This window comes from Brachyistius frenatus, unplaced genomic scaffold (genome assembly GCF_029030835.1).
Source record: "Brachyistius frenatus isolate BFR_SWC_R1_liver_20210118 unplaced genomic scaffold, ASM2903083v1 Contig_17, whole genome shotgun sequence".
Classification (NCBI taxonomy): domain Eukaryota; kingdom Metazoa; phylum Chordata; class Actinopteri; family Embiotocidae; genus Brachyistius; species Brachyistius frenatus.
In genome coordinates this window covers 3,272,929-3,345,017 of record NW_027210616.1, presented here as the reverse complement: position 1 = coordinate 3,345,017, position 72,089 = coordinate 3,272,929, and the positions used below count along the sequence as shown (strand labels likewise).

Genomic DNA, 72,089 nt, shown 5'->3' with positions numbered 1-72,089 from the left:
TGTGTAGGCCCCATGGAATCCTGATGACATCACAGTGATTCCAAGCTGTGTGTGTTCAGTGATCATGGGGATCACAAGCCTCAAGTCTGGCTCCTTGCAGTGGAATGATAGAGATGGACTGTTGAACAACTGAGTCAGAGAGACACAAAAAGTTAAATTCTAGAAATGTGTGTGTGCATGTCATATTCGGTAGTACTGTAGTAGTTTCTGGCACAACCTTAAATATGCCTGAGAGGTACATGAAGAGAGGAAATTAGTCTTACCTCAACTTTATTGGCATTGATCACAACAGGTATTTTTTTTAAATTTATTTATGGGCCTCGATGAAGGCTACATGCATAATATTTTATGAATGTAGTGGTAAGAGGAATTGTGATGGTCAACTTAGTCTTTACAAATAAAACTTCACCATGAACTATCTTGCTTACTTTCTCTCAATCCACATTGCCGAGATGAACAGTCTAGCAGTGCTGGTAGATCTGTAAGATTATACTATACAACCCTATTTCCCCAAAATGTTGGGATGCTGTGTAAGATGTAAATAAAAATAGAATGCGATCATTTGCAAATCATGTAAAGCCATATTTAATTGAAAATAAAACAAAGACAACATATCAAATGTTGAAACTGATCAATTTTATTGTTTCATGAAAAATATATGCTCATTTTGAATTTGATGGCACCAACATGTTTCAAAAACAGTAAAAAAAAAAAAAAGACAGGAAAAGTTGTGATACACTAAAATAAAAACCTGGTCAAACATCTCACAATTATTTAGTTTAATTTGCAACAGATTAGTAACATGATTGGGTATAAAAGGCACAAAGGCAGAGTCGGGTTCACTGTTCTAAAGATGTGTGGGCATATAGTACAAAAATTTAAGAATAATGTTCATCAATGTAAAATTACAAAGACTTTGTCCATAAAATCATGAAAAGATTCAGAGAATCTCTAGAAATCTCTGGATGCAAGGGACAAGACCAAAAAACAATATCAGATGGCCGTGATCTTTTGGCCCTCATGCAACATGCATTTAAATAAGGCACAAATCTGTTGTGGAAATCAATGCATGGGCACAGAAACACTTCTGAAAACCATTGTGTAAACACAGTTCTTCACTGGATCCACAAATGCTGGTTAAAACTCTACAATGCAAAAGCTATATGTAAACATGATCCGGAATTACAGCCACCTTCTTTGGGTTTAGAGATGATTTAAGATGGACCGAGGCGAAGTGGAAATCTGTCCTGTTGTCTGACAAATAAAACATTTGAAATAATTTTTTTCAGCATTATAGCATTGGCCAGGCCAAAGAGGAGACGGACCACCCAGCTTGTTATCAGTGCACAGTTCAAATTCCAGCATCCACGACAGTATGGGGGTGCATGAGTGCACATGGCATGGTTAGCATGCATATTTGGGAAGGAACTATTATTGCTGAAGAAAATATACAGGTTTTGGAGCAACATATGCTGCCAAATTTTTGGTGTTAGATTAAGATTTACCAAAATCAGTAGGCGTCATCCTCTAGGGACCAAGAATATCTACACAAACCTGAAGACAATTAATCTGATAGCTTTCACAACATTTTACTTAAAGCCAAAGATGTCAACCTGCTTATGGTTTGACAGGAAAAGAAAGGGGATCACCACAGTCCGTTGGATTAGTATTATAGGGATCATGACTTACGCCGCTACTAGCATGCTTAAACATCGCCAACTTATTTAAGTGAGCTCTCAAAACATTATCAAAACATCGAAACCTAAAACACATCCAATTACCTTTTAGGAAGCACTCAGAGACTTAAAATATTCACTGAATCATGTTTTAATGGAGTTTCCAGAGTTGAGAGGCAAAATACTACACACGTTGGTTACATACATTATAAAACGTAAAATTGCATTAACTTGCATATTGGTAGCAATAAGGGAGCATGAATGCAGTTTTTCCCTACTTTAACAATGACAGAGGGTGCTGAAAAGAAGACTAATATCACTGACTAAGTTATGAATCAGACAAATATCCTCTGGTGGAATTCTACCGAAGCAGCAGAGAGAGAGGGGTGGAGGGGGGGATGGGGTGGAGAGGGGTGGAGAGGGGGGGGGGGGGGTGGTGGTGGTGGTAAGGAAATTGCCTCTGGTGTACATATCCTGATGTCTGATAATTCCGCCTCATGTGTCTGAGGGAGACTCTCTTGACATGGGCGTATTAGTAATTATGGTGATTTACAACTCGTTCCTCTGGTTGCTGCCATTATATTGCAAGGACTGTGTTTTTTTTCTTCAAGGAAAGGCTGAGTATATCATAATAATTTGAGTGATAACAGAGGCCTCACATTGATTTGGACCATCTGTACATCATTTGTCCACTTGGTTGAAGTAGTTTTGTGTGCCTCGGTTTTTCTTGAGTCTCGGGTACTCCAGTGTTTGCCTAATTCTCGCATGTATGTTGAGGTATTATGTGTTTGCTTATTGTGTTTGTGTTTACCTTCGCAGGGTGGGGAAAAGGGTCCAAGAAGTAGACAGGTGAGGGGAGGGGGGGTCATGGTGCTTGGACCTCCTCTCCCAGGAAGCTTGCAATGCTCCAGAAACCCGAGCTCCAGCCTGTTAAGACAATGAGGTGAACACGTCAGACTCTGGCACATGGTGGCTAGGGTTACCTATACCTACTCGCTTTGCCTCGCTCTGAACTTTTGGCCTTGGGAGCAAAACCTCCCCGCCCTTATGACTCCTGTGCTGCTCCACCTGCCTCCCTGCACCCTGCCCTCGCTTTGTTTGGTCCCTCCCTCTTCCTCGCATGATCATGTGCATCTCTTGAAAATTGTTTGTGTCTGACAGGTTTGTATCCTTGGCAGTGTAACACCTGATTTTTTAGTTGCATATATATTTTTGTCTCTTACCCTGAACTTTCTGTTACAGGTCATTATGACTCATGATCTTCAGAGTGAATCGCAGGTGAATCGATATAATTCCTCCATTTTTCTACGTTGCCATATTTGCTGTCTGTCTCGGCAGACAAAAGGCAGGCTGGGCCCCCGCCATCAGATCTCCATCAATCCGCCGTCCACAGGTGAACTCCATCCAGCAGCCAGGCAAACCTGACTTTCAAGTCTCCCACCCACACCTATTGGACTGCTGTCCTCTCACCTGTGCAAATATGAAAGAGAGCGATAGAGAAGTGGCGAGGGAGGGTGGGGAGGAGGGAAATGGAAACAACATATCCCAGCCTTTGGTTACTGGGTGGGGCACAGAAAAGAATACCGCACAGCTGAGCAAACCTCCGTAGCCATAGGACTTCACCTGTACACTCTCCACTTTTCTCCTCACTGTTTTCTCTCCTAATCCATTCTCTCTTTCTGTAACCGGCCCCACAGCGATAGTGGGCTGAGGTACTCTTTTATGACCACTGAATAGAGATTTCCTTTGAGGTTAAAGAGTTGATACACTCAACGTCACTTGTGTGCCGTGGTCACAATGTACAGTGATTTACTTACTGCCTTAGGGGACTCGTACTCTCTTCAGATGTGTTCTTGTGTAGGTGTAGGTATTATCTGGATATTATTCAGGAAATCCTTTTATCTAACAATATCCGTGGTAGAGGTTTGGCTTAATTTGAAATGTGACCTGTAATCTTGATGACACTATAGTAAACCGACCTGATGACTGAGGAGTCAGGCTGGAGATATGGATGAGATATGTTAATATCGTAACCTAAAACTGAATCTGAGGAAGCTTAAATCAAAACTAAAGCCAGGCGGTTTGAACAGCTACCAAAAAGAGAACCTCAAACAGATTTTGAACACATTCCTGAAATGCTTGACTACTGAAATACAATGTACTCATCATCAGCGATGTGCCTGGCTGAAACGTCGAAGCAAAACAAGGATGCCCCACATGCCTGCTGATTGCTCTTTAGTAGAAGAAATGTGTCGATACGAATCTAAACCAAAACATCAAGAGGTGAAAATCTAAAAACTGTATCAAGTGGAAACTGTAACTACCCAGCTAGATGCAAGCAACAAGTACATGTGTATAGAGATACATTGGGGCTCATATTTTGGATGTGTGAATGTAAATCAACTTGATGTAATGTACTTTTTTGCTCTTCAGTCCACTGATGACTCTACTTCACTTTAAAAACGGCACACAGTATTAAGTTGACTCAAACTGTACTTGGTTTGACAGTGCTAGGATCTTTTAGTGATGGTGAGGAATAAGTGAAGCATATCACATGAAGGCAGGCAAACTCTCACACCTATTTACTTTCTGCCTCTCTTCCCTCTCTCTCTCTCCTCTGCAGGTTTGGGCCTGAAAGACGTGCCAGACCTGCTGCCAAAGCATCGGTCTCCACCTCACCCTGCAGACATGGCTGAACACACACACGCATGCATATACACGCACAAACACGCACACATGCACAATGCAAAAAAAAACAAACACGTGTATATCTTGTTTGTGTTTTCAAACATGTAAGCATACTTTTTTTCCTCATATTTTCCATACAACACCCCTGCATATGTGCCCGAGACGTACACAAACAAACACATTCTTGCCCTCTCCTGTCTTTATCTCCGTCTCTGACGATGGAGTTGTCGCACACTCTTATGCCTCCTGTCAGACCTGGACACAATCCAGCATACATTCACACAGTCTCGCTCTGAACAAACCTAAACACACGCACGAGTTTTATTTGTCAGTTGTCTCTCAGGCATGCCCTATTTTTAAAACTGTGAGCACACCTACACACATTCTCCCATGCTTGGGCACACCCACTGCAGGCCCATGTCATGCAGTGAGTCTTTCCTCACATTGGAGGACACCCTACACAGTTGTTAGGGGAGAAAAATTAGTCAGGTGAAGTAAATCTTGACACCTGACACTAGTGGTCTCTCTTTAAAGTTGTTTCCACCACCGCCCCCACACTTAATGGTACAGCACCTACCGATTATTGCATGCTCTGAGCTAGTCTGGTAATTGCAAGGTACATACCTGTCCAGGGTGTAAGCCCATTCGCTGAACACGGGGACCTTCTGTTAGATGGCTCACTATATTGTTGTAACTGAGAGAGGGAGCCTCCTGTCTGTTTTCTGTATCAGTCCTGTTAGCGTGCATTCCCACTCTGTGATGCACAGTGTGTCCCACAGTTGTAAATTCATAGAAAGATGCTTTTGTGAATAGTTTTAACTTACACTTCAATCAGCTGGTGTTCACAAAAAGTTCAATGTCAAATAAACAGTTCTCAGAAGGTTGAGACAACACATGGCAAGAGAATTACCCCTTCAAAAGTAAAGTCATGATGGGTTTCAGCAGGCGTTTGGCTTGTGAATCTGTGCACAGTTCTTCATCCTGCGGTTGTTTTCATGATATCTGAATGAGTCAGACTCTGTGCGTGTGTGTTTGGCTGAAGGTGACGTATACGTTGTATAACCACAAAAGCATTGCAAACACAACATATAAATATTTCATGTAGTTATTTTTGGTGGTTTGTTTTACAACTCAGTCTCAGTTTCAGTCTGTCTATTCACTTTAAATCAGAGACACACTTGTCTTTTTGTCCCATTACACTATTTCATCAAACTGCTGTAAAGCATCCACTCTTACCATATATGTGTTTGTAAAGTTGCTAATTGTGTTGTTTGTGTATGGCAGGATACATTTTTTGACTTTCATGTAAACATCATAATCTTACTGACAAACATTTAAGTAGCCTTGTAAACTGACTTTATCTTAATGAGGACGTGTAGGAAAAATAGTTTTTGTAAGTATTATTCCAAAATTAGGGAAGCATGGACAAAAAAGCAGAATTAAACAAAGGCTCACTGACAGATTAAGCTGTCTAATTTGTGAATATTTACCAACTTGTTCCGCAGAGAAGCAAACTGGAATGAGAAAGGGCCTCAGAGGTTTGTCACACAAGTATGAAAACACTGAACAAATTTAGACTATTTGTATATTAAGGCATAATCCAATGCTAGAAAGACAGGTTATTTAAGTAGCTTGTTTTTCCACCATGTCTTGTGTTGCACATTATTATTTGTTGCCTCAGGATTTACTATTCTCCCTGCATTTTTGGTCTTTTTATATTCTATACCAGGACTCCATCGGCCTAAAGAAATATCACAGAAATGTATTTACAGTCCTCATGTTTACCCCTCTTCTATTTTTATCTGAAGTAAACAAAGAGTATAATAACATTATATATATATATATATATATTAATACAAATAAATTTCTCATTGTGGACTCTTGGTATGGTGGAGACAATATCCAGTCAAATAAAGGTTTTAAGAAATATGAAAAGGGAAGCATACTTGCAAGTCAATTATAAATTTTATGCAGTTTACAAGAGGAAAAATAAAAAAAAACTGTGCATTGGAATTAAGAAACATTTTATGAGTTGTTTAAATGCATATTTGAGACATGAAGGTTTGCTGATTTGCCAACTAAATCAGAAAGCAGCAAAGTGATCTTTGGGTTAGTTTCTGAGTGGCAGAGCTTTGTTGTTTTTGTTTGGATATTAGAGATCACAGGATGAGTGTAAACACTAAAGATAGCACAGACTCACACATGAGCTTTTAATAGGCCAATGGGAAGTCACTGTGTATGACAGATTTACACATTAAGATTTTGTTACATGAGTGGCATGCCCACTAACCCCCTTTTTACAAGTCTTGCATTAGTTGTGAAGTGTTGTTGTGTTGGTCAGGAGGAGGTTGTTGTTGGTTTTGATAGCCTGTCCTGGGTGACAGTAACAGAGGTTAAAACCTGTAAATCTTCATGAGACCTCCTTCCTCCCCTCTAATTCCTCATTACCTCACGGCAGGTTGTGAGAATTTAGAAGGCCCTGCGGGTCTGCTTCTGTGAAGGAGACTGTTTTACTGAGTGTGTGTTAACCTGTGGTGTAGGACCACAGGGAAGGACTGTGGGCCCCGGCTTTAGGCCAGGTGTATGACCACTGACCTCAAGCACGTAACACCATATGGGGTTTCCATCCTTGGTTGTGTGTGTAAGTGCGTGTGGTTTCGTGCTCCAGGTGTTGCTCTAACATTTTCTGCAACTGTAATCTAAAATACAAAGAGAGAAAATCTACTGGTAAAAACTTCTAATCTGACTCCTCTCCGTCAGTTCTGTCAAAGCTCCATATTTCAGGACAAGTGTCAGTCTGTTAATTCTGCCTGGATTTTTACAGACTAATGAAAGGACTCTGGGTTTTCTCAACCTTTCAGTGTAACCTAACACCCAGCCCCTTCAAACTCATCTATTTAACTACCTGTGTCTGTGTCTTAACCTGTGTCTTTAAACAAAACTATAAAATCACTGTTAGTTCCCAACACCGTTCAAACAAGAAGTTTTTTCTGAGTTGGAGCCTGCAGGGGATCCTCTGAGCCTCAAGTCATCTGTTTACTAGCTCCCACTAGTGGTGAAAAAGCGGATTGTCAAAGGTAACCTGAGGGGTGAATAGATTGTGTTTGTCTCTGTAAATCACTTACTATTGAAACAGGGAAATGTCTTGTTTTATTGGTATTAATTCGAGGTAGATATATGCAAATTACTTTGTATCAACAGAAATCTGAGGTAGTTTTATTGCTGCAAAAGAATTAATATGACTATTTTATTTACTATTGTATGTTGGCTTACCTCCTTCTTATCTTGTATCGTGAAATAATAATGTACTGACAAGTGGGTGTAATGACTTTTTCCTTTCGTCACATGGCTGTCCTCTTTGTGAATGCATGTTGTTGTGGCGCTGAAGTGAATCATTCAGCAGTTTGTGTGATCCCCTCTACGGCATTGTGTCTCCTGTGACAGTGTTTACTGATAATTGAGTAATTACCTGTAAAAGATAGCACTCCTGTGGTTCTGTTCAGCTGTAATCTTCCCATCTGTGTCCACTGCAGATCAGGTTTTAGCTTGGGAAGAAGCTAAATGCAACAGTTTAGCATTGCTGTCTGTGTAAATGTGTGTGAGACATACTGTGTATGCAGAACCACTCTTCCGCTATCACTAAACCAGCCTCGGTGGTTATGAAATCGCAGGAAACAAGAAAGTGTTTAAAATATCATTTGCCAACTCTCACAAGATGATGGCTGGTCATTCAAAACTGCACAAAATCACAGGACGATAATTTGACATTCCTTTGTGAGTTTCACAATCCCACAGTGAATGGAAAGTTGTAACAGGCACTTTGTGCGTACACTAGTGGCCTCACCCACAATGGCATTTGAAAGACAAACAGCAGTGCGTGCCGGCCAGAGCTCCACAGCAGTGAAAGTGTTCATCCTTTTTGACTCATGGCAGCCAAAGTTCAACATAATGCCCGTGTCATTACAGTGTAAAGAAACCTTTGTAACAGCCCTTTCCCTCATGGTTTTCTGAGGCTACTTCCTTTGTCTTAAAGTTTTTCAACTTGTTCAACCTCTTCTCTTCTCTTCTCTTCTCTTCTCTTCTCTTCTCTTCTCTTCTCTTCTCTTCTCTTCTCTTCTCTTCTCTTCTCTTCTCTTCTCTTCTCTTCTCTTCTCTTCTCTTCTCTTCTCTTCTCTTCTCTTCTCTTCTCTTCTCTTCTCTTCCTACCTTTTTTCTGTATTTCTGTCTGTCTGTCTCTTTGATGATTGGATCACATTTTTTCACGTCTGTCTGAAAACAATGTGCAGGCAAAAAAATTATTTCAATTATCCATCCCGTTGGACAATAAGAAACCCCCTCCTGATATACCTTCAATGCAGGGATAGAATAAATTTGGAACACAGTCCTGCAAAACATTTCCAGTCCAACGTAAGTTTATGAAGCTAACATAAGTCTGATTTGTTCAAATCATGTGAGTATGTTCTCAAGTTTTTAGAATAAAATTCCTTCTTTGCATCTCCATGGACTGTTTTTCCTTGTTTTCTTGCAGTGGAGGAAAGGTAACACAGAGTCAATTTTGTAGTAAAAAGACTTGAACTTTGGAAGATATATTTTCAAATTAGACTGCAAAAGTCTCGTAATAGCTTTAGATAAGCTTTTCAATGTGTGTCTGTCTGGAATGCAGACTGTAGTTTTTGTCCTAAATAACAGTAGAGGCCCATTAGGACTTTTTTTTTTCTTTTCATTGCCAGTATGATCAGCAGGAATGATTACAGAAACCACAACCATTTCAGTGTCCATTTAGACACCTGACTGTTGTATTAAGACATACTTGAAAAATTATGAAACTGTCCTCTGACAATACAGCTGCTCATCGTACTCCCTCCTCACCTCCGGCCAGCACAGTCCTGCTGTTTTCATCCTCTCATGTGGCCTACTTTCTTTTCCTCTCTCTTCAGTTCTCGTCTGAAAACTTCCAGCTCCAAACTAGGCCTCAAACCAGAAACAAGTAGTACAGGCTGGAATATTTGGTTACGGATGCATTTCCATTCGATTGTCCTAAAGGGGGACGAGAAGAAGTAAGCGATATGACTTAAGGGGATCATATTAATGTAACACACACACACACAATAATCCCACAGGACTTCCTTCCCATTCCCATTAGAAACCACACCCAAGAGAACAGGTAACACGAGAACACCTTTCACAGGGTCAGATTGGAAGAGGTGGGAAAAACAGGCAAGATTACTCTCTGATTAGTTTCACCTCTTCATATCTATTTGTTTTTTTCTTTTCATATTTACGTTGCAGACTTTTATTTCTTTCACTTTAAAACTATCTCTCTCACAAGGCACAACTCTGATCGATTTTAATACTTGTATTGAGAGATAATTTGAAGTGCTTCATGCATGCCATACACCCAAACCGATCGGCCAGTTACTTTTTTTTTTTTCCCTGCAGCGTTTGCCTGAGGTTTGGTGCACTCAAAGAGACAGTAATATGCACTGATGTAATGTGTGAGATAGGGATCTTTTGTGGGTGCGTTATAAATTGTACCATAATGTGAGTGTGCAGGGAGCTGGGTTGGGGTGGGAGGGGGGATACTGAGAGAAGGGGTGGGTGGATCAAGCAGTGTCACTGGAATCCACAGTGTTGTGAGAGCCCCATACCTTTCAGCTTCATTAAACCAATTTCACGCCGAGGTGAGCTAAGAGAGGAAGCTCCGAATCTCAGCAGCGGCAACAATGGTGCATTGAAGGGATGAGGCGAAAGTAAATTAGGTACCACTTCACAGACGGCAAATTAAAATCTGAAAGTTGGATAGGAAAAGTTGAGGGTAGATGATTATGTCTTTATTGTGCCCTCTCTCCTCAATCTAGAAAACCCTCCCTTCCTTTTAGCAACCACCTTTGCCCCCCCCCCCCCCTCGCCCTCCCACACACACATCCCCACAACCCCAATCCTCTAAGAAAAAATAATGATCTATTTCTTGTCTGGTAATTGGTTTCTAAGATGCTCCTACTCAAAGACCTGATCTCAAATACCAAGCTGCTTATGACCCTCCTTTCAGCCACTTAATTTGCTTGAGCTTATCAGTAAGATTTCATATCCAGGAAAATCATATAAATTAAACATTAATGTAGGGCTTATTTCTGTGCAATCACTGACCTCCAACAGCCATTGAGCTGCTTTATCGGGCTTGGGACTCAATGTTTGTCAGTCAAACTGATATGAGGGCTTCAACACAGGCTGTAGCCTAACACTTGAGAAATACTCACTAAATATCAGTGGATATACAGTATGTTGTTACACAAGCTAAGGTAATCCTTGTTTTTATACTTTCATTTTATCATTAAGTTACTGCTTTTATAGATAACATTATTCAGTGACTGCAATAGCAGAATATCTTTTTAATTTGTATTTTTTTCACAGTGACAAGTAGTGCAAAACTCTACCGTTGTACTACTAAAACTAAAATTTAAAAAAGGAGATAGTGAAACAGGTGAAACGCTTTCAGTGGCAGAGAATGTACTGAGACTTCATATTTGCTTATTTAGGTACAACTGTAAAAGTATAAATACCAAAGGCTGATAAGGATCAGGAGTGAAAAGTGAAATATCCCCCCCTGAAATGTAATGTAGTAGATGTTTAAAGTAGCACTACTTGAAAATGTATGTGTACAACTACGTCATTCATCATCATTGCTTTTTATGCTTTTAGTGTAAAAGCATATTTTCTGTATTTCAGTAACAACTATTAGATACTTGAATATTTTTCACATTATAGTGATGAGGAATGTAAAATGACAGACACACAGAAGTAAACAAACAGCTATTTCTGTTTTGAAATGGGATGCTGAGAGGAGAGATCATTTTAAAGATCTGGGGACCCCACTGTATATTTCAATGTATGTACATTCACATTTTTGCACGTGTAATGTATTTGTTTGTGTTATTGAAGTACGCCATAAGCATTTGCGTCATTTGTGGTGGGCGCTAAAAACTAGCTCTTCTCCGTGGCTGGTGGGGTCACTCTGGGAGCGATGGGGGCCCCACACAATGCCCTGGCAGCAGTGTGGCTTTTACTAGGCCTCGCGTTGCTGGCTTTACGAGAGCCAGACAGACGGATCCCCTTCACGCCATAAAGCCATCAACAAGGGAACAAAGAGGGCAGGTGCTGAGGGCTGCATTGAGAGCTCACCTGCACCCAGCGGGAGAACATACTGTGTCCAGCCAAGCCAAGAGGCCCTCCACATTCACATCCCCACTCACAAGGCACTACCGGGCTAGCGTGGGTCCGCCAGAGAGAGATTACTTCTCTTTACATGCAGAAGCAAATCATCCGTTGATAGTATAGATGGCGACAGTACATCTACTGTATATGCTGTGGTAAATGATTTTGTTCAATGAGTTTTGGCTTCTGAAAGACCCAAAACAGGCTAGAACAGGTTGCTGCTAAACTCTGTAATTATCAGCATTTGACAGGTAGCGAGAGTGAGGGCTTTGGGAGCTGGCCAATTAGGACTGCTTTCCAGATTTTTTTTTTTTCAAGAGGTAATTTTAGAGGAGGATGTGACATATCAGGTGTTTGTGTGTGTAGTGCTTTAGTGGGGATTTACATAATAACAAAATAGAATGGGGAAAGTTAAGGTAAGATATCAGAGGGACATGCAAACAGAGACCCCAAAGAGGAGGCATATGGTAAACCTTAGCAACAGACCAAACCCCATGCAGCCACAGGTAGGCACGTCATCAGGCAGGCAGGCCAGCTGACAGGCAGGCCGGCAGGAAGGCACGCAGGCAGCAGGAGCAGACTAAGAGCTGCTGCCCCGGTTCAAGTGACAGATGTGTGGTGAATCTTTAACTCTGCGAGTTCCCTACTGTCTCCGCATCTGTCCCTGCTCTTCCTAAAGTCGGCTCAGCCCCATCCTGTGTCAAAAGAGAGCTATCACTGGACTTATTGATTAGTCCAGGTTGCCCTGGCTGCCTTCATTTAATGACCTCTGGGAGTCATTATTAAAAAGTCATTGTTTTTGTGATTAGTTCACACTTTCCCAGAGCATCTGGGAATCCTCCTGTTGCAACCCCAGGGGTAACATTCGTAATGTGCTTCAGGAGAACAAAAGCGCTCTTGTTGACTAACTGAAAATGAATCTGAAGATGTTTGATTTTCGTTTACATATCTAATCCTCTTTTAAAAAATGAGGTCACACTGAGGGACATGCTGAACAACAGCAACATAAATAAAAGGCCAGCGTACGGTCTCACTTGAAACAGCTACCCCTTTCATTGTCTTCACTTAAATCCTACTATAGAAAAACATATCACTGACAGTATAAATGATACATCCCACTTTATTCTCATTTACACATTCTGTCTAATCTCCTCAGACAGTGCAAATGGCAGGGACAGTGTCCCTCTCTCTTTCCCCACTCAGCCATGGCACTGGCAAGAGATGGTTTATTTTAATTGAAAATTAGCAAAACAAAACAAGGGCAAGAGGATCCCTGAATGGGGCCCCTTTCTCCGGGAGCTCCTGTGCCGTTGAATAATGCATATGGGAGAAAGTAAACAGCAGCCGCGGGCCTTGCTGGGGGAACAATGGGCCGCACACAGCCCAACCAGGGCGCCTGATTTTATTACTGGCCTGTCAATCCCCCCAGCCTGGGAACTGTGGGACCTAGGCCAGGCAGCAGCTGCTGACCGCTCCACACTGACCCAACACTCCCAACAACCTGCAGGATAAAACTCTCACACCGCTGCATACCTCCACTGACAGCACTGTCCACTCCTAATCTGTCCATTCACACACTCAACATGCATGAATTGAGTCAATTTCCTGTTTGATTGGATAATCCATTCGGTCTTGTTTATCTGAACTAATTGCAAATTTACTTTGAAGGATAGACTATTAGAAAACATGAGATTAAAATTTAACCGTGCAGTTGGTACCACAGTGAGCAACCAACTTACCTTGAGATAGAGTTTTTCTGCACAAAATATAATTTTGATTTAGTTTGTTGGATTTCAGATCAAGTCTAGCCCATCTCCGAGGCCCTGGTCTGAGGGTCACTGTGGCCACTTGTAAACTTTTTCCTTCCACTAGAACATTCTTTGTGTGTGTGTTCCCTCTCTGGGCATTGAGATTCTGGTCTTGCTTCTGGCTTCAGCCAAGTCCCGGTTGCCATGCCGACTGGCAACTGGTCTCCCAGGATGAGTAATGATGTGATGTGGCTGTGCTCTAAAGTCCCAACAAAGACCTTATTACCGCTGCAGCACCTCATAACACACTATTGTTGTCAAGTGCTCCTGATATTAACCTGCCTGCACCGGGGCTTCCTCCCTTCACACAGGAGATGTGTGTGTAAGTGTGCAGGTGTGTGTGTGTGTGTGTGTGTGTGTGTGTGTGTGTGTGTGTGTGTGTGTGTGTGTGTGTGTGTGTGTGTGTGTGTGTGTGTGTGTGTGTGTGTGTGTGTGTGTGTGTGTGTGAGTGCAACCGTGTAAGCACTTTGAGAGCTAGTGTTGATGAAAGTTGGCCAAAAAGAGCCATACTCAGAATTTTACTCAGACTGAAGTTGATAACTTTTATACAGTAAAGAAAGTCATATTTAAATTTTGCTAGTTTATTCAACACATACAAGTAACACTTTTTCCTCCAAAGCATTGATGATAATCATCAAAAATGCTCTGTTTTTACATTTCACCATGAAACTTATCCTCTGGGTTTTACATATCATTTAGGCTTATATGAGTATGAATGTTTGAAACTCTCAATTGCCCTAAAGAAGTCCAGTATCCCCGCAAGAAGCAGCCTCACAGGGCCTGTGAACTGTCCACAAGGTCCAGGCCCCAGCCAAGTGTGAACTGCCATTAAAGAGGGGCGTATGTGTGTATGTGTGTGTGTGTGTGTGTGTGTGTGTGTGTGTGTGTGTGGGGGTGTGGGGCTGTGGGATGTAGGCAGGGTGATGCCACAGGATGTTTGAGTGTTTGACTTGGTTTAACAACATCCTCTGACAGAGACACCACAGGCTGCAGATGAGGTGAGAGATAAAAAGCAACTGTGATCCAGGCCTTCACCCCGGCCATTGTCACTGCTTATCTCCAATGTAGCGCTATCTGCTAATAATGAGGAGGAGAGAGGAGGAGATAGCGGGAGGGGTTGTCACCGATAAAGAACAAAAACATAATTGTGTAAATTAAGGTGTGAGTTGGGGACTGTAACATGATGTGTATTAGAGCTGTATGACAACATAAACTTACCTTTTAATCTTTTGAATAAGTCCATATATTGTAAACTAAGCTGACAAACTTGCCAGTAATGGTAACATGATCAGACAGATATCTGCATGTACAAAATGTATAGCCCTTCATTACACAGTCATCACATTCATGAAGCACGAAAGTTTGTTATTTTGATATATGCAGATGTCTTAATGGGCTGCTTTCATAGTGGAGTCTTCTTTGTTTCAGTCTGATGAGGCGCACACTCAGGTGCGACACACAGGATGTCTTGTCCTCTCCAGTTTCCTCCGCCCCAGCCGACAAGGGGGAGTGCACGAAGGAGGTTATCAGCACAAAATCACCACTCCAGCTCCAGACTCCACCAGGGGGAGGAGTGTTGGAGGGGCTGCCGGCCCTGCATACATCACTGTCGCCGTGGGAAACCGCATCCATCAAATAAAGTCAAGCATTTACCTGTGTGGCTCAGGTGACAGTGGAGGAGGGGCGAGGGGCAGGGAGAGAGGGAGATGTAGGTGGCCCAAGGGTGAGAGAGTAACCCTGACCCTGTCTGTGGTGGTAGTGGTGGGGAGGTGGGGTTGTGTTGGAGTGAGAGGTGGCTGTGATGACCCGGGCTGGCAGTGCCCTCTGGCCTGCCCCCTCTGTCCTGGAGGCAGACAGGAGACTGGGGAGAATTTTGCCCCAAATGTCCCCAAGGAGACAGAACCTTTACAGGTAGTATCAGCATAGCCTCCCCCACCCGCCTCCTTATTTTTTTTATTATTTGATTATTACCAGCAATACAACGGCAGGACTGAGAGAAGTACAACTGCATATTACTTCCTACGTTTCTTCTTTTTTGTGTGCATAAGTTATATTTTCCTACTTTAAAAAAAAAAAAATTGTATCAATCTTCAGCTATGCATGTGTGTGTATTTACTTATGTTCATTCACATGAGTGCAAGAGCCTATGAGCATGTATCATCTGTAAAATGAGCAGGGTGTGGCATTTGCTCCACTATAATGACGGGCCATGTCATATTTCATCGAAAAACTCCTATTTCAAAATTCTTAAGGAAGTAATTAAAAATAAATCACCACCCACACATTTATTAGAAAATCTGTTATAGATATGTGGAAGAATTAATTACACTCCAAGTCATTAAAAGTAGACTACGTCTCCATTTTAATTATAGTCATTCTTTAATGTGATCACTCTGAAACTTCATCATATTTCTCATACTTTAATGACGCCAACTTCCATCGCAAACACTACGATTCGTTTGACGTATGATGTATTATTTAATTCTGTTTCCCCCCTGAATGAATCACTCCTCAGACAACGCCAAACAGAGCTGAAGACACCTTGGTTGGTAAGAGGGATATTTGGTTACACCTGGTGATATGTAGATAAGATTAAATTTGAGACAGAGGGATGAGGGCATGGAGGAAGGGTGGAGGTGGAGGCGGAGGGGTATAAAGGTTTCCTTACTGGTGCATGAAGACCAACATCTAAGGTGGTTGAGGCAGGGGCCAAGGGGGTTGTCTGAGGCCTGGTCTGAAGACAGACTAAAGGTGAAATGCAGAGATGAGGCTCTGAGCTGGGTGTTAGAAGGTTGAGGTGGAGGTAATCCTTGGATTTAGATCGAGACAGGCTCCAGGACAGCAACGTCGGCTGCAGAGAGTGGGGCAGAGTGGATGGCCGAGGGGTCGAAGGGTCGTGTTTACCTGCAGCAGGTATTTCCTCTGGGAACTGATAAGACTCAGGGAGGGGAAGTGCTCTGTTCCAGGTGAGTGCAGAGGGGCCCGCAAAATGACACCATACACAATCCTTCCCTAGCTACCCCCCCCACACACACACACACACCCTCAGGCTCCGCCCCTATACACACGAACAGGTCAGCTTTATGCCTCATGCACTGACCTGCTTTTTTGATATGGTTTCTACAGAACACATGCTGAACACATGCATTTAGGATATCATGCCAAATGTATTTGAAATTGAAAAATGTGTAATAGCTTCTAATGACTTCATTTATGTCTGATTATTTTGATTGTGTCCTCTACCTCATCCGACATATATATCCGGTATATAGTTAAACCGACTAGATTAAAACCACTGTTGCAATTAGCCGGATCAGTGACCTTGCTGATGTCTTCCAAAATATTTTTTTGCCTGAAAATAATAGTAGAACCCCATACAGAGCTTCCCTAAAGTGTGTCACTGAGGCAGCCAGCTGTGATATGGTTAAGGTGTCACCTTGTTTATTTTCCTTTCCTCCTCTTCTTCACCTGGCTCAGCTCTAAGTCCCTACCCCCGGGTGCTGAGAGGAGTCAGTGAGCTAGAACATGTTAACAAGCACAGCCTCAACCACTGTATTGAAAGACACACATGCTCGCTGTACACAGGGTTAACAGGTTGGGATGAGAAAAGCTCAAGGGTGGTATGCTGTCATACTTTGGTTGTAAAAAAAAATTAATATAGATTTTATTCACAGTTTGAGCACCTCCTTTTGAGATTTGAACATGACAATCAAGTTTTTATGATTCCTGATTCACAGCAGGATTTGAAAATAAATTTCAAAAGTTATTCTTTCATTGTTTGAATTTAGTGTGTGAAAACAAATACGCACCTGTCTTCAAGAGTTTTAACATGTTGTAGTTGTCACAATGTAGTAAAACCATTTAAAGCTACCTCTGACAAGAGCTTAAACAGTCATAAAGCAAAGCAGGTGCTTTGGTAGCTCTGTGAATCTTTACACCTGTGTGTATGTTCTCTGTGTGCCATAGAAGATCTTTGGTGTGTGTCTTCAAGAGTTAGCGTAGCTGTTATCAGCGGAGGAGGTGAGAGTGGTGTGTGAGGTAGGTGTGTAGTGGGGCACTCCTTCTCTGTTCTCCTCTTCTCCACCTCCTCATGCCCTCTCCTCTCTTCTTCCATCGCTGCAGAAAGCCTCATTAGTACCAAGGAGATGCTGAGGTAGCACACGGCTGCCATTGTGGCCAATCCAAACATCAGGTCCTCTCCATCCGAGCCCCCCACTTCAGAACCCCCAACCAAATCCCATTTTCAGGCTCTGCAGCTGCCCTGCTCTGCCAGAGCACTTAGCCGTGTCATTCTATCCGGCTCTCCAGGCCTCTGAGGAAACAGGCCTGTTTTGTGCTTGGCAGTCTCTGATATGACTCCAGAAATGGAAATGAAGCCATGGATCTTCATTAGAAAAGGCAGGTGTCCACGGAGATTCAGCCCAGGTGAAGGAGCCGGGAGGGGGTGGCTCATGAGGGTAAAGCTGGGTGAGGGGGAATTGAATTGGTAGGGGTTTCGATCCTTAAAACCCAATGACGGGCCTGTTACCCCACTCACACACACTTACTCACACACACACACACACAACTACACGCACATACACACTTCTTTGCGTTCACCCCACCCCATCACGCTCCTCCACCCCAGCACTTAATTGCCCATGTAATGAGCTGCAGTGAATGGGATTACTTGTGTGAAGGTACTTGAGGACCTTGTGCATCGGGGGCACCTCCTGCAGCCCCTCATCTCCAGGGAATACATTTAGGATGATGTTTTCTATGAAGCGCAGGGCCAAAAACCTCAGCTCCTCTCGTTGCATCTGGTCTAGTTGCATTAGGCCCTCCACAGCTTCCCCCCTCCTCCCCTACCCTCTCACCCCCTTGGGGTCTTTTGTTTCCTTAATTATTCATTACAGAGAGGTGGCCTTCGCTTTGAAACCTGTGGAGGTGGATGAGGCTTGGAGCTGACCCACAAAGCACCGGAGCATCCTGGAGCCTGAGACGTGTCTTTGTGACAGGACACCTGTTATTTCTCCATCCTCCATCAACTTCGCCCCCTCTCCTCTAACCACACATTAGCAAATCAGAGAGGAAAACAATACCCACCCATCTTTTTGAAAGTAAACATATGACAACATTCCCTTTTATTTATTTGATAATTGCTACGATGTTTTATAATTATTTAAATGAAGGAATGACCAGGTTCATTTTCATGTTTTACAGTCTACAGTAAGGGAGACAGGTGTTCGATCAATATCATGCAAATCGGCAACATGCCTCAACTTTGGAGGCTACGTAAATGTTATTTTGTGAGTTCCATAAAGCAAAACAGACTGTACTCTCCTGTTAATATGTGTGTAAAGTGTGAAGGAGCGCTCTCCATGGTGCCCAGGGAAGCTTCTCTTCTCACGCTGTTTTTGGTAAAATATTAGCCCCCGCAGCCCAGTGCAGGGCGGCTGACAAATAGAGGGCTGTTGTCCCCCTTCTCTCACAGGGCTGAGGGTTAATGATCCCAGTTTCGGGGGTTAAAGCTTGCCAGTAGGCCTTTCTCCTGCACCCCAACAGATGTTGCTAGGACTTTAATGTGGTTATCAAATCGGAGTGCCCTCTAAGCCCCAGGAGCTCATTGTGTGTTAGTGCATTCCAGGGCCTCGCCGTGGTGACAAGGCATCCTGGGGGCCAAGCTGGGCTCATGCTGAGCCTTCCAGCAGCCCCTCAGAGCTGACAGCTTGGGCAGCCCCTCTCCCCATACCACCTCCACCTCCACCAGCCCCTCTCTGTTTCTGCCCCTGATCCTGTCCCCTCGGTGTCATAAAGTCATCCTTCGTCTCCCCTCGATCCCACATCGGCCCTCTCAGCCACGCTACTCTCACTCTCACTCTCACTGTCACTCTCACCCACTCACATTCTTGGTCTCACACATTCTTCCAGCTTAGACACACATATGCCCACACAGATGGCAAACAAAAACAATCCTACCAATGGTTAAATATATTTCAATATGTTTGCAGGGCTTGTGAAAAACTAAATCAGTTTGAAGCATGTGGATGCACTATATACTTTATATATTAGTCAGTTATTTACAAATCCATTGTGTGCAGCTAAACACTGCTCAGACTCAAATATTTGTAATTTAAATTCAAATTCAAAGTCGCTTCGTGCTTGATATCTTGGAAGTGTGTAAACAATGATGCACAAAGCATCTAGAATATTTCTATTTGATGTAAAGGTGTTTGAATATTTCCATGTATTACTGTATACAGTAGCTTTAAAGAGCTGTAAAAAGCTGATTCAATATATGTGTGAATGTCAAATGCTGTGGAATAAGCTTGTTTCTAACCTTAAAGCTTCTAAAGAATACAAAATTGGGAATAAAAACTTGAAAGTTTGAAAGGAGAGAAGCACTAGGACTTTAAACCATTTGTGGCTATGTATAGGTTACACTGTCCTTTTCTGTTGGCATATTTCTTTAAGAGGTGCCAAATTACACACGTGTGAACAGACTATTTAAGGTAGGCAGGAATTTACAATTTAGACCTGTCCTTCGGTCGGCACCTAATGATTTCTGCTGCTATCATTTTGCATAATGACGCAAACATTTGCACAATGTTCTCTACAAAAGCACACACTGTGGTGAACAGTGACAGCTCGTTTGAAATTTTAAACAGGTTGAGTGTTCGTATGCGTCACAAATACCTCCCAAATGGTTAGGTCATGGTCTTGGAGGCGATACTAGAGCCCCAGGGTCAACCTGGGCTTTCTCTGCCTCTCTCCGCACCTACAGTATCAATGGCAGCAGCTGTGAGATTGTTTGTACACAGATGCAGGGGTGCTTGATGATAATTGCCTCGCAGCTGCACTCAGGGGCTGGAGCTGGGTGGTGTTTTTTCCCCCCTGGTGGCTCATATTGTGTGTGTAGTGTTAAGAGCAGGAATGTGGGAAACAGTCGTAATTAAAGTATTCTGTAACTCAATTAAGGATTCTTCCCAGTCCCCCCCCCCCCGAGTCCTACCTGCTATCCTACACCTATCGCCTGCTAAAGCAGATCAGAGTCTGTTTGTATGACAGGCTGCAGGACTTTGCATCTTCAGTCACCTGGCCCAGTGTTTGAGTAATGCCAAGACTGATTGCATTAAGAAATAGGGATTTTTCTTATGTGAAAAATTGAAGGTACGATGGTATATGAGGTGGAGTAAAGACAGTGAAGTGGAATAAATGGGGAATTGGTGTTCCATGGAGGGCTGTGAACCTGCTTACCACTAAGAGGTGAGACACTCATTAGAGCCAGGAGTCATTTTTCATAGGCTGTTATCAACTCACTGTGCACAGAAGATGGATGGATGACAATTATGCTGATGAAAACCTCACATAGCCTTACCGGCAGGAATAGAGCACTCAACAAAATCATCATACCATTGCTTTTGAGTCACTTTCTTAAAACAGCATCAATTCATAGGATTTGTAAAAAAAAAAAAAAAAAAAACCAACACATTTGCTTTGTTTTTTCTAAATACTTAAAAGTGTAGGATTATACGTTATATTATGTATATCACACTTAAAAAAAATATATATTTTTTACAGCAATAAAATTCATCCCTTTTGTAATTCCCCCAAAACTGCTGCAGGCCAGTTGCTGGGCAATGTATCTGAGGACTTTGAACAATGACAGGCAACAATCAAGGTGCTCAATTAACTGTGTAATGATTAAGACATCAATTACCAATTTGATTGATGAGACCAAATGATCCGATTCATTTTCTTCATCCAGCGTAAAAACCGGGAGCAGCAAAATGAGACAATTTGTTGATTAATGGTTCGAATGTGCAGAAAGCCCTTCGCCATAATAGTATTTGATGATCGAAAATCCCAGTAAACACTATTTAGAGTCTCATAAAGACTCATATCATGAGTCTCATATTCTTGACAGGACTCAAATCTATAAGATTTATGAATTAAATAGGCAATACAAACAGACTTGTATTTAGTAGATTTAATGTAAAAATAAAATAAAATAAATGCAGTTAACAAGTGGCAATAAACATATTTTTATTTTCTCTATCTTTTTTTCTAAATTTTTGCTTTGTATTGCGTAAAAGAGGTTAATGTATCAAATGAATGTATTTCTTTTCTCTGTTGCTATTGATGCTGATGATGTTCCTCTGCCTCTAACAATGGCCATAACAATGTTTGAAGAGCGCCTTGAGACCAGCTTGGACTTAGGCTTTAGTTTTTATTCTGTTCTTGTTGTCAATGTGTAGTGAGATAATTGAGGCGATCTTTGACTATGGGATCTATTTATACAGGGCATAATTCCCTCCGTATTCAGGCATTATCATGGTGTCAGAACAAGCACAATGGCACAATAAGGTCAATATAATGAAACTCCAAAACAATATGGTGTCATTCGTATAATAAAATGTGAGCCATTCTGGGTTTTGTTTAGACCTGCAACAGTGATTGGGTTAAATTGGAAAATTATCATAACCATAACATATTGCCAAATAAACATGCATTTTGTATTAACAGACTGACCAGTAATTAAGCCTGATGGTGTGAAGGTATTATGTCTTTTAAAAAAAAAAACGTTGACTCTTAGTTTAAATATAGAAAATTACTGCTTTTGTGATTTATTGCGTCTCTCGGGGGGTTATTTCAAGCTTTTTAATCTTTTGTTAAATTTTTTTTTACTTTTGTTTGAAAACTATTAATGCATATCATCATTAGTCATGTCAGTTGTAATGGTAGTGGTTGCTGTTGTAATGTAATTATAATGACTATTTTATTACTGTTAAATACTTCGGAAAACCGAATATTATTTGTGCTGCTGTGACTTTATTTCTCTCTTTTCATTAGTTTTCTGTTATACCCAACAGCATCTGGAGACAAAATTACATCAGTTATCCACTTTTTCACATTAGCAATTTGACAAATACCCCCTTTCTAACAGCCCCATATCATTCTGCTTGACTTTCCCCTGGGTCTGAATTCAGTTATTGATTGCCTGTTCAGTTTCACTTGGAAAAGGTTGATAAAAGGAGGTTTTCACTTTCTCAATTCGATGTGACAGCTCCCTAACAAGAATAATGGAAAGCGCCCATTCACAGGCAAATCAAGCTAATCCAGCGTGCCCCTCCACTCTCAATGGAGAAGTCACAGTCCTTCCCGGCCCATTCCATCACAAGCCTCTCTCTTCAGAAACCTTCAAAGTTAGCCCAACTCCTCTAAAAGACAACATTGCTCTTTGTATGGCCCTCTCACTTGCCATCAAATGGATATATAGGTCGATAAATGTATCCAAAGCCAGAAGGGAAACAAAACTGAGGCATATAATTGGTTTGTTTTATGTGTAATCTGATTTCACTGATTCCCAATCCTCCATTCTGTTTATTGTCAGTCTGATGGATAGATATTATCAGACCTGTTGGTGTGAAAATACTCTCATCAACAAAGCATTTTTACCCATTTTTACAGCCACATAATACATTAAACACTATGGAGAATTATTAGCATCACTATTATTGAACTACTATATGAAGACAAAATTTGAAAATATTTTTTTAACAAGTGTTTTTATTTCTTCCTTTGAATGATCTGCTGCTTTCCTTCTGAAGTCTTTTTGAGCAGAGTGGATGTTTCAAAGCAAAGGTTCACATGTGTCTGTGAGTCACACAGAGTGAGTGAGCATGCAGGCTTGACTGTAGGTAACATAGGTATGTCTGATGTAGATACTGTACCTGTTGCATATTTGTATGATTGCATGGTAGGTTAAAAAGATGCAAAGCAGATGCATAGGAATCATCGTAACTTCAGCTATGTTTAAGTGCTTCTTGCAGTAGCAGCAGGAGCTCTGACACACTGAACGTTGTCAAATAGTAGGGTGTCTACAGCAGCTCCTTAACTGGGTCTATTAATAACAAACACTGCATCTGAAAGAAGTTTCAAATAAAATCAATGTAACGTTGCTGTGCTTCTATTTACATTTCTAGAGGCTGCTTTTGTTTTGGGTCAAGAGATTACAGAGGTCTCATCCGCATGTGACTGACTTTGTAAGACTTTAGTTCAACCATTAAAGTGCCACAGGTTCATTGCCATTCTGCTTTTAGATGAGAGAAAAGGGAGATTAACATGATTTTGCTTTATCCACCACATACAAGCCTCAAAACCATAAAACACAACCCAAAGGCATCCCCGTCCTGCGCTGAATGTGCACTTGTTACTGCTCTCAATTCGGCTTTCAGCCCCCTCTAAAGAGACAAGGCCCAATCACAATATTGTCAAGGCTCTGTTGGTTTTCTGGTTCAAATCCTTGTTCACGCTGTTTGCTGAGTACTCATCTGCTGTGACAGCCTTCAGACAAACAGTGAGTCCTGAAAGAGGTCTCCCACAACCAGATCTTTCCTGCTGGGCAGCGGCTGAAACGCTCCTTTCTCTCTCCATCAAGTGTAACCCAGGCTATTGAGTTGGCCCCTGGGATCCTTCCATTGAGGTGGGCTATGGGCCAGTGCTTCGCCCCTCCTTGCCCCAGGCCACCCTCATTCTCCCAGGACACCTGTACCCCTAAAGCCCATCGTGGGAACCTCCTCGCTGCCTCTGCCACCTGAGCTGCTCCCTGTGCCAGCTGGGCACATCTGACAACACCATTGGGAGTCAAAGCATACAGAGACCAAAGATAGTCACAGCGTGCCAGCTTGACTGAGCTCTTAGAACTTCTTACTGGCGAACTGTTGTCCTTATTGAAGTCAGAAAGATTAAGGAATCTCTGCAGAAGTTATGAATCAAACTTGTGTCAGTTTGTGATCTATAGCATCCATTTAAGATTTGCATATCTGAAAAATACACTCACAAAAACACATTTCCAGCCTCAGATCACAGTCCTCCCTCCTGCACCCTACCCTCTAAATCTCCATGGCACACTGCAAAAAATGGCATCAATTAATCAACATTCATGAACCGTTTACTTGAGCTCTCCTTTGTGTGCTGCAGGGCCTAATCCAGACAGAGACCAGGCTGTTCTGCAGCAGTGCAGACTGCGTCACTCCACCCTTTGTGGGAGAAACCCATCAACTGGTGTTTCAGGGAAATGTCTCCCCCCACTGAGAGCCTAACCTTCCCCCTCTCTCACCCTCTTCCTCTTGTGCCCCCTCGGCACTCAGGGCAGGAAGCTCTATCTCTTAGAGGAGGCCATCCATCTATCTTGCCTCTTCCAATCCAATTCACAGCCGCTCGACATGTATGAAGACATCTGTCCATATTTGATCAGATATTCCATTTTGCTGCAAATGATCTCAGCCTCCATCCCCACCCATGAAGGAGGCAGCTATTTAAATGTGCTGATACTTTCCTGCATAATAACCTGCCAATTCTTTGCCTTGCAGAAGAAGCAAGTTTAATTGGCCTGTGCATTTAGAGCTCTTCTACAATTACACAATTACAGCGGAGATGCATTTCTGCACGTTGCGATGTTTGCCCCAATTTACTGCACTTTTCATACAGTTTAACTCTGGTTCTCTTTTCAGTGGATGCAAATTTGGCTCATTTGGCTTCAAATGAAGCATAATTGCTCATATTGAAATCCACACCTTTCTACAAGAGGTTCCTGCCAGTTAGTTCTCATTAAACCTAAGGAGAACAAAAATTCCCAATTCCATTTCAGCACACATGCCATCTGTATCATCTTGTGTAAAAAGCAAGGAAATTGGAGACAAAATGGATGCTGAGTGCATGGATGTAAAACTTAAAAATCAGTTTGTTCAACTTACTCAGTGCCATGGCCCCCTTTTCCCCCTGTGATGCCTGTTTTCTAAATCTCTCACAAGAAGCATGAATTAAAAATTTACGAAGTATGTTTTAGTGAAGAAAAAAAAACAACAACAAAAAAACCGAGGGACATGGCTGATTGAAATTAAAGCTATTTTCATTGTTTTCAAATACAGAATGTGTTTGCTGTGGGCAAGCTGAAAAAGCATTCAATTAAGTGCAGTCTAATTAGTTTGAATGGCATGTACGGCTGGCCTCTCTACATTCAAACACCAGAATGGTGTGTCAACCCCGACATGCGATCACCATCAAACTGTTTTCCACTCCTTCCTCTTCTTTTATATCACTGCCTTGAAAGTTATAGAAAAAAAAAACCTCTAAAAGGCCCTCTGGTTCTGAAGTGGTGGCCTGAGCCCACTCCAAACAATGCCTTACAAGATACTGTTTAAATTCATATCCGCTCTTCCTTTCTTATGGAGGGACAACACAACAAACCACTGACCCACTGATACACAATTAGAAGTGATGCGGCAGTTAAGGCTACAAGCAACTTTGTTTAACAGTCTGTCTTTGACCCTCCACCACTGAATAAATATAATGCCCCCAATGAGAGTAAGACACTGAGGTGGAGTGAAAAGGGAGCTGGGGAAGATTTTAAGCCACAGATAAGTAGTTAAAGACCTTTATAGAGTATAACACCATTATCCCTGCTGAATAAAAATAGGATTTAGTGTTTTTTCCACTTAATTTAAATCAAAAGAGTCCCCACCTTACATATTGCACTGGTAATGTAATGGAGAGAGACCCACAAAAAAGGCTTTGTGGCTCTGACACCTCCTATAGTGGGACTGTGTTGTCCTGTGAGCAAAAGGGAGAGAAAGGTTTTTCTTCCCTGCATTGCTATCTGCTAACACATTCTAATTGATGCTACTGCATTCCTCCACTGGATGCATTCAGTGAATAACGAGCCTTGGACTGAATACGCATGAATTGGTCCCCACCAAGCAAAGCAGTAAAGCCTTTGGCCCCCCATCTCTTAGCCTCCCCACACCGCCACCATCGCAACCACAACCAAGCACCACCTCCCCTCCAAACCTTCCCCAAAGCTCTACTCTGGCTTTACCGCCCATTAAAGCACCACCATTGTGCAGAGATGCAGTCCACAAAAGCTGTCAATCTCTCTGGGTCCTCCAAAGCTTGGACTCACACAGACTGGAGTGACAGACCTCCCCCTTCACCCTCAACCCACCCCTGCTCCCCCTAAAATCCTCTCCCCGAAAACTTCTCAGCTAACTATCCCCCACCACCCTCTCTCTCTCCCTTCTCTCCCTTCTCTCCCTTGCTCGCTCTCCCTCTCGCTCTCTCCAGCCCCGGCGCACAAAGCATCAATCTGTCTTCAGCCCCAGCACCCTTGGCCCTTTGTCCCATCTGCAGGTGCCTCTGAAAGCACCCACGGTCGCCCCAGCCTCTGCGCACGCCACGCCTAGTCCAGGGACAGGAACTGCTGACAAAGACCCAGTGTGGGAATGAGGGATGTGTGGAGGGAGGGAAGGGGGTGTCGAAGGGGGGCTGCTCCAAGACAGATGGCTAGGGAAGTCTCCCGACTCCTCCACAGGGGCTGTCAGTTTGAATTCAGAACTACCGATGAGACACACAGAACCACTAAAGGAATGCCCAGTAAATTCAGCAGCCACTGTACACTTCACCCGGGACCAGAACTTAGAACCAGTTGCACTCTTTGCATATCAGATCATTCATAGAGACATAGAGACTGATTTTTAACAGGAATTGTTCAGAAACACTCCAATAAATGTTAAATGTGTTTGAAATATATTTTTTTGCTATAAATTTATCAATGCAGAAAATATTCAAAAATATAGTATTCTCAGCATCCCCTGAGGCTTACTTTCCCTTGAAAATAAATATATCCAAATTTTCTGGCAATTGCCGTGGCACAGCCGGTGGTGCTGAAATTATAAAGGCCTTACAGTATATAGGTCTATTCAGTTGGATGTTGTCATTATTTTTTCACAGTCATGAGTCACTTGATATATATTTTATGCAATGTTTTGTGTTTCTTTTTCTTTCTGCATTCACTGGAGGATATAAAAGCAAAAATCTTGAAAAAAACAACCTTTGAAAGACCGTCACAGACACTTTCTAACCATCTTCACTTCTTCAGTTGCAGTCTCAAAACAGTACTTACAGTTTAAATAGTTTAGTCCTCAGGAAACTCCACGAAAAACAAAGATTCATTACTGCAGTGAACTTTTGATGAAATGTAACCTGAGACAAACTGTAATCAGCTCTGCACTCTTGCTCTTTTCCTGTGCAACAGGTTAGTGACATCTCATTGATGTTACTGGGCTGCCACCAGGTGGCCATGCATTGCATTGCAGAAAACAATCAACAGGCAAATGTTTGTGCTATTGACGTGCTTGTAATAGTAGAGAATGAAAGACAGTGACCAAGAAGAAGAAAAATTATGATAAATGTCTTTATATTTTCTTTTGAATAACAGTTTAATTATTCTTTTTTTTTATTTTAAAATTTGTAAGTACATTTGTAAGTAAATTTTAAGTAAACCTTCCAGCCCCCCCTTCAGCATTTTTATTTTTTATTTTTTAGCTTGCAGTCAAAATCAGACATATCATTGTTACCTCGGTTGAAGTTTAAAATCTTAACCAGCTGTTGAACTGGTATGAAACCAGTCCTTCTGGCCAATGAAACAGTTTCTATTGTTCAATGTTCAATGACATACAATTACAAAAATATTTTAGAACGATTAATCTGTTTGAGCTTCAAAGTTCATGGTTCACCCTGGAAACAGCAGCTGTCAAAGTCATCTCATCAAAACGTCCATTTAGTTGCATTTTTAGAGCTTTCAATCACATCACACAGTCTTCCACTGTAAGGTAGAAGGGACTAAAGAAAATCAATTGATAAGATCAAAATCTCCAGAACAGGTACTGAAAATGTATTTAATTGAGATCGTTTCATTAAATTTGAATTCAATTACGTTGAAGCAAGTTTAAGTCGCCGCCATTAAAAACGAATCATGTTGTTGAATCACGTTGAGAGCTCTACAAATATGTAATGCAACATTGAGCCAGCAAATTGTATATTATACTTTATTAATACTGTAAATGGCTGTTACCATGCTTGAAATCAAGTCCTCTGAGATACACTGCAACTGCCTGTGCTGTGACGGTACTGAGATAGATAGACAGGAGACAGCTATTCCAAGACACGTGTAGAGAAATAAAATAAATCCTTTCTTCATTTTGCCACATGGTGGAGATAGAGTCCAATTAACAGCTGTGCACTTGTTCATAGGCAGTGGTGCTATGTGACACATACTTCCTCCTTATGCAATCAATTTTTCTTCTATTTGGACTTAATGCTCTTAACATAATATTGACACTATAAGTATGGTCATTAGCCCACATGATCCCATCTACAATAAGAAGTAAAGCAAATCACCTACATGTGGATTTTGGAAGTTGTCTTTCCACAAGTCTGATAGAAGACATGATATGGAAGCAAAATAGCCCAAAATCTGGAATATTTATTAACGCTTGAAAACACTATGTTTTAGCCTGCCATGTCTCATCTTTAACGAAGCTAACATTTAAAGTCATAAATCTTAACACAGTTTTCAATGCATTTGAAAATATTTGGGCTGCCTCAGTGGTTTCAGTCAAAATATGAACATTTACACAGGCACTTACATCGTGTTTTTTTTTCAGTGGTGACAGTTACTACAGTTGTAGAGTAATTTTAAGGCCCTGGTTTAATGTTGTGGAGATGTTGTGTGTTTTCTCTGCATCACAGCATGTTAAAGTCAGTATATTATTAATGAAGTCTCTGAGTGGTACACTAAATACTAGCTAATACTGGACACTAATATGCAAAACCACATATTACAAACAGGATGCTCTCAGAAGTTTCAAAAGTTATGACTTTGAGAGTCTTTAATTTACAGGATAAACAGGATTATATGACTTTAAACCGTCTTTGGAACAAGTTAGTTGTTGGGATTGAACTATATTAGAGGTGCTGATTGCCTGTGTTAATGTGTAAACTAACAAAATCTTATAAATAACTTTTGGGGAATTATCTTCTGAGTGAATTTCCAAGAAAAGGAAGTCTTATTATGACTTTCCACCTTAATGCTTTGTTTTGTGCGTGTGCTCCTTATTTTAGTCAGGGTTGACCTCCACTTTCCAATGAAAACAAAACACAAACTGCATAGATTACATGGTCATCCACTGTCAATGATTTTGTGGTTCAGAACACTAATTCACAAACAGACACATAAATATCTCATAGTGAGCTGCTGTTCTTGATAGGCTGAATAATGAGGCTTTACATAAACTTCCTCTTTCTTCACTTATCTCAGTTTTTAAAATGACCACATTTCATTTAAAGTCACCAAGGAAAAAATGCAAACCTGTTGCCGCATGCAAATAGCTGTGAAGGTCACTAGGCTATGACGCACAAAAAGGCAAATAAGCTTGTAAGAACCGCAAGAGAATCAGACTGCCATTTGTGCCCTATAACCCACATTGTCTGGCTTGAGTTTTCTTTTGATTTCACGTTGCACATATGGATTTTGAGGTTAAAGGTTCAGACATAATCTCTTTGTAGAAGGTTTTTGTAAGAGTAATTTAAATCCAGATTATAATTTATAACTCAAAACAACATTCATTAAATTCACATGCAGTTTTTCAGAATGTAAAAGAAAAACTGTTTTCATAAATGTGACCCAGCATCTAAAAGATTCATCAACAACATTACATGACCGGATCTAAAAGATTACATGTACCTTTATTTCTTATGCATGTCAGCATTTCCTTTGATTACACACAATACACAATAATTGAGAAACTGTCTGGATCTTAAGGACACAGTTTTTTCAGTTTTTTTATTTCACACTATTCCACCTTCTTCTGCATTTCATGTGCCTCGCATGCATATTATGCCTGATGACGCCAGCAGTTAAGACACTACATGTATGTACATAGAAACCAAATTAAGCCATAACTCAAACTTTTCAGTTGCCCATACTTCAAATTGTATTCTTACTCCTATTATAAAACTGGAGACAATTCTTTATCATATTTACAAAACTACATCTTCTTCATTGGGACATAAACAATTATTCAACGTGCCTAATTTTGCTGGTTTTAGCCCTCCCGTGATCTTGTCAAGGGTTATGACCAAAACAAAAAGATCACATTATTGCTCTTGCTTTTTAGTGGATGCCTACTTCTACCAAGGTACACATGGGTCAGCAAGGTCTGTTAGATCTTGTTGATCTATCCATCCTTCATCTATGAGTAGTATTAATCTATAAACCCGCATATAATTCATAGAAAACTCATCTGCATTGTCCATATAGACCAGACCTGGGCATTGTACGGCCCGCGGGCCACATCCGGCCCTTTGGCTGTACCTGACCGGCCCGCGTGAGGTCAATGGTAAATTAGGAATCACACGTAAATAAGTGCACATCATGCATGTGTAACCCAGGTAATGTTCAGTACCCCCAATTTACAGATGTTCCCTAAACGTCTCACCATGCGAGCCAGTGGTCTGAACGTCCTGGCGGTTGGCCGGAGCAGAGCCCTTCGCCGCCCGTCCCACTCTGAATCACGCACTCACCTACCGGAGAGCCTGCAGCTGAGACAGGTGCGTGAGGCAGACAAGGTTTGGAGCAAAGTACGACATTTTGAGATTCCCAAGAGATATCGAGTGCTTGTTAACTAAGTTGTGTCCGAGAATTGTGAGTAATTTACATTGAGGAACATAGCAAAGTAAAAAAACCAGTCAGGATACCAACGTTTTGTATGATGTGGATTAATTATGGTCATTGTTAGGAGCTGTTTTAGCCTCACACCGCTGGCGGCTAATGAAGCCATGAAGCTGACGGAAGCACAACGTTACCGCTGCTGACCTCGCGTGAATGAAGCACATGTCAGTGTGTGTGTGTGTGTGTGTGTGTTGAAATTTATTTTTTTTAAAGTTACTGTATATGTTGTAAAAGTACGTCGATTGCCAAGTGTGTGGTTTGAAATTGAGGCAAAGTGAGACCTGTCAGTGGGCGGTAGGAAGAAAATCCGAGGAACTTAAAGGATCCAATTTTATTTGCACTTTGCTTTCTGAGATCTGTTTTTTGGGATTCAAACAAACAACCGAAAAATACCCAACCCTTCTCTCACTGAACAAAAACAAACAACTGGAAAAACAGCAAATGAGGTAATTACACTACAAACAAAATATCAATAGCACTTATCACATTTTTGTATATTTTTCTTTGAAATACTGCAAAAACATGCTCATTTTCAAACTCTTTTTCGTGAATAGTGATATAATATTGACGTTTTTTTACAATGCTTGCACCACATTTTAAGAGCCTAATTCTAACATCTACTACTACCAGTAGCAGCTAATAAAAAAAAACCATACAATTTACTGCTTTTTCTAAAGAGATCAAATTAATATTGAGCAGAATTGAGTTCAGCCTATTGGTCCGGCCCTCCGCAACAGTCCCAGTTTCTCATGAGGGCCCCTTGGGGGAAAATGAATGGCCCCACCCCTGATATAGACCATCATTTGGAGATTTCTGTTCGTACCTCGGTCATCCTCGGATTGCAGTCACAAAAAAAAAAAAAAAAAATAATAATAATAATAATTTGGATTTTAGATGATAGCGCTTTAGACAGCATTACCCATAATGCAACGCGAGTGACAGTCGCCGCACCTTCGCCGGGTGGAGCCAGTGAACGTGGGAAACTGCTGCTGCCGCCGCCGCCGCTTGTTAGAGTGGAAACTGTTTGACAGGGAGGGCGAGCCGAGCCGTGCCGTGCCGTACCGTACCGTGCGCAGGGACCTGACGAGGAGAAGTTAAGTTTTCACCGTGTCGACGGGGCAGTTTCAGAGTCAGCGGGGGGAGGGGGGCGGTGTGTGGGGAAGGAAAGGAAAAGGACCCGAGAGCGACAGATGAGTCCGAGCAACAGGGCACGGAGAGAAATGTCAGCGACTGTTTCAGCCTTGAGCAACGGGAAGCGCGACTAGTGCACCGCAACGCGGAAAAAAAAAATATATATATATATAAATATATATTACAGGAGCGAGAGAAATGCGAAGATACCGAAATCAACCAAAATGGAAACGATGTAGCGTCGCTGCGGCATTTCACACAGCCAGAAGTAACGTTAGAGGAGAGGGCAGATAGCTGAGGAGCTAGCGGGTCAACTCAAACATACATGTGAAGTTATTTTCCACGGAGGAGCTGCAGCAGAGCCCCCGGAGGCGTCTTCGTTTGAACCGCAAGGAGTTCTCGTCGGCGTTGCGAAATCAAAAAAAGAAGAAGAAGAAGATGCTGCGGAGACGACTGAACCGTTTGGTATGTGTGCTTTTGGGCATCAACACACGCACGCACACACGCAGTTAGCTTATGACATCCTGCTAGCATTTTTAACCGCTGTGATTGTGCCCTGACAATGCCTCCACCACCCACCACCCACCACCACCACCCTGTAAACGCGTGAGAAAGCATCCAGCTTATAAGAAACTTGTTACTTCACAACAGCTGTTGTCTCACTTCACGTGCTCTCCCGTCAGTCGAGCCTGTTGTTAGCTTTCAGCGCTAAGGTAAGTTCTTTTCTGGGCAGGAAGTCACGACAGATGAGAGTTGGATGTCAAGCTCGGCTCTTTTTTTATTTATTTTTTTTTATTTTAAAGACGACTCATCTCTCGGGCCACACGCGGCCACCGCTGCTCTAAACTCAGGATTTCCGCCTGGTGCGTGTGAAATAACTTGGAAACCACAAGCTCATTTAAAAAAAAAAAAAGAAGAAAAAAGACAGCACCTAAACCTGTTCCCAGAGATGTGGGCTGCTTCCCTCTGGGGTCCTAAATGCTCAAAATATGCACTCAAGTTATGTAAGCCGCGAAGATTTATATACTGTTATAAAGAACATCTTGTGATATCGGACCGTTGCTCAGAGCACACATTTAAAGGCTTGCAAAACTTGTGATCGGCATTTTATCTGGTCATAAACTAAAGCAAGTGATTGGTTAATAGAGAACAAAATATTCAACAGATTAATCACTGACCAGAAAAATGACTAATCCATCTTTTGTATATATTATAATGACTTTTAATTACTGTGCAGTCCCTTTTTTTGTGTAGTGTAAAAGATGTGTGTGGGGGGGGGGATTGATACAGCATAGTGTTAATGTAGTATTTTGCGCGGCATTAGGGAATCACTACACGGTAGCAAAGTATAGATGAAAAACAAAAACAAATTGTCAGGTGCATGCAACATTTTTGACACCTAGTTATGACAATTGTGGTCCGTCTGTCTGCTTGACAATCCCCTTTTGCTGCAATAAAAATGAATGAAGTGAGACGAATAGACTGAAAACTTTATTCTATAAAACAGATGTTGACAAAGTTTTCTTTTGTTGACATAATCTGCAGTCAAAAAAAGGAAATGCACTAAAACATATTGCAACATATGTTATCGCCTTCACTCGTATCACAAAATGTTCCGCATCTCGTGATTGCCCTAAATGGTTGCCACTTAGTGGTTAGCCATCAAATTTGTTCAGTACAAGAAGTTGGTGTTTTGCCAGCATAAAAATGCTTCGACATCATATTTCAAGATCGGTCAGCTTACCCTTTTAAAGTTCATCCATCGGTTTCATTGCCCTCCTCCATCACGAGCAGGCTAGTTTGAAAGTGGAGTAACTATCTGCAAGGCCAGGTTTATGAATGCTAAACCGCCTTTGCTGCTTCTTTATCATCCTCTAATGCACCAGTAACCTGTTGTCACCCGTAGGCTGAATCCCCCCCACACGCTATGTGAGCAGTATAGATAGCGACAGTGAATAAGGAGAAGCAATATAATAATTATAGTGCCTGACCCTCCTCCTGGCCTCTCTCTAAGTGTTGCCAGGTCAGCTGATTTTCCCGCTTCTGGAGAGGATTGCTGCTGTAATTTCTCTTCAGTGTGAGCTGTAAATAATATTTTGTGCAGAGCAGCCAGCCACACTGTCATTGATGCACACAGTGCTGCTATCTCCGGCTCTGGCTCTCTGCCGCCTGATTCACACCACCCTCCCTTTGCCCACGGGAGGTACACGTGCATCATGAAGAGGGAGCAAGATAGAAAAAGAAGGGGGAGAGGGATTGCTCATCCCAAAAGGCACAGAGGAAAGCCTCATGTTTCTCTCGACTCTCCCACTATGATGCGCTGTGCCACTAAACCCCGAGTGTGTCTTTGGAAATTCATTAAAGATGGCTGTGGGAACGAGCGGGGCAGGGTTTTTCATCGGGGGGGCTCCAGAGGTTGTAATGCTCTTGACAGGAATGCAAAATCGCACGGTTGCCTTTTGATGTTTGTTCAAGCCCTTGAAGGCAACAGTGTGATCTGAGAGAGGTGAAGCCTGGCGGAAATGTGATAGTATTCATTGTGGGATCCCCTGCCTTGAGCACCCCAGTATCTTTTTTTTAATCTTTTTTTTTTTTTGCACCATGGTAACTAGTATAGCTCTAGCTGAGTTAAAATCAAAGATGTGAAGTTTCTGCTTTATATTTGGATTCTGTTACGGTACTATAGCAAATACTCCTGCTCAGTAGTGAATGACACCCAGACTCGTGTTAAATATATCTGTCTTGCACACGTTGGTTAGAGGATGGAAGCTCTGCAGGGGCATTTACCCTTTACAAAAGCAGGAAGTAAACATGTTGACTCTTAACAGAATTCCATTGTATCAGGATTGTATAATAGAAGAACATTGCGCTTGAATTATTTGTCATTGAATTTATTTATTGAACAAGCATTTTTAATACGACTTAATCATTTGAGCCAAAATTCTCCACTTGCAGCTTTCCAGTTGTGCCAGTTGTTCGCCTTTTTGTCTTATGTGAAAGACAATGTGAAAACCTTTGGACTTTATTTTCTCGCATTTTATATAAAAAAAAAATGATTTAGCAAGAAACTAATTGGCAGATTAGTTGTTGATGAAAATAATGATCAGCTGCTGGTGAAGAAGTTTTGCGGGTTTTCCATTTGGGTTGGATTCTGATTTCTAAGCAGAATGTCATGTGAAATTTATACAATTTAACTGCCAGTTCAGTTGTGTTTTCAAGGCTTCCGTAAGGATTTCACCACTCCATCTCTCCAGTCTTTCCATGCAGCTGCAGGTTGATGTACTGACGCCTGCCTGCCTGCTTTAGCTCTGTCTCTGCTTGCCTGTGACCCCAGCACTAGTAATCAGGCCCTTACTGGGCAAGAGATGTTGTTATGTGTGAGGGGTTTGAAGGATTGCATGTTAAATGTGTTTTGAAGCCCCGGGTTTCGGCAAACTGGTTTCTCAGGTCAGCCAAGGGCAGCTGCACGTTTGTGATGTCCACACAAATCCTCTCGCCGTCGTAAATACACTGGCTTAAATATATTTCCTTCCTCTTTAGCCAATGTTGCTATTCTAAATGGAAGCTAATGTTTCATTCTGCAGTAAAAGACAATACTTCAAACAGTCAGTCTAGTATGCAGCATTTTTGGCATTCAATAAGATAAAATGTGCCTCATGCTTGTGTCATTTTGTATTTTTTTGCTTAATTTTCCATCCTATTTCAAATATATTTTTTCATGTCAGTCTTATTTCTACATGCTTACATCTGGGAGCAGCCAGTAGCTCCTGTAGGACACATATTAGAGGCTTTTAGTAACGGATGACTTTTCAAATGGACTCATCACTTTTGTGTAAGCAGTTGGGGTAAGAGTGCATGCGAGGGCCACAGACCATACAAGGCATGTAAAGCCGTTTGATTTATCGGGCCTGTTTGATTAGGAGAGATGCGTATTGATCAGAACTGTGCTCAGATTTGCTGCCATTAGTCTTGCAGCCGCGAACCGGCCGGCGAACAGAATTGCTTACTCTAATTTCTTTCCCTTCCTTCCTCTCTCCGTCTGGCCTCCTGTACCATGCCCAATAATGGAAACACAGCCAAAGGAGCTCATCTGCAACACACGGCGGGATAGTAAATATATTTAGCATGGGGAGGGAGACAGTGTGGAGGAATAAACGGCCGACTGTGGCAGAGCGGGCTGATGAAATATAGTGTGGGAGGCAGGAAAGCCCTGCGTAACTCAAACCCGAGAAACTGGAGTGAAACCAGGGGGTGGACCTGTAGCCTCTTTGCACCTCTCCATCTCTTTCTCCACCTAATGGATAGACTCTTTCAGGCTTCCTGTAGTGGATAACATTGGAGTGGGCGGCTCAGGTTGGATATAAGGGGGCCATGGATGGCTTTTTGTGGCAATTTTCAACTTCCTCTTAAGAGCTAGATTGAATTCTCAGTTTGTACCTCTAAATAATTCAGGTTGCTTCATTTATTTTGAATTCTCCTCACATTGCTCCTCCCTTTCCTGACCCAAGTATCCTCGCCAGCCTAGTGGCACTCAAAATGCATCCTCATCATCCATATATGTATAAAGGCTCATCCAGAGATTTTCTGTGCCATGCTCCAGCTCGAGCATTACTCAGAAAGCCTTCGCAGTGAGATGTGAAGAGAATGCTTAGGTGTGTGTGTGTGTGTTTTTTTTTTCCCCCGTCTGTGTCTACGCCTCACTCTCTGTGTGAGCACAGAGAAAGGGGGGGGGGGGTACATCAGCATCTGTGATGTTTCATCAACCCAGTTTTTCGTAGTCACCTGAAATGATAGGGTATACTCGCTGACACAGAGAAAAGAGGCGCACCATGTGAAGATTTAACGAGAGCTTGAAGACATGCGAATGCCCCCTCCCCCCTCCCCCTCCCCTCCACGCACCCGAAACCCGGGTTAAGAAACAGCCGACAATGATTACCTCAACGGCAAACTCCAAAGGTAGGCAGGCGGTGTTGCTCAGTGGAAAGGAGAAAAAGGAGTCTTTTTAACGTGGTCACAGTTCAGTGGGAGGAAACGCTGGTTGGGGAAAAACCCAAATCTACCATGGCCTCGAAGCAGCGGAAGCAAAAGGCCACATTGATTTTTGCCATTAGTCTTGTTGCCCTCCTTTGCACTGTCTCAGGATAATTAATCGAATGGCAATTACGGCCAGTGTAGCCTGGTACATTATTAAAGATAATGTCATCAGTCGGGCTGTAGCTGAGATGGAGATTTTTTTTTAAAGCTCGTCAGCATTAGCATGTACTGTAAATGCCTTTTTGTTGGTATCGCATGGCTCCCTGCCAGATGTGGTGGGGCGGGATAAAACCATTGTAGAGTTGTGCAGTTTAGTTACCCATACTCGACATGGAAAAAAAGCAGCTGGATCAAGCACCTTCATCTAAGTAGCTGCATCTGGTGATTTGTCACACGCATACAAACAGAGAGCACAGAGAGTGTGTGCACTTGGCTGGAAAAACCATACTCCATTTAAGGCTACACTACTTTAAATTCTCTTTAATTATAGATTAAAGTGTGACTATGCTGCAGCTCGAAATGGGCTCACTTTTCCTCGCCTTAAAACACAAAACGTGGAGGTTTTCTCCATAAGAGCCCCAGAAAATAATGCACTTTTGTCAACCTCTCCTTGAATTTAGTGAACTAACTGGTCCTATGGGATAAAGTTCAGAAGGTGAAGTGATATCTAATCTTAAAACCAAAGCCTCAGTAAATATGTTTTATGACTATAAACCAGTGGAAAGATAATAAAATAATAAGATTATATATATATATATATATATATATATATATATATATATATATAATCTTATTATTTTTAGATTCATCACGTGAAGTTTAGACTACATTCTTGTCTTCCGTGTGGTCTTTTGTTATATTCTATTCAGAGGAACAGCGTGCCTCAGATACATGACTGACCGCAGACCTCTGTCAGCATTGTGTGACTTGCTTACACATTTCCTCTTGTAAAATCTATGGTCATTTATTGTGTTCCACAACATTTTTTTGTCCTCTTCTGTGGTGTCAAACAATAGCCGAGGTAGTCTTTCCAGTTGCACATTACACAAACAGAAACCAATGAACAATTCATTCCTCGGTTTGGGGAAAGCCTTTAATCTCGTGGCCACCTGTTACCTGCTCACAAAATGTCAGTGGTTTTTTAGACATTTGGCATTTTAATCATCGTTGGCTAACACAAGTTAAAACAATATCTGTCTGGCTTTTTGAGTCGACCAAATGATTGAGGAAGCAGCTCCCAGTGCGAGGTCTAGATGAGTTTCCCCTCCTCCCCATTGTCGAGGGACACAGTGTAATGTAGGCCAGTACCAGCCCATGGTACAGTACACTCTGTGTCTTGTACAGCTGCAGGGATGCTCGTAGAACAATGAGCCTTTGCCTATACACAACAGCTCCTTAGGATCAGCCCTCAGTTCAAGTTGGACTATTACCCTGTGAGGCTATTCATCACTGTGTGCAAACAGCGGCCAGAGGAGAGCCTCTGATATGGGGTCTTAGGCCAAGTGTGGGTGAATCCATAATGGAGGTAACTCCTGTTATAGTATCATTACAGAGTAATGTCTCGGCTTTTCATTGATTTGGTAGCTGTCTGTGTTGTACTGTTATTAACTAACAATAATGTGGATTTTGTTCAGAGGCTCAATTTGTTAACTACATTTCAGTATGTTGAGGTCTGTTGCTTTGTGCCCAAATCTGTTCAACTGTCAAATGTTCTTTTAAGCTTCTTCTTTTTTTCACGCGATTGAATTGTTTTTTTACGATGCGAAGTACCTTGACCTGCTTCTATATGACATGAATGGTGCTTCGAATGGTGATTTGACAAAGTAGAAGGAAATTGAAGAAATAGTCATCTCTGCTAACAGCCTTGTAATTTTATTTATTGCCAGTCCAAAATAGTCTTTGACATTTGTTGAACTGTTATGCCCCAAGGAAGGTCTCTCAACTTAGTCAGCCTGCTTAACTCAACGTAAACAGACAGGTATTTGTTTTTACCTGTTGTGCATAAGTAAGTTTGATCTGAGCGTGCTTGCTTTCTCTTCAGCAACAACCTGGCTCTCATCAATATATTCTATTCATTGTTTTTTTTTAACTGGAGCGATTTTCTGCTCACGAAGGAAAGGAGAAGACTACTAAAGCTAATATCTTAACATAAATATTTCATAAACATGATATATTAGACCTTAAAACTACAACTCCTACAGTAGCAATAAACAATTTGGTCATTTAGCAACTAGTTATATTGCATTTATGAGCAAAGCTTGAAGCTTACTAATTGAACAAGATATAGATATTTCTACAATTGCATAGAGAATCTCTGTATTTTTTGATGATGCACACTAATAATATTTATTCGATGCAGATATACAGAGGAAAAACCTTTCTTTGGAAAATATATGTAAAACTGTCACTGCAATCTGAAAATGGAGTGTAGAAAATGTTATATGTTTGACGTTATTTTCAAGTGAGGTAGCATGGCTTCCTGAATACTGAGTAAAGTAAGTTCTAGTTATATTTTTCAGATGAAAAGGATTTACTATACTCAAATATCACAAAGGATTTTTGTGCTGAAATTAGACAAATTAGCCTACGTAAAATAGCTTCATTAAAAACGTGTTTGCTGCAAAGCAAACGCAACAAAGAGGGGAGTACTTCTTGAAGTCCTTGTAGTGACGAACCTTTAATTTTGGTTTGATGTGAATGTGCCTTTGTGCTAAATGTTCCTAAAAAGATAATGTAGCCTCTGTAAATTCTCTGCAGTCGAGGCAATGAGAACTTGGATGTGTAATCAAAACTGAGAGAGTTACAATTAGTGAAGCACAGTGAGCATGCTGGAATAGGGCAGGCAAGTGGGAGAGAGAATAGAGAGAGACTAGAGAGAGAGAGAGAAGAGAGAGTGCTGCAGTGACTAACAGCATTGACTCAACACATGCATCTTTCCCCTTGCATTCAAACATTCATCACTCAACTCTATTCAGCCTGTCATAACGGCAACTTTATGTTGCTGTTAGGCTGTTTTTACTGTTATCATTACCATTTCTTGAAACGGTTTACTGGCGGTTAAACATCTGCACTGGCATTTATGTATTCCATTACTCTCAGAACACCATTTCAACTTTAGGCCAGTATTTAATATGTAATGCCATACATCTTCTCCCGGGACTAGGGGTGGGCTCTATCGTTCACGATGATATTGATATGATTTTTTTTATGTGATAAAGAAAAATGCATATCGGGATTTGGCGTTATTCCGACCTGTTGACCTAATAATGATGGCATACCCATTATGTGGCGTAACTTCCGCATGGCAAAAACAAGCGTGGGTAAAAGCGGCTTCACAGTGGAGGAATTACTTCTCATAAAAAGGGGCTTGACTTCAGTGGTTTGGCAACAAAAGATTAGGTGTACAGAGAACCACAACAATATGTTCGCTTTGGATAAGAATAATGAATATTTCAGGTCAAAGTGTTACATTTTTGCTGACATATACAACTTTAATCATTTGTTTTGTTGCAGTTTTATGTTCTTGAAATTAGTAACAAAACATTTTTCAGTATTTTTTTCAAATCGGCAAGAAAATTGCTGAAATATCGTGATGATATTTTGCTACTTCTACTCATAGTTCCTCTTCTTTGTGGTGAGAGGAACAACAACAAGTAGGCATCACATTAAATGGCAGGAGAGACATTTCATAAAACCTGATAGGTTAGGTAAGACGCAGTAGGAGCGGTTATTGTTGTATGTTATTGTAAGCCTGACACACACACACACACACACACACACACACACACACACACACACACACACACACACACACACACACACACACACAGTGTGTTTAACTGCATAATAAATAACATTGTAAGGCGCTTGGTTAATTTTTGTCCAGAGAATGACATGAAATGGAAACTAAAGTCGAATGGGAACATGAACTTAACAAAGACCCTGTCATTCTCAGTGTTGTGCACATTGTTGTAGGTACATGTGCAGGATATAAAGAAGTTCAAGCATTGGTCCCCTGTGCTCTCTCCTATTTGCACAGCTCCCTCACACTTCATTAAATGTTTTTAAGTAGATTTCCTGAGTGGATTTTTTTGAAGCTTAACGGCACAGCTCCTGCGCCCTGTACTGGAAGAGCTTAGTGATTTTGTCCTCTGTACACAACGTTACAAAATCGCAAAAGCAGACTGATGAGAACAAAGCTGAATGCACTGCATTCTTTTGAGCTTGTTTTTTTCCCCCCAGTTTGCTCCAGCACTTTTGTAAGAAAAAGTAACAGCATCGATTTGGTTTGACCACAAAATCTATTGTTGTCAGGGTAAATAATACTCCCTGTATCGCTGTCACACTTGCTATCACAAGCTCATTTAAAAAAAAAAATTTCCTTCCACGCGCCACGGTGTCATCTTCTACCCCTCATCTGGACATAGACACATGCAAGCTTCTGGAGCCACACTTCAGCTAAACCTTGACGCCAAGCTTAGCAACTGAAGATGCAAGCATCAAAACACACTTTGCAGTCCTGCAAGCCAGAACCAGTAATGGTATGTTCTCTGACAGGCTTGCAGGCCGTAAAAGGCAACATGTGTATGTCTGTGAAGAAGGGAGATGTCAAAGAAAACTGGATTTGTTGTTTTATTCTTGTGTGATTCACATGTCACCTGAGGGTTGTACATAGGTGAATTTCCACTGTAAGAACTTTCAGAGGGACAACAGGAACCTTTAGAGCGGGGGTCTCCAACCAGTAGCTTGTGAGCTACTGTGGACCATATTCAGCTGGTTTGGTTGACCTCAGCTATGAGAGTAAATGTTACATTGTCCGAGAGCTACATGGATAGCTCTCTGACACTTTAATTATGTCAAAGTAGCTGTCAGAGAAAAAAAAATGGTTGGAGACCTCTGCTTTAGAGGAACTCTGTTCCCTCATCTAAAACTCCACCGAAACAACCGGGTTTAAATGAATTTCAGGAAATACAGTTTTATTCCCGAAAAGGTCCCAGCTCAGGGCGTGGTATTTTCTGAAGGCTCAGGAACTTTCCAGGTGGGGCTTACAGAGCTGATGTTGGATTTTGATAGATGGATCATGTATTTGGAGCTATGGGTGTCTTATGGCATGAAGTTTGTAAGGAATCTCACTTTAACAGGCTCCTTTACACTATCACTTCTGACCCTCTGTGGACTTGGTTGTGTTGTTATTAGAGCTGAAACGACTGTTTGATTGATTGCTTAGTTGAACAACAGCATATTAAGTTGCAACTATTTGTCTATCGGCCTTGCCGACACAAAGGATTTATAATGCCATCCAATGCAACTTTATATATATATAAAAAATATTCTTTTCTATCAGAAAGTAATTGTTGTGTTAGATTGTACTACAGTGAACAGGTTCTTGTGATTTTCTGGTTACTCAGGCTGTTTGTTCAGCAAACAGCGTGCAGATTGTGACAAACTGGATAGTCACTGAATAGTGAGATGGTGCGACAGGACGCCGTGTCATCAGACCAGATTCATCATTGGGAGTTTGGCAGCAGCTGAATGCAGTCTTACATTCCCCCTGCTCTCAGTGGAGCGTGCAACCCCCCACCCCCTTACCCCTCTACCACCACACGCACACATCCTGGTCTGTGCTCATTTCACAATGTGTGCATAATTCAATTTACAGCATAATTTAATGTAAAGTTTCAGCCTTACTCAATTCTCTAATGCACCATTTAGTTTTGACTGAGCAATTACATCTCAGCTCAATTCAGCACTGGATGTTTGCTTTATTGATCTCCATGTTTTGTAGCTGATGCTCTTTCATTAAGAATGAATCTACTGTCTGATATTGACACACGGGCCCTCGACTCTATGCTTTTAGTGACTAACATCATTGGCATCGAATGGCTTTGTTTGACCTTTGACAATGAAGTAAAGAAAATGCAACCAGTTCTATTTTTCCTTGCATTAGCATTTTTCGTGTGGCCCTAAGCCCGCTATTTTGAAAATGAGCATTGCATTCACGTAACTTCTCAAAAATGAAGTGGACCCCATCGGCTGACCCCTATTATATTTCACAGTGAATCCACCACTAAATCGATGGCCATTCAATAGTGCTCTTCTTATCTTTCGAACCCCAAGGCAAAGACTGCTTCCTCATTTTTATAGAATAGTTCTTAGCACGAGTTATGTGCGTGTAGATATCAACATCTCTTTTTCTTTTTTTATATCCTCACTGCGGCCAAGTGCTTCCTTATGTGGGTTGTTGTGCAGCTTGTGAGCAGCAGTGTCGGCTTAGTCTGCATAAAATCTAGCGATTGTTTGTCTGATTGGCCCGTGACCTTGAAACTGTATGCATTAGCGAGGCTCTTGTGCATAATCAATCTTTAAGAGATGGGCACAAGTGAAAGTGAAAGCCAGCCAACTAATACTGTTGGCAGTTTGAACTGTGACCCTGAAGTAGAAGTCAGAGCCCTTCACATGTACTTTGACTAAAAGCTAATTTGGTTTGTAGATGGCGCCTTTACTTGCATTTTATGTTTTATCTGCACAGCCCTTTGTACGTGTTTTCCTTTTGTTGTGTCCAACATTGTTACCTCATGTTATATTGGTTGTTCACAGGATTGTCTGTGTGGAATGCCTGCATTACATTTAGAGTACACAGAGGATAACTTCAGAGTCACTGCATCCGATTCAAATAAATGAACACTGGTACTCCACGGGGGTGTTCTTGGCTTACTGCTCCTGGGAGCTGGTTGTTGTTGATTTAGAAAACCTAGATGTGCCTGCATCCTTGGATCCTGTTTTACTTCCCCCCTCTCTCTCTCTCTCTCTCTCTCTCTCTCTCTCTCTCTCTCTCACATTCGCTCTTCCTCCCACTCTCAGTTTTTCGTCCTCACTCTCTGGCTGCCAGGTCAGTCCGGTCCTGGTAAAGGAGTGTCCGTGTGTGCTGAGCGGAGTAGGGGATGGATGGTAAAGTTGACGATCCATACTGAGGTGTGAACATGGCTGCTCATGCATAAGGGAGCATTATGTAAGCCTGTTGGCTCCCTTCTGCAGCCCGGACTGGAAAGAAGATGGGAAATATTTCCGAATTAGTATGACTCATTTGGCCCTTATTTTGTGTTATTAACGAGAAACAAAGGACTGCATGAAATGGAGTTATGTAGGATGTGTTTTTATCCTCGCATGCATAAATTAGGCTTCCAACTTAGTGTTTGATGCTACTTTGATCTAACTTCTTGTCAGAAACAGACTTTGGGCAGCCTGCTGTCCAGGTGGCTGTAATTCACAAGTTCCCTGGTTTGTCCAGAATCAGATGTTCATGGTAATCTGTTCCCTCAACCCACATGTTGCTGGTCTTTATGTTAGATAAAACAAGATCTCCTGCCAACATAACCTTAATCATTTACTCACACAGTAATGGCTGCACAACTTGTACTTGAACTAAGAATGTAATAATAAGTATGTAATATGCATTGTATGTAGTATAAAATATAAGTGTTTCTCCCTGATTGAAAGTAGAAATCGGTCAAAGTGTGAGATGGAATGAGAGATGAGAGAGCGCATGGGTAAGGTGTCATCATTTGGTCTTTGAAAGACATATTCACTTATTAAAATGATAACAACAGCAGATGGATCTTAAATCCACTCAAATTGAGTTGAGGATGTGCATTGTATACATTGTAAGATATTCAGTTTACCATCCATCCATTATCTATACCGCTGCATCCTGAACAGGGTAACGGGGGAAGGGGGGGCTGGAGCCTATCCCAGCTCACTTTGGGCAAAGGCAGGGTACATCCTGGACAGATCGCCAGTTTATTATTAAGGCTCAGTTTATTATCACGGAGGAATATTTACATTTAACAATCTGGAATCAGAATATTTTAACTTTCTTTCTTTCTTCTTTTTTTTAAATGACTCAAAACGATCGGTTAATCTTAAAAATAGGTGGCGATTAATTTTATGTCGCTCAATTTATCAATTAATCAAGTAATTGTTGCAGCTCTAGATGCCACATGCTCATCGTGTAGTTCCAGGAACAGTTAGGAGCCAAGCTTCTCCCGTTTTGGATGATAATGAGGCCAGTAATTGTCTAGCATCTTGCCATAGCACATAGTTTTTGATTGGTCAGAGAGACAGACAGTCTGACAACCAGTGTGATGCAGTACAAGAGATTGTAGAGAAGATTTAAAAAAAAGAATGTTCGCAGTATACATTTTCCCTCAGTTTTTCCTGAAATAATCCCTGAAACAAGGACAGTTTTTTTTTTTTCCCTGATCTTTGTAACCCCACTTCCCTGCCTATCTGATGATAAACAGCAGACACGTATGCAGATAAAGAACATAATGACTTGATTCTGCATTGTCTCTGTAATATCTTCAATGGTTTATTGACTGATCAGTTAGTTTACCCTTAAAAGAGGTGGGAAAAGTGTTTATCCATTGTGAGATAAGGAACATGCTGGAGGGTGAGAAAGAAGAGGAGGTGGAGGCAAATATGTTGTCGCATAGGTTGAACCAGGACACCAGCTTTGCTGTTATCGGGATCTTCCAGTCGTTGTAGCTGTCCACCGGAAGCCTGAGGATTTCTCATGTGTGGGATGTCAGGAAAGAAACCGAGGTCATTGAGAGAAAAGTGTAGGCCATATCTCTTAGGTTGCATTTGGCCTGCAGTTGTACATTTGGATGCACAAAATTCCTATGTAGTGACAGTGAATCATCACAGTAACAATGCACTAATCTAATTATCATTATTGGCATTGATCATGGCCTTATGAAACAGACTGGGTATTGGCCAGATGTTACTGAGCTACATTAAATCTTGTATCTTGGCCAATGTTATAAAATTATAACAATTCAACTTGATAACTTTTTACAGAACAATGTAATAAAAAAAATGTCGCAACCCATAAAAAGAACGTTAATTTCGAAATGTTGGCTCCTATAAGAAAAGAGGCTGACAAATAATCTCTAGGCCTCCCTGATAGTTTATCACTTTTACTTTTTCTGTCTCTGTTCCTTTTTTGGGTTTGTTTATATAATTGTTTTGGAGATTTATGTACTCCTTTGAAGTTATGACACCGACCTGGCTTCTGTGATTCACCCTTCCTGCCTTTTATGGAAGAGGAATGTCCTGGCCACTTCACTTTGAGGTGAGTCCAGCACACCTTTGGCTCCTGACCCGGTTCCTGAGTTACTGTGCTCCTATGCATATGTGTATAACCCATATCACAATGCGTCCTCAATCACAACAAAGAAGCTGAACCTATAAATCTGAGCAAAGCATTTTTCTCCTGGCTGGCTGCACACATCTATTATGTTTATCATTGATGAGTGACCACATGGGAGAGAATAAATTAAGTTATAGCTGCCCCATACAATCACCATTGCTGACCCTTGTCATACTTTTTTTTTTCCGTGCCCTGAATTATTGGCTTGTGCTCAACAGTTTTCCAGTGGGGTCTTTTCAAGTCTTTTTAATTTACTGCTTCACAGTAGAAATTCTAATCTCCTAATTCTGAGTGGAATTTAGACCTAATCAGACTCTAAAGTTCTTATGGCAACAAAAACTCCTTTGTGTTTGTAGGTTTACCCCCAAAATAACAGGACACCACTGAGTTGTTCTACCTCCCCCATGCTTCAGATGATGGGTCACATTTAAGTAACTTCCGTTCTTTGTATGCACATTTTAGTGTTTGTAGATGTAACAGGGCTGGCACAATATCTAGTTGAATTAAGTGAAGAGAAGAACTAACGTGTCCTCTGTTTTCTTTCTCTGTTTGTCTCTTCCTATCCCCACCCCTTGTCCTGCTTTTTCCTCCAGCTTGGTGGTGATGAGAAAAGAGTAGACAGTAGGACTATCTACGTTGGTCATCGGTCATGTCCTGCCAATGAGGCTTTCATTCCACCCAAGTTCTCCGATAACAGGATTGTGTCGTCCAAGGTAAGAAACGCACTCGCGCATATGCCACGGCCGTGTGGTCATACGGCAAAATGAAATTGATGTAGCTTTGTTTGTTGCTCAGCTCATCTGTGTACTGTGCTTCCCCTGCCTTCAGGCATTTTTCTTCTCTTACTTAACACTTTGAATGCAGAATGAACTCTTGAACAGTCCCGAGCATTCCCGTGTCTCCCTTTCTTCATTCCTCCTCCCACTGCCTCTCAGCATACTTGTCATTATTTGTCTGTCACGGGAGGACTGACTGTGGCAGTGAAATACATGGCTGCTATTAATGTACTTGAAGGGTGGGCAATTTGGTTGGTTCCCCTGGGCTCCTATAGACTGTCCAACTGATTCCCCCCCACCCCCACCCCCAAGTCTTACCCCTCAGCCCTGTGTCAACGCCAAGTGCAGACAGGTGCTGGCTGGCTGTGTGTTATGGATATGTAAGGTGAAAGGGATGAGGGGAAGAGGAAGCGTTGTGTAAGAGTAAGATGGCTGTAGGATTTACAGTGGTGCAGAGGGTCCCAGTGAGGGAAGGCCAATCAATCGGCTTCTGCCAGTACATGGGTAAACAGGCTTTAATTACTCCAGCTGTAGTGTTTATGCTCCTCCATGCATCTGCTCTCAATCATCCTGTTGCTTTTGCACTCTGCAATGACCAATCTCCACCTCTCCTCTCTCCTTACTACTGCACCACCACACTCAGCCACCCCCACTGCTGCCACCCCCCTTTTCTCATTACTTTCACTCTCCTTTCTTTCTGGAAAAATGAGATGGGTCATTCTGCTGCCGCTGCATTTCAACCCTCTCCCCGTGCAGACATTCCCCTTTATAAACACTGCCTTAGTGCTGTTTCCGTGTGTGTGTGTGTGTGTGTGTGTGTGTGTGTGTGTGTGTGTGTGTGTGTGTGTGTGTGTGTGTGTGTGTGTGTGTGTGTGTGTGTGTGTGTGTGTGTGTGTGTGTGTGTGTGTGTGTGTGTGTGTGTGTGTGTGTGTGTGTGTGTAAGTTTGCATGCAAGCATGTGTTGTTTGGATTTGTGTTTTTCACCCTGGTACTTTGTTGCGCAGCACAACCCTACCAGCGGGGTATTGTTGAGCCTTCTCTCTCAGGGATTTTAAGCAGATAAAAGCGTGGCTTCAGCCCCAATGGTATCAGCAGTCACGGCCACTTAAAACGGAACAAAACACTCGCCAACCTGATAAGTTCATTGGCTCTGCGTTCAAGGGTAGCCAAATTAAGGAGATAAATCGCTTATCCGAATCAATGGAATACCTGTGGTCCCCCAAGGGCTGTCTCCCAAGGCAGTACAAACAACAGAGACTCCAAGCTATTGAAGTTGCCTTCCTCTTTTCCTTCCCCAGCTCAAACATAACACACATATGCAAGAGTCTGGCCGTATTGAATGTCTCTAATCTCGCTCCCCATGCCAAGCCTTTCTTTAACCTCCCTAAATTTGGTTTAAAAACATCTTGCCAGAATGGGAACATTAGAGAGCAAAGAGCAGCATAAAAGCAGTCCACAAAGTGTAATACCTATTTTATTTCTCTGCGGCTTAGATACATGTTTTTTTTCTTTTTTCCCCCCACAGTATACAGTTTGGAACTTTCTACCAAAGAACCTCTTTGAACAGTTTAGAAGAATTGCCAATTTCTACTTCCTTATCATCTTCCTGGTACAGGTAAGAGCAACCCCAAAAAAAAAAAGTTTGTTTACCATTTTAAATTATGACTTCGTGTATCTTCGTGTATGGGACTGTGATGATGTGTAATCAGGTCCTGTGTATGAAGCTCTTGTGTTTTTTCAGGCAACACTATGTATACAATTGACACATCAACATGATTGGGGTGTTGCCTGTTTGCAAAGTTGTGAGAACTTGTCCATTTCCTTCATGCTCATGGCAGGTGTGAAATTGCAGCAGCTTCCCCTTAAAGCTTGAACTGTGTGTGTGTGTGTGCGTGCGCGTGTGGGTGTGTATTGAGAAGTTGTCTTGAAAAAAACAGATAGTAACTTTGACCTGAGCTCCACAGGTTGTTGAACATTTTGCACTTCTGTAAAGCAGGTCAATCTCAGGGGGGGGGGGGGGGGGGGGGGGGGGGGGGGGGGGGGGGGGGGGGGGGGGGGGGGGGGGGGGGGGGGGGGGGGGGGGGGGGGGGGGGGGGGGGGGGGGGGGGGGGGGGGGGGGGGGGGGGGGGGGGGGGGGGGGGGGGGGGGGGGGGGGGGGGGGGGGGGGGGGGGGGGGGGGGGGGGGGGGGGGGGGGGGGGGGGGGGGGGGGGGGGGGGGGGGGGGGGGGGGGGGGGGGGGGGGGGGGGGGGGGGGGGGGGGGGGGGGGGGGGGGGGGGGGGGGGGGGGGGGGGGGGGGGGGGGGGGGGGGGGGGGGGGGGGGGGGGTGTTTATTTTCCCCAGCCTTTGTTTCAGCTTCAATTTACAATTGACACTTCAGCCTTTACTTTTCAGTTTGTGTGGTTTAACTCTGTATTATCCTCAATTAATGTATATAATTGATGGATATTTCAGTTGACAGCTAGTGTGTGAAATTATCCTGAGCTAATGAAGCACACTTATGTGGAAGTAAACCACCAAGCGTGTTTGCATCACTTACACAAGCTGCTTATTGCTGCATCTACACACAAGGGTGCGTGGTAAAATGTGTGCCTGTGCACATGACATGTGAGCCAGTGGGTGTCCTGGGTTTGCTGATGGTGTTTACCCAAGCTGCAGTGTGGTTGGCATTTCTCCACTAATCCAGCCTCTCATGAGGGGCTCCTTATTCTAAGCACTACGCTTTTCCCATGCATCTCGCTATTATATCACAGAGCGAGAAACAGGTACACAGCTTGTACTCTCATTTTGCACTTGCATCACATAGACCAAAATACACCTTCTCATTTCCCCTGAGTGGCTTCATGCAAATGCTCCACCAACAGCCAAATGTCTGACTCTATTCTGTCCTTCTTTTGTCTCACATTGTCATTCTGGTCTCTTTCTCTAGTCTTTCTGTCTCACATAACCCCCATCTCTCTGCACTGCACTGCTGACGTCAGCAGTCAGGAAGCCCTCTGTACTTCTGAGCGCCACAAATAGACACAGGCTGATAAAAAAGCACCACTCTCTCCTATAAATAGCCCTGCATGTCTTTGCTTGAATTTGATTGAATGGGTTGCGCTGTAAGAGAGTCAGGGAAGTGGTGATAGGAGGGAGAGAGGGAGAGAGGGTGAAGGGGTAGGAGGACACCAGGACCCACATTGCTGCCCTGGGACCTTCTCTCTGTCGCTCACTCTGACACACTTCCCGGCTCAGATGAAGGGCTTTGTGCTGCTTTGCTCTGCTGCTCTGATATCACACCAGCAGCAGTACACCAGTTCACTCCTTTTGCTGAGATTTTTTTTTGGCTTTGTATTTGGTGCAGTGGAGGGAAGGTATTTGGCCATTTGGAAGTTTGTTGGGGATTTAGTAAATACAGTGCAGATAAACTGTAAAACACAAGCTGTGGGAGAATGGTGTGTTTTTTGGCAAAAGTGCAGTAGCTGAAGGTTTGGTGCAGATTTTAGTTTTCTGAGAAGATTGCATTGTCCCAGATAGATACTATTTGCTTTATATATAAAAAAAAAAAAAAAAAAAACCCCACTAAGGTGCTGCTATTGTGAGAATTATAGTTACACATGCTTTCAAACAATATGCCCAGTTTGTCCATTATTTATTATGCACATTAATTTAATTATTTGCTGATCATCAGTCTTTATTCACTGTACGCTGTACATGAAACAAGAGAGTATTCCTCAGCTGTGCAAAACAGAAACTGGTGTATGTTGCTGAGCAGGATTTTAAAAAAACAAACTGTTAGCCAACAACACCTGGAACTGATCAAGCTTCACTTCCTGAAATACAACCATCAACTTTCCAAACAAGGAAACACCACCTGGTGATTGGTGGATTAAACAAAACACAGCACAAAACTATGAATATAAAAAAAATTGCACTGACACTTTAATGACTCATTAAAGGTCAATTAGGAAAATCATCCTTTTCCATAAAAGAAGGTTGTCCTTGATACTGTAATGTCTGTGAAGCCTGTCAAGTCTAATTTAAAACAGTGTTTTAGTTTTTTTTTTCTGTCACTGTTGATGAACAGATACTAAAAAAAGATGCCAGTTTCCCTCTTTTTTTTTTTAAATTAAAAAAACTTTTTTTTTTTTTTTAATTTAAAAAAAAAAAGTCATCTGTTGAAAAGTTGCCAAAGATAAATCAAAGTCAAGCTACATTTAGGCTGAAAGTCAGCTTTGTAAAGCATCCTCTGTGTGCTGTGTGTGTCGGGTTTGGCCATCTGGCTGCTGCATCAGAGGGACATGCTGTTCTCAGTGCTTCGTCTAGTAGCTATTCTTCCTTCTGTGATTAGACAAATTTAAATCCAGTCATGTGAACACAAGATGTGGGATATCGAGTGCTCCATCACCTTCCTCCAGTATTCATTACATCAATGCTTAGGAAAGTGTTTTAGCTTGGAGGATCTGGGGCCTCATTTATAAGACATTGCGTGGGATACATACTAAAAGTGTACGTGCGCACAAAGGCAGAAAACGGCATGCGTGAAACAAATATATTCAGGTTTATAAAAGCCTGCACACCACCCACGTAGATCAGCCTCATGTCCCGCCTTCAACACGCCTACATTCAACCATAAATGGTCAATGCAAAGCATATTATAGAGGTTGATGCATATAAAATTAGCCATGTGGATCAGTTTGGTGAATCGTGTAAACGACGCAGAGGAAAATCCGGAAATATAATTTTTCCGACACAGAACTCGAGGTGTTAGTGGATGGGGTGGAGGATATGAGCGGAATTAAATGCGAGCTATAGATTTGCTTCTATCATTTACAGTTCAAAGTTGCATATGGAATAATTATAGGTCACGAGCAAAAATGATCCTGCTGGTTCGAATGTTAATGATAAAGTGGACCCATGAATTGAAATGAAAAGTGTCAGAGGCTTCGTAATACGTATCAAGTTGTCTGTCGCATTTCATTTCTACAATCTGGTTTCAATTCACCACCTCTCCGTCTGTCGGCAATTTTCCCCATCTCCAAAACGTGCGTACGGATGGGTCGGAGTTTGCTTACAGTTGCCCACTATTTACCGTTTTTACGGCTTTTTCAGGCTCTGTTTTGTGCGTATGCAGCGGTTAAAAATGAGGCCCCTGGTCATGCTGGTCATTGCTGACATTGCCAGGGTGAACTGAGCTTTCTCAAGAGGCATTCAATTGCCTGTAGCAATGTGCGAGATCTAAAGAGTCTTTAACACAGAGCCCGGTACACCATTCTCGTGTACGAACACTGCTCTTTTGAAGCACTGAGTACTCTCATCTCTGGCTTGCATCACCTGAGGCTACTGCGACAGTATTATTACTTTCGCTTCTGTCTCACCGGAATCGCCAACTACTACAAATATAATGCCGACTCTTCTCTGAATCTGCACTTCTCCAAACGGTTGATGTGCACTAGCCCATCTCTGCTTTGTAATTGATTTATCCTCCAGTTAATTGTAATCCCAGTAAAGCTTGGATAGGCTACTAGCTCACTGCCTTTGTACATTCTCTGTGTGTGTGTGTGTGTGTGTGTGTGTGTGTGTGTGTGTGTGTGTGTGTGTGTGTGTGTGTGTGTGTGTGTGTGTGTGTGTGTGTGTTTGTAGGTGTTCGAACGGGTACACAATGTGACTTTGTGTTTGTCTGACCGCGATTACCGAGTGAGCAGCGGGTTTGTTTCATTCTCAGTTCAAGCACAGGTGAAGAACAACACTGGAGACTGCATCAAAAACGCATCTCCTACTCTCAATTGAGCTGATGTCTATCTGACACTTAATGCTCCTGGACAGAATATCAATGAGCTGGATGTGTCGTGTCTATGCGTGCTGTAATTTGCACTCCAGCTCAGGGGGAGACCGACCTGCATTCTGCAGGATCGGAAATGCCAGGGTAAATCCGTCTCGTGCTTTTAAGGGACACACAAACACATAAGGCTGTTTGTGTACTGGAGCGTAGCTGGAAGCCTCGGTCAGGTGCTGCTCTTAAAATGGTTGTTTGGGATTACCTGCTCACTGGTCACACATGCCTAAAAATGAAACGCATACCCCCCCCGTAGATTCCCTCGTGCACAGCTGAGGCAGGTAAGGTGAATTTGACAAAGCTTTCCATTGGCCCTCTTCAGTGCCTTGGCAGAGACACAGAAGTGTTGGCATGCCTGCAGATTAAGCACTCTGTCCCTGGTACACTTGATTAAAAGTTCTGTGGTCCAGAACCTCCCTCAGCTCCTTCCTAAATGTAAATGTCTCCCTTGTGTTTCCTCCTGCTGATGAACAAATATGGGGAATAGTAGAAACGCCTCACAGAAACGACAGAGACTACACCCTGCATTTAGAGGACTCTCCCCAACCTTCGAAACCATTACCACAGACTGCTCCTGCTGCAACCACAGCAACATGCTGCAGTGAGCCTTTGGAGTGATGCATTTAATGCATAGCATTTCTGTTTGAAGGTCAAATGTTTATTGTTGAGTGGTTACATTGCATTTCTCTGAAGTGAAATTGTTTTTTCCTCCCAATAGGTGATAGTGGACACCCCCACCAGCCCAGTCACCAGTGGCCTACCCTTATTTTTTGTGATAACAGTAACTGCTATCAAGCAGGTAAGACACTTCATAATGTGTTGATAACATACATTATATTGGGATTTCTATTGCCATGGCCTCATTTTCTTATATTGTCTTTCATTACATTATATACTTCCTCTTTCTCCATATGACATTTTAAATCCCCCAGCCTTCATAACTCCCTGCGCTGTGATTTTTGTATAAAGTATGTGATTAATGCCCTCTTGGGTTTTGTATTAATGTGCTCTGCTGGTGAATTCTGATTGGGGTGAAGACAAAATTGGCTCTCGGGGAGTGTGAGCAAATGTAGAGAGAGCAAGTCTATTACAGAGATACAAATTATCAAGGGGAGTGTGTGTTTCTTTGACTCTGTTGCTGCCGTGTCCCAGCTTTAGATGTATTGTTTTAGGATTGGCTTCTCAGTTAGTCTACTGCTGGGCCTTTGAAATGCACAATAGTGGGCGGACTTCCCTCTGAAAATATATGGGCTGCACTGATAGCACTTCAGCCAGGCTTTGAAGTGGGACACCAAGGCAGTGTGCCTGACTTTTATTAGTCAGGCCGAGTTGAACTGTATGGTTCAGCTGACGATCCATTGAATGCCTCGCCTTCTTTTTCTCTCTCCTTTCATCCACCTGGCATAATTTCTCTGCATCATTCAACCAGACTTTCTCCTCCTGTCGCCTTTTACTGTAATCCTGCTTTCTGGCTCAAACTCAGCCTTGGCACACATTCTGGTTTCCTTCCCTACCCTCTGCATCTCTGCACCATCTCCTCCATCTCCATCACTATCTTAAAGTACTTATGAAGTCTACACTAGGTTTTGTGCCTCATGCTGCCGCTGCAGCCCCAGAAATTATTTTTTTACCTGACTCGGTATTATTTCATGGTATACTGTTTCAATGCACTGCTGGACAATCACCATCCCATTCTGCTGCTGCCGGCACTCAAATAATGATGACATTTTCAGTGTAAAAATTTAACCGTATGCACAGCCATACATTTCTGTTCACTTAGCTTGGCATTTATGACAGTTTCTGTTCCACCTCTACTGCAGTGGTTGTGAAACTTTTTCTTTCTCAAAAGCCGACACTGTCCACCCCTCAGTTGGACAGCCACTCCTCTGCTGTGTGTCAGTTCTGATGTCACAGTCATAGCTGTCAGTGTCCCATTGGTACTAATGCGACAGTGAAAGTTTGCACTTTTTGTTGTACTAAGCAAGTAACGCTAATCTGATTGTGACGTATTGCCGTAGGGCTATGAGGACTGGCTACGGCACAAGGCTGACAATGAGGTGAATAAGTACTCAGTGACAGTGCTAGAGGACGGCCTGAGGATACGGAAGGAGAGCGAGAAGATCAAGGTACCTTTTAGTACACACATCTTAACTAAAAATCAATTAAATGATGCCTTAGAGATAAGCTCAAAGAGAAGATGCTGGCAGCTTGGCATGATTGTGTTTGGAATTTATGCACAAAGGAGAAGATGCGGCTCTGCTGAGCTGATTAGATCTTCAAACATGTGTGTGATGGTGATTATTGTATCCAAGGTATTGTGTGGAGGCTATTTCTCCAATGCAATCCACTTGTGTTTGCTGTAGGTAGTAGTATTTTCAAAGACTTATGGAAGTTTCGAAAGTTAAATATGCACTAAACAACATTATTCTATATTTAACGTAAACCAAATAAATCCTGGTTATGTTGAAGTGCTGCTATTGCTGCTGATATCACTGAGAATCAACAAACAAAATCAAATCAATTCAAAATTAACAGCTTTGTATAAAAGTTTGGACAGCTGCTCTCCCAACAGGAGCTTACACAAGTTAACTGTAGGCCACCTCCTGGTGTTAAAGGGACCACGGCTGAAGTAAACATTCAACAAGCCAAAAAGAGAGATATTTTTGTCAGTAATTGTTTGAGCTAAAAGGTGACTGACTCCGCATTAGTTGCCTTCTTGGCTCTTTAAGTAGCCAGTTGCTTACACCTTTGCCATAACAACGTGATAAGAAAGTGACAGTTGTGTTTATTTTAGAGTCCTCCTCCTTCCTGGTGGCGAAATTGCTTAAGGTTGTGATTATTTAAATCTCTGTCACTTATCCTGTACCAAATTCTTCAGATATTGTGCCTATGGAGTGGGACAAATCAAACTGTATCTTTACAAGGGGCTCTTGGATGTATTTCTTCAGGTGGGGGATGTTGTGGAGGTGGAGGAAGACGAGACCTTTCCCTGTGATTTAATACTGCTGCAGTCCAGCCGAGATGACGGCACATGTTTCGTTACCACAGCAAGTCTGGATGGAGAGTCCAACCATAAAGTAAGATGGGCCGCTCTTCTGCCCTCCTCTTTCTCACGTCAGAATAGCTAGGTTGTAATTTTACTAAGTTTTTAAACAATAATTTTGGCTTGGAAGAAGTTTTGAAAAGATAGTGATTATCTTTGATTACCACCCTTGTCTTAAAGAAAGTTTCTCATTTGTCTAGTTTCTCAGAAATATGTGTTTGTGCCTGTTAGTGCTCAAGTGCATCACAGTTTCACTGTACCCTCCATCCTGCTAATTTCCTGTACTCTCTGTGAGTGACAAGTAGGGGAAGCTAAAATGATCACTTGACCTGAGTCAGTCACAGCTCTCACTCTGCCTCTCTCCGCCTCTTCCACTTGTCCAGACACACTACACCGTGCCAGACACAGAGAAGGATCTGGAATCTCTCAACGCCACCATTGAGTGTGAACAGCCACAGCCTGACCTCTACAAGTAAGCAATCATCATGTGGTCCCAACGGATTTACACCACAAGCATGGGTTGCCTTGTGCTTATTCTGGGTGATGGATTAACACCAGTTGAAAATCTCCAAAATGAATCTAATATTAGCATGTAGAATGTTAAGCAGAGAGGTTTTGCAAGCCATAATGTGCTAATGTTTGGTTGGTTTCATATTAGAAATGGCTAAGGCTGGCCTATTTCCATTAATCTGATCACTTCACGACAAAGTTGATTCTCATTTACTTGTTGAAATCTTTACATAATCTATAGACAGCCTCTGGTTCCCCCTTGGGGCAAGTAGCAGCAGTGTTGCCATTTAGTTGGACATCAGTATGCTGTTTGAGATGTGCCATTCAGAGTCAATGGATATGTCAGTGTGTTGTTTGCTAACCATCTGTAATTAGCTGGCCTCCAAACCTCTGCACCTGATTCCAGGTCAGGGAGTACTTGTAAAGTAAAGTTAATGAACTCTGAACAGATTCGGATATCTCAGGTTTAAATCCACTCTAGCAGTAACAGATTGCATTATATGCTGAACAGATATCACGAGTGTGTATCTTTTTTTTTGTTCCAGGTTTGTTGGTCGTATGCACATCTATAAGTCCAATCAGGAGCCTGCAGTGAGGTGAGCGCACTCATGCACAACCATCTCAGCCCACTTTAAGTGAGAGCCAAATCAAAACACGGTTGATTAAGCACTCATTTGTTTCCCTTTGCATCACCAACAAATCATTATTCCATTGATCCTTCATCGCAGACCAGCATTAAAATTAAAACAACGCTGGCAGGACTTCCAAAGCACTCCCATAGGCATTTATCATTGACTGCTTTATAATGGCTGTATAAACAAATGCCAGTGTCCTTCTCAGGAACACTGGGACCGGTGTAAGCCCAGACTGCAGTCGTACTGTACTGTCACTGCGTATTTTAGAGGTGATGCCAGCTTGCCTGCCAGGTTTCCTTTTAGACAATAGAGGAGTGTGTGGATTGCATGGCTTCTATATGACTAAACAGTTTGATCCACTGATGTGATTTTGCAGGTCTTTGGGCCCAGAAAATTTACTGCTGAAAGGGTCAACTTTAAAGAATACCCAGAAGATCTTTGGTGAGTCAAATAATATTGGCATTATTACAATTAATGTATATTACTGAAGATGGCTCATTATTGAAAGTGCTGATCCCTCTTCTTCTCCTTTTCTTCCCCAAGGTGTTGCAGTTTACACTGGCATGGAGACAAAGATGGCTCTTAACTACCAGGGTAAATCCCAGAAGCGCTCTGCTGTGGAGAAGTGAGTTTAGAGGAAAAGATGTCGACAAGTTTAACATACACAACAAACCTTTGGTACTCATTCATTTGATTTCTTCTATTTTCAGGTCTATCAATGCCTTCCTTCTGGTGTACCTTTGCATATTGGTGAGCAAGGCCCTGGTGTGCACTACACTTAAGTATGTGTGGCAGAGCAAGCCCGGACAGGATGAACCGTGGTACAATGAGAAAACCCAGAGAGAGAAGGACACCAATCTGGTGAGTTCACATTTTAGAAAACAGCTAAAACGGCTGTCCTTGTTGATGAAACAATGAACTGTAAATTGAGTGTCTGATACTACGAAACAGCCAAGAACCAAAACTAGATCAAAAATTATATAGAAAACACAGTCTAAGATGGAAAAATGTCTTCGCTTAATGGAATAAGAAATGTCTAGAGCAGTACCGGAATGACTGCTGAGAGACAAATAGCTAATAGGATTGCATTGCATCAATATACTGTATTACCATGTGGAAGTCGGCCTCTATTAATATGATGAATACTTACCCATAGAGGCTTGTAGTTGTAACATTTGAGAGCACCATCTATACTATCAAAATGTTTTACAAGGTTTGGCCTCTTCCGATCCACTCTAATAAAACTGCAAAATGGCCACTGCAGACCTACATTGTGACATGGTTCATTTCATTGGCCGTTAACTCTCTGCTCTTGCCCTCAATGAGCTGTGAACATTGTGACTGCCATCATTTCTTCATATTTGTCGTATGTATAAAGTAACTTTAGCACATTGTGTATGGTTATGCACACAAAGTACAACGTAATGAGCCAATGCTACTCTGCCAGCAAAATTACTAAGCCTGCTTACATTAGCCTGAATTGTGGAGATGGATTTTAAAAGATTACACAAGATAAGATTTTATTCAAATTTGTGCCTGTCGCATTTTTTTTCTTTTTCTAACAGTACCTAAAGATGTTCACTGACTTCCTGTCCTTCATGGTGCTCTTCAACTTCATCATCCCCGTGTCCATGTATGTGACGGTTGAGATGCAAAAGTTTTTGGGGTCCTTTTTCATCACCTGGGACAAAGACTTCTTCGACCCCGAAATCAAGGAGGGGGCACTGGTCAACACTTCGGACCTCAATGAGGAGCTCGGACAGGTCAGGCACACACACACATTTTAATGAGACACTTAAATGACAGAGATGTTTATCACTGATGCAATATTTTCTCTAAATATTGCATTTCTGTGTGTAATTAAAAATCTGCAATTCTTTAATTAATCTTTACAGTAATTGAACTTATTTTCAGTTCTTCTGTGGCTTTAGAAAGCTGAGAAAATATCCCTGGTGGTATTATAAAAAAATTAAAAAAAAAAAATTCAAAATATAAGCCTTTTTCTGAACAGTAAATATGCAGAGTCTATGAATAATGTGCATGTGTAATTTACATTTATATGACATTGGAAGAAAAGCTCTACAAAATGTAAAAACAAAAATACTCTTGCGTGCAAATCACTCAAAGTCAGAATTCAATGGTTCAAAATTACCGTTTTCCCTAATCCGTGAACAGAGCTTTTTTTATGTTATACTAGTATAGTTCACAACCACTTAAAACATAGGAAAAAAGTTAACATATGAGACCAAGGTAAGGGCTCCTGTATAATGACATCTCCTGTTTTTATGGTTCTAACTTAAACAGTTTTGCCATAGGTCAGTCACACTTGGTTGTCAGATGATTACTTTAGTTGAAGGTGGTACTTCATTAAACTGATTAATACAGGAAGTAATTGCCTAATATTATTGTTGGAAACTGAAAATTTTTATGGGTCTGAATAAGTCACTTATTTTTGTTTTAATCATATTGCCTGTAGGTGGAGTATGTCTTCACAGACAAGACCGGCACCCTCACTCAGAATAACATGGAGTTCATAGAGTGCTGCATCGACGGCTTCCAGTACAAGTACCGGGACGCGAACACAGAGTTGGACGGATTCTGTGTCACAGATGGACCTGTGAGCAAACTGCAGCAGAAAGCTGGCAGGGTGGGTGTTGTGGTGTCCCTCCATCTGTTGTAAAAGTCACACAAGCATTAACATATGGCCATTACATAGCTCGTTGCTCAGAAAGACCCTTTCATAGGTCACCCACGTACAGACTCCTTGAGATGTTAACATATGCAGGGGGGCGAGGAGGAGGAGGGGTGGTGGGGGGGAGGAGCTGTGTGCTCTTGACATGAGCACCTGATAACACTTTACAGACTTCAACACTCATGTTGATAAAACGTCAATTTAGATAAATGGTTGTAAATCCAGGGCCTTTATCTGAACTCCAGCTTCTGTGTGCGGCTCCATGTGTGGCTGTAAAATATTTTTTGAATAAAATGGTTGATGGTTTATTTCTAAAACGGTTTATTTACCATATCTTGTTTTACTGTATTAAGCCCTGTTCATGTTGTCTTATTAGGAGAGGGAGGAGCTGTTTCTGCGCGCCCTGTGTCTGTGTCACACAGTCCAGGTGAAGGAATCTACAGAGCAGGGTCAAGGCCTGAGGGATGGACAGATAGACCAGGTGGATGGCTTAGAGGTGGATGGAGAGGTGCTCCATCCTCCACAGGAGCAGAGGGGCTTCATAGCCTCCTCACCTGATGAGGTTGCTCTGGTCAAGGGTGCCATGAGGTAAGAGATGGGCTGTAACGTCTCAAGCACGTAGTTAGAATATCAATATCACAGAATGTATTTACGAGGTGGTATACATTTCTTTACAACATTCATTCATACAGCACATGAGCACATACAGTAAATGGCACATTTGTGGTGATTTGTCTCCACCTGCAGGTATGGCTTCACATTTCTGGGTCTGGAAAGTAAAACCATGAAAATTCTCAACAGGAACAACGATGTTGAAATGTAAGTCAGTAATACACAAAGCTTTTTGATTTTAGCAATTTTTTCTGTTTACATGTGAACTAAATCATTTATTTCGACTCCTCATAGGTATGATCTGCTTCACGTATTGAACTTTGACCCAGTGAGAAGGCGAATGAGTGTAATAGTCAGATCCAAATCAGGTGAGTTGTTGTTATTACTGTCATGTTTATGGCTTTGACTGTGATTTAGTGTTGGCCCTCAGCTGTCATTTTGTTGGGTGACTGTGATTGTGGTTGTTTTTTTTTCTGTGCCCAGGTGATACACTGCTTTTCTGTAAAGGGGCAGACTCTTCCATCTTCCCCCGAGTCAGACAGGAGGAGGTCGAAAGGATACGCATGCACGTGGAGCGTAATGCGACGGTAGGTTTCAAATCCAACGCGTCTTTCCAAATCTCCAAACTGCTGCAACATTTTCACGACATGTACCATTTGTTGTTTTCTTTTTGTAATATTGCTTGCTGTTTCTCTGTTCAGGAGGGCTACCGAACGCTGTGTGTGGCCTACAAACATCTTAGCGCAGAGGAGTACGCCCAGGCAGATGCAGGACTGAGGGAAGCTCGACTGGCTCTGCAGGACAGAGAGGAGAGGCTAATGGCTGTTTACAACCAAGTGGAGAGTGGAATGAGTCTGATCGGAGCTACTGCTGTAGAAGATCGGTGGGTGATCACACAACACACTGTAACCACACAGTTGTCACAGTTACAAGTTGTCAAATGTCTTCCTTATTTTTTCACATGCTGCTCCTGTCCCTCCCTTTCACTAAAATGAAGTTGTGCCAAGAAGTTTAGAGAAATGGGTGAAAAGCCCCCATATAAAGATATTTCAGAATACACCTTAAATGAATAGAGGCCAAAAGGTTAGATAGTCATTAAACTCTATTTTTGTGACAGTTTGGCACTATCACTTTCTTTTCTGATGGTGCCTTTGATGTGTTGTTGTAATCAATTATTCCTCCTTCCACAGATGTTTTACAACAGCCTTTTTGTGCTTCCTGGTCTTGTCACATGACATTAGTTTACTGGTTCTTTTTTGGACGTTATGAATTTGCCTTTCTAATTTCAATGCAGTAGTTTGGTGACAGCATGAAAGTCCCCGTTTTTCAGAGGTTCTTAATGCGAGCTCATGCTGCCATCTTGTGGTTGTGTAGCGTACCACAATTCATGAGTCCAGTGTGTAAAAACAGGCTGTGAATTGTTTTATAAAAGACAAAAAAAAGAAATTAGAACACTGGTACAAAAGTAGTGGAGCAATTTATTGAATCAGCAGGCATCAACACATTTGAAATATGTTCATAATAAATTAAATTACATTGAAGTGTAATTATTGTCTTGGATATTAAATATTATAGTGCTCTTGATTTTAAAATGTCACAGCATCCAAAACATTTTTATGAATTATTATGTGAATTTGATGCATCTTATACATGTGTGTTTGTCACTCCTCTCTAATCCTCATTTAAGTCCCATTTGCAAAGTCTGGTTGTGGTTTGTGTCATAAAACGTTGTCTTTTTGCTGCAATGGAAATCAATAGATCTCCTGAGAAGTTAAACCTTGATGTTCATGGTATTGTCTGGCTGTTGGATTTTTTTTTTGCTTTTTACTGATACTTATTTTGTCTTGGAGTTAATGTAGAAATCTTTCACTCATCTCATTTCTGTCCTTTTTGCTCTTTTCCGCAGGCTTCAAGAGGAGGCAGCAGAGACTATGGAAGCCCTGCAGGGAGCAGGCATGAAGGTTTGGGTCCTCACGGGGGACAAGATGGAGACGGCAAAATCCACCTGCTATGCTTGTAGATTGTTCCAGAGGAGCACAGAGCTGTTGGAGCTAACAGTGCGTACTCTAGAGGATGGAGCGAGGAGGCGTGAAGAGCGACTACATGAGCTCCTGCTGGAGTACCACAAGAAAGCTGTACAGGATGCCCCGCCAGTGAAGGCAGGCGTCACCAGGTTGGTACCGTGACTTGCATGATTTGAGCCCAGTTACTGAGATTATTTTGTGATACTTTGGCCTTTCATTTCGGAGATCAGGTAACCAAACTGAATCTTAACTTGACCTCATTTCCCTTCTGTGTTGTAGGAGTTGGTCTTTGGCCAATCAGGATTATGGTTTTATTATAGATGGAGCCACTCTGTCAATGGTGCTCAACTCATCCTCTGATTCCAACTCAAGTCGCTACAAGAACCTGTTCCTTCAGATTTGTCAAAACTGCACCGCTGTGCTGTGCTGCCGCATGGCTCCTCTCCAGAAGGCTCAGGTCGGAACAGTCAATTTCAAATGTGGAAACTCGTCAGTCATTAAAGAAGTGAAATGATGACTTTTGTAGTAAGTCTTTGAATACATTTCTCGCCCCGCTGTCTTTTCCATCTATAGATAGTTAAAATGGTGAAGAACTCTAAAGGCAGCCCAATCACCCTTTCCATTGGAGATGGGGCCAATGATGTCAGCATGATTTTGGAAGCTCACGTTGGCATTGGTAAGAAATATCATCCTGAAGCTGACTATAATCACTGTCCCAAATATAGTGAAGGTAGTGTGTAATTTCTTTTGGTCTGGCTGTTCTAGGCATTAAGGGTAAAGAGGGACGGCAGGCGGTGAGGAACAGTGATTATGCCATCCCCAAACTCAAGCACCTTAAGAAACTTTTGTTGGCTCATGGGCATCTCTACTATGTTCGCATTGCACACCTGGTGCAATATTTCTTTTACAAGGTAGGAGGAACGGATGCTTCGGTCGCACTGACTTTTTATCAGGCTTTAAGCTCAGAACTTGAATAGAGTTTCAGCAAAGCCTCTGATTCCCCATTTAAAGTCACTTGATTTAGAAACATTTAGATGAAGGGATACAAATCTGACTTAACTTGTTGAAAATGAATCTCAACAAGTTAAATAGATTTTTATTTTATTTTTAGTTTGAACCTAAATTATCATATGGCATTTTTTGGGTATCATTTGGGGACTTATTCATTCGATGGTCTTTGATGGTTTTGTCCAACAATGTCAACCTGTTCTCTTTCTCTCATTGCCTGCAGAATCTTTGCTTCATCTTGCCACAGTTTTTGTACCAGTTCTTCTGCGGCTATTCCCAGCAAGTGAGTAGATGTTATGAACATGAAAGGAGGCAGTGTCCCTGAAATCCACACATCCTCGTCCTTGTCTTTCCCTCAGATTGCCCCTCCCTCACTACCCCCAGGGTGTTTGAGCTCTGATACGTTTATACACTGACTTGGACTACATGAGAATGTTGTGCCACCATTGCATATGGATCTTATGTAATCCTGGTAACATGTGTGATTGTTGTCACACTGTTAATAAACATATGGCTTAAACAAGACAAATATTTTTTTTATTATTGATATAATTTGGAACACATTAATTATTTTCATTATTAATGAGAAATAGATGATATAATCTAAATATTTAGTGTGTTACTGGTACTGCGTTATAAAAATAGCTTCTGGCATGGAAATGTCCATTAATCAATGCAGTACTTATTAATAGATATCATCCTTGGTAAGATAATTGATTATGCTTTAGTATGAGTGTGAAAGATGAGGGTGAATTTTTCATTCTGCCTCATGCCACTTGGCCCCTGACATCGATCTTTCATAACTACATGAAAGATGTATACAAGTGTGCTCATGCTCTGTGAAACAAGTTATGCTGGTGTGTATGAGTTTTTTCCTCTCCATGATAATAACCCCTGGTTGCCCCATCCTTCCTCCTCCTCCTCCTCCTCCTTACCAACCCCTGTCCCTTCAACCTCCCCTCCCCCTCCTGCTCCCATCCTCCCCTCCCCAGCCCCTGTATGATGCGGCCTATCTGACGATGTACAACATCTGCTTCACCTCTATGCCCATCCTGGCTTACAGCCTTTTGGAGCAGCACATTTTCATTGAGGTTCTCCTGGACAATGCTACCCTCTACAGGTAAACTTGGGGATTTTTTCTTTTTTTTTTGTTCTTGTCTGCTGCTCAGTGGATATAGTACAGTAGATGTGCTTGTCACACTGTATACTTTCATCAAAGAGGACCTTCAGTCAAAGAAATTAGGATCTTCATTTTGTTTTGAATTTAGGATCACTGTTTTGAGGAGTAATAACTTGATTGGCTGACTGAGTAGTCAATCTTTTATTTTCGAATAGAGACATAATTTACAAAAAGAAAAGAAAAGCCAAAAGACCCCAAAATACTTGCACAGTCACTAATAAAAAGCTAACAGAGATTATATCAATGAACAAACTGGTGTAGACTGAGATGTATCATTATAGCTTACTTTTTAGCATTAGGTTATAACTAAATTTACAATTAAATGAGAATGTTACAAATTCACAAGTGTAGTTTGCTATTTCTGCTTCTGTAACATTGTGTTTTTTGGAGTGTTGTCCCTTTTGCCCTGAAACATGCCCTTTTATGCCAAAATCTATTGAAATCTACAATATTTGTTTCTACCTTAATCTATATGATGAAGCATTTGAAGACATTAAACATACATCAAACATTCTATAAATGTGAGTCTTAGTTTTTCTGTTTGTTTGGATCAGGAAGAGCTGTTCACATTTCTTACTCAAATATTTAACGGTTACCCTTTTCATTATTGAGAGCATGTGCAGGATAAGATAATAAGCTTGTTGATCTTTCTCTTTCATTACTTTCTTAAGAGAGATTGCTAAGAATGCTATGTTACGCTGGGGACCATTTCTCTACTGGACGTTACTGGGAATCTTCCATGGCCTGCTCTTCTTCTTTGGTGTTCGATATTTGTTCAGTAACCCAGCCCTGCAGGATAATGGCCAGGTGGGGTTCAAGTTACCTTCTAAATGGGCGTGATATTAACTTGCATGATGAAGCATATTGTCCTCACTACATCTGCTCATTTGTCTTATTTGAATCCAGGTTTTTGGGAACTGGTCCTATGGAACGATCGTCTTCACTGTCCTTGTCTTCACTGTAACGCTAAAGGTAAGTTTCCCGCTGTTTATTTATTTGATTTGATTAAATGGTGTGTCTGGAGCAGATGGGTTGCTGAACACTGAAGTGTTTTTGATCTTTGACCTGCTTTCATTGACTTTTCTCCTCTCTTTTTTTTTTTTTTTTTTTTAGCTTGCTCTGGACACACGGCATTGGACATGGATCAACCACTTTGTAATTTGGGGCTCCCTGGCCTTCTACGTGTTTTTCAGCTTCTTCTGGGGAGGAATAATATGGTTAGACAACAATTTAGGAAGCAAAACTGTACCTAGTTTTTATTTCATATTTCTATTCAAACCCAGTAGCTCTCCCAGACAGTATAAACTAAAGTGTTGCCTCTCCTGCAGGCCTTTCCTGAAGCAGCAGCGCCTGTACTTTGTGTTTGCCAACATGCTGAGCTCGGTGTCAGCCTGGCTGGTCATCATCCTGCTCATCCTGCTCAGCCTACTGCCAGAGATCCTGCTTGTGGTGTTCCGCAAGCCCCGCGGCCCCCACGGTCGACAGGTAGAGCTGAAACACACACACACACACACACACACACACATCTGCACTCTACTTTAACTTCTTCTCTCTCTTCTTCAAGGGGCTGTGAGAGGACCCCATCCTTTATGTATTTAGAGGTCTGTAGTACAGTCGTGAGAGCTGTTGGCCTCCACTCACACCTCTCTTACCTGTGGTGTTAAATCATGAGGCAAAGGACAACAGAGAATGAATTAGTCTTCAAATTGTCTGAAAAAGGATTCAAGATTTTTGACTGCCAACAGCCCTCTGCTGGCTGCTATGACACATCAGTTAACGTCAAGTGCTGTTTTATTTAATGGCTCAAACTATGAAGATAGAGACACGCAAAAGCTTTTCTTTTTTTCTTTTTTTTTCCACTGCATCTAAAATATATATGCAAACAATCTACATACGCTGTATATATATGTCGGTATGATTGCACATCTGAAGATTTGTCTAACATTTCTTTCTCAAGACTTTCTCAGGCACATTTGATCATTTCAGTCTGCTCCTCATCAGGCTGATGTGTTTTCCAAACAGCTGGAAATGTTTGGTGGTGTGCTTTTGGGTGGATCCCACTTTTTCGTTTCTTTTTTCAAATTCATGTCTCGAATTCTTTTATTTGGGGAAAAGTAATAAACAAAACCAAAGGTTGTCCATATATTTGAGGGGAGCCATGCCGCTTGCTGATTTGAACAACATATGCTTATTACAATGCTCAATGTATACATTCGTTTTATATCAGTTAGCAAAGAGGTAATCAAAAATGTATAAATGTATAATGTAGTTTTCAAGTATTTTTGACCATTTTAATTTTGCCCATTTTCTACCTTTTCTACTGCTACTATTGAGTTTGCACTTATAACACATTCTTCTTATCTATCTCACCCTCTGATTTTTTTTCTCTCTTCCTCTCTGGACTGTCTCTAAAGATGAAACATCGCCTTCCTTCCTCGGGGACATCGACTATCTTCATGTTGTCACAGACCGCTAGCACTCACAGCTTCTCATGGAGTGACTGAGGTCTCTTTTTTCCTTCTGTCAGCATTTATCCTTTAAGTCTCTTCCTGCAGAATTTCTGTGTCTGCCAGACTTGCTTGTTTCCTACTTGTTGTGTCCTTCCTCTCCCACTGTTCGACTCCTTCCTTACCCTATGAAGAAACTCGGGCTGGTAGTCTGTAAAAGTTTGTAGTCCCCCTCGGTTGGACAGATTACACCTTATAATTCAGATGAATTACTACTTAAGGAATGCTATCCTTGGAAGGCCCCCTTTTAGTGCTTTTCATGATATATGTTTATTAAATTGGGAGGAATGGTGTGTGCTCATCTCTGCCAGCAGTGTGGAGTAGGATAGGGTGTCTGTGCTGAAAGCGTGCAGTCAGTCCTCCCATCTTTGTGTGTCCAGTTGTATTAGTCAATGTCTCCTCCCAGCTGCCTGTGCTGCTCCCATGCCTGCTGTCTCCGCATGTCCAGTCAGGTGACTGCAGCACGTCAAAGCACCCAAACTTAACTGCATGAGGCTCAAGTCCACAACTTCATCCTGGATCCTGAACACAATCCCCGCAGGGCATTGCATTTTGTCTGTGTGTCTGTGTGTCTGTGTATGTCTGTGTGTGTCTGTCTGTGTCTGCGTGTTTTCTTTTGTACATTCTTTGGGGAAATATGCAAGGATAGTAGCCCTGAATTATCTGGACCAATTTAACAAAGTCAAGGCTCCTGAAACTTATCATTGGAAGTAAAAGGTGTCGGGGAAAAAAGGCACCTGGACTTGTTTTCATTGTCCACCTGTCCACTTTTGAAGTCTCTGTGAATATATATGTTTGTTCTTTGTTTATTTGTATGTCTGTGTGTAAGAGAGGGCACAAGATGGAGAGAGAGAGACTGTGTGTGTGTGTGTTTGTCAGCGTAGTGACATCACTGGTGTCTCTTGCCTCGCCCTTCTAGAAGAAGCTGGTTCAGTCGAGCGTGGGGGGCCTCCAGTCTCCCCGGTCTTCAGCCAGGCCCCTGCTCATGAGAACCTTTTCAGATGAGTCCAATCCTGTCATTTAAACAGGTACCAGCCCACCTTCAGGCAATTTAAGCCAATCAATGACTCGCTCGCCCAGTCAACCCCTCCAGCAGTTCTCGTCTCTAACTTTGAGTTTTAACAAGGGAATCAAAGGCATACTGATCTTGCAGACCACATTCAACAAGACCCAGTGTGTTCTTATGTGTCGTTTAAGCTGATATTGGCTGGCTGAAGAGATGCTCTTTTACCATGTCGATTTTTGTCAACATTTTTGTTGAACTGGTCAATCGGTGCATTTGAATGCATCCCTTGGCCTAATATTGCAAAGTTAAAGATGTAATTATGTAGACACGTGCTCCTTTCAGCCTCCCTTTGGATGCCATGCTTTTTTTTTTTTTTTTTTTCTTTACCTTCTGCATGTGCTTTTGAAACTTGTTTTTAATTTCAGTCCATCTCATTTTTGGACCCGGAGTGTCAGAGAGTGTGGTGTCGGTGTCAGTTTTTGTCTTCTTCTCTCAGTGTGAACCAACAGAGCTGGTCTGTGACTATAACTCCTCCACTTTCTGACATTCATGTACTGTTTGTGACGTGGTGGTTTGGTCGTGGCCGTTTTCTCTCCTGTGTGCACATCCAAACCCGTGTTGGTGCTTGATGTCTGCTTACTTTCCTGGCAAATAATGGATGCGTTTTGTGAGTGCAGTGCTGAGCTCAGTGCATGATGTGACGTTGGCGGAACCTCAGCCCAGATGCTGCAGCGTTACAGGGGGTAGACAATAAAATAATAAACACATACATACACACATAATTATAATATAATTAATATAATTATATGTAATATAATTTGACTATTATATCTTAATGTCCTATCAATATTGAACAAATTTGGTCTGTTTGTAAAAAAAAACCAACAAAAAAAAACAATAATCAAAGCAACGTCTTCCATGAACACACCTGTGTTGAGGTGACTGGGCATCACTTATGTTGTGCTAAATGTCCTCGGGTGTTTTGAGTTTTTTTTTGTCCACCCCCTTGGATGTGGGAATGAAATCACAACCTTTCCATCCATCAATCACTATCGAACACACCGACTGCCAAACATGGCACCAGGATTTTTTCCAACAGCTTTCACTGCTTAACCTGCATTTCTATTCTCCCTGTAGCTGTCAGCGGGTGGCCTCCTACAAACATCAAGGTAAACCACAAGGGGAAAGACCTAACCTCCTCTATCTGTTCAATGCCCCTGCTGCGCTTCAACAGATCAATATACTTGATTGAAAAGGGGATCATTTCCTTCACGGATTTCTTTTTTATGTCTGATGGAGGGGACGGTGCAAATTTAGTGACTTTCACGTGTAACAATATGTGGCCAATCGCTGCTTATTCTCTGATGATTTGGGATGATTGCAAGGTGTCTCGTCCTCTTCCTTTTGTTGGCACAAGCGCACGATGAAGACTTGGAAGTAAAATCTGTGTGTTTGTGCCTTTTTCAGATTGCAGCTGTCACACCACTGTCCTACAAGCACCTGAAGGAGCGCAAGTAAGAGGCAGCAGAGACTCGCAACAACAGCGGCATCAGCCTCATTCAGGGTCCCATTCCGGTCAGATCTGTGTGCCATCTGAAAGGAGGCGAATAGGAGGAGGAGGAGGAACAAAATCTGAAGAAAAAGAGAGATGTACTGACTGGGGGTAGAAGGGGTGGAAAGTGGTTTAGCACTCTTTTTTGACATGCGTGTCTCTTCTCCGTCCTTCTCTGCCCAATCCCATTAACGCCCACCCCTTCTTCCCCTCCCCCAGCGCATGCCTGCAGAGCAGTGCCCTGCAATATTTTATACAATATCTACTCAGACAGGCATGAGTACTCTTTCTTTCACTTTTTATTAGATACTAGCTTACAAATGAATGCATACATGGCTGCCTTGTCAGTAGCTCTATCCAACTGTTGTGTTTTTAACAAGCAGTTGTAATATCCACTCCAAGAATGGTACATCTGCATGAAAGAAGGCTCAAAAGAACACTTCACTCCACTGATGTTCAGTCACTGTATTCTGCCAACTTTTTTGTTCTTTTTTGTTGTTGTTCTTCCTATATTCTCTACGGTTTTACTTTAAGAAGTTCCTCTACTTTACAGTTATTGCGCTTTTTAGTGGTTATTCTTGAAATTGTTATCGTATGTTATGGAAAATACACTAATTTACAGATCCAAATCGTTCGACATGAAGAGTTACTGAATGTGATTTCTGTCCAGCTCAGAGCAGCAAACAGACTGTTAGATCAGTTTTCTGGTTTAGCTGATGGTTATGTGATTACTTGTTTCTATCAATGAAATTTGCTGTCTCTATTACGTTCTAATGTCTAAAAGGAGTTAACAGAGGCCATATTACCACTTGATCCAAAAAGTGTGTGTGTGTGTGTTGTGTGAGATTGAGAGATAGATTAGAGATATTAAGTATATTTTGGCAATGAAACGTTGTCTGGAGCATGACCTAAATCTTTCAAACCTCAGAGATAATTTAAGAGAGTACAATTCAAATGAGAAAATTAATATATGTGCTGTACTGTATATAGCTTAGAGATTTATGTTAGTATCTGCTCAAAGCCAAAAAGATGAACGTACAGCGATCAGAAATCTGTCGACACCAGTGTGACCTGAAAGTGACAAGTTGTGTGTGTGTGTGTGTGTGTGGTGTGCGCGCGCGCGCACAAATGTACTGGATGAGAGTTGCCACAAATGCCTGTGTGTGTGATGAAAACCAGGATTACTTGAACCTTGTCGATGTAGTTCAGTTAGACATTTCCTGCACTATTAAGGAAACTGGTTTCTTCATTGCGCAGATGGTCACTAAGGCACATGAATATATGCCTGAGCACACGCACATGTCGGATAGACGAGAGCATTACACACACACAATAACCACACACGTTGTACACATTTATGCACACATGCACTAAAGCCTAAATGAGGTATTTATATTCATTACCCATTATCTAGTTTGTGTATTTTTTTCCTCCGTCACGCTGAAGTTGGCACATAAAGAAGACCAACTGCAGAGTCAGCATTGTTGATGCCACTGTGAGACTCTACTCTTTATGTTTTTTGGTCAGATCTGCTGACCAACAGGATGTTAGAGTGGACTGTCCGGCCCTTCCTTCCTTCCTTTGACTTCTTGTTTGTAGTGCTTCATACATTCCATTTAAACATGACATGATTTCAGACACTTTTTGATACCGTTTTGAAATATGTTTGTTTTCCTGTTTTTCCACAAGCATATATTGTCTACCTAGGCATATTTATTGTTAAGTGTAATTTTACTCACAAATGTTATATTTTTATTACATAAATCTTTTTTATTGTGGAGAGTGTTCAGCTTCTTACCACTTAAGTTAGCCTGTTTTATTCCAGCCCTGATGTGAGCCCGCACCAATCCCCGTTTGATAGTCTTTGTCATGTGTACAAAGACAGGCAGCCCCCCCCCCCCCCCCAAATACTCCCTCCCAACTTCCTAAAGTCCACCTTGGAACCAATGTCACTCCTTTTGAAAAAGTAATTTATTATTTGGTTGAAACTAATTAGCACCCGTTGCTAATTATCACGCTTTGTGGCGCCATTTGTTGTAGAATCTGTCTGTATGGGGATTTTTATAGTTTACTACTTTACTGATCCCTGTTCAGACTCAACTATTGTACCTTCTACTGGTCTTGTATTTAACCCCACTGACTGTAGCCTGACAGTGTATCTGCAGAAAGGCAAATGCAGTCATAACGGCAAATGAAGGTTTAAAAAAACATGTTGAGCTATTCTCAGCAAATATGTACATGCCATCCCTTCAAAGAGCATCCAAGAGGGCGGAGGAGGCTGCTTTTTTTTCTTTTTTTTTGTACTCGGTGACATGTCAGCTCCAGACTGCACTGTGCCAGAGATACTGTATGTGAGAGGACAGAGGGGCTGCCTGTTTTGTTAACAAATGAAAAACCTTTAAGTGACATCAGAAATG

At 41.9% G+C, this 72,089-nt stretch overlaps 1 protein-coding gene and 1 long non-coding RNA gene across 10 annotated transcripts; both read left to right on the top strand.

Moving 5' to 3' along the window:
* The first annotated feature begins 2,543 nt into the window (after positions 1-2,543).
* LOC138618445 (uncharacterized) lies at positions 2,544-5,870 on the top strand. Its single transcript, XR_011310731.1, has 3 exons — positions 2,544-2,837; positions 2,919-2,954; positions 4,300-5,870. It is a non-coding gene; the product is annotated as an uncharacterized lncRNA (long non-coding RNA).
* Positions 5,871-32,097: 26,227 nt separating this feature from the next.
* On the top strand, positions 32,098-71,882 carry atp11c (ATPase phospholipid transporting 11C). Of its 9 annotated transcripts, none has more exons than XM_069694339.1 (32): positions 32,098-32,531; positions 41,528-41,641; positions 46,905-47,024; positions 48,613-48,702; positions 53,622-53,702; positions 54,922-55,029; positions 55,852-55,980; positions 56,330-56,418; positions 57,002-57,052; positions 57,468-57,532; positions 57,635-57,716; positions 57,802-57,952; positions 58,657-58,854; positions 59,568-59,738; positions 60,160-60,371; positions 60,531-60,602; positions 60,690-60,763; positions 60,879-60,982; positions 61,097-61,278; positions 62,302-62,568; positions 62,699-62,876; positions 62,993-63,095; positions 63,185-63,330; positions 63,651-63,710; positions 64,420-64,547; positions 65,279-65,414; positions 65,514-65,579; positions 65,721-65,824; positions 65,936-66,092; positions 68,034-68,142; positions 69,258-69,289; positions 69,588-71,882. In XM_069694339.1, the coding sequence occupies exons 2-30, from the start codon at positions 41,591-41,593 to the stop codon at positions 68,136-68,138; spliced, it is 3,480 nt and encodes a 1,159-aa protein (XP_069550440.1). In that variant the 5' UTR covers positions 32,098-32,531; positions 41,528-41,590; the 3' UTR covers positions 68,139-68,142; positions 69,258-69,289; positions 69,588-71,882. The 9 variants fall into 9 exon arrangements, with proteins under 9 accessions (XP_069550440.1, XP_069550443.1, XP_069550447.1 ...); XM_069694342.1 differs by lacking the exon at positions 68,034-68,142 and adding an exon at positions 67,022-67,112; XM_069694340.1 differs by lacking the exon at positions 32,098-32,531 and adding an exon at positions 38,246-38,625.
* The last annotated feature ends 207 nt before the right edge of the window (positions 71,883-72,089 follow it).

Bases quoted from the DNA above. Each gene is read 5' to 3' on its own strand.
- atp11c (XM_069694341.1), top strand. From the start codon at position 41,591: ATGCAAGCATCAAAACACACTTTGCAGTCCTGCAAGCCAGAACCAGTA. The intron at 60,764-60,878 runs GTGAGTTGTTGT...TTCTGTGCCCAG, and splicing joins AATAGTCAGATCCAAATCAG to GTGATACACTGCTTTTCTGT. The intron at 63,331-63,650 runs GTAGGAGGAACG...CATTGCCTGCAG, and splicing joins TGCAATATTTCTTTTACAAG to AATCTTTGCTTCATCTTGCC.